Below are 71,015 nucleotides of genomic sequence, written 5' to 3'. Positions count from 1 at the left end.
AGTATTATGGATCATTTCCATTTTCTGAAGAATCCAGGACCACAAAATCCGCAGGATAGATGAACTTGTCAACCTTAACTAAAAGGTTCTCAATCAGCCCTTTAGGTATACCACTGATTGGTCCACCAACTCCAAGGACATCTGTATTGGTTTCACCTCCTCTATGCGAAGCTTTTTCACTAAAGAAGATGGGATTAGATTTATGCTTGCTCCTAAATCACACATTCCCTTGTTGATGAATAGATTTCCAATAGTACATGGTAGGAAGAAACCTCCAGGATCTTCAAGCTTGGGAGGGAGTCCCTTTTTAATGAGTGCACTGCATTCTTCACTAAGCATTACAGTTTCCTTCTCATTCCAATCTCTTTTCTTGTTAATAAGCTCCTTCAAGAACTTGGCATACAGAGGCATTTGCTCCAAAGCCTCGGCCAATGGTATGTTAATTTCCAGCTTCTTGAAAGTCCAAGAAATTTGTGGAAATGCTGATCTTTTGTCTCTTTGTGAAATCTTTGTGGATAAGGCAGTGGTGGTGTTAAGCTCTTCTCCACTTGATGTTGTCTTGGATTTGGTTCTTCCCTGATCTGCTTTCCTTTCTTTAATTCTGTGGTTCATTGTCTTCCTCTGTGAGTTTTTCTGGGACATTCTTGTTTATCATGTCCTTGTTGATGGCTTCATCATTCTTTGTTGGCTCATTGTCACTATGCTTGGTTGCCCCTTGGTTACCATCCAATAACACTTTTCCACTTCTTAGTTGCACGACCTTGCATTCTTCCTTTGGGTTGGGAATGGTGTCACTAGGTAGTGAGCTTGATGGCTTTTCAACAGAAATCTGTTTGGAGATTTGCCCAATTTGCCTTTCTAAGTTCTTCATGGAAGCTTCTTGGTTCTTTGTTGTCAATTCTTGGTTCTTCATCATTTTCTCCATGAGCAGCTCTAGATTAGTGATCCTCTGAGATTCTTGTGAAATTGGTTGGTTTTGGGGTGTTGATGGATGATAATAGGTGTTTTGATTTGTTGGGTGGTTATTGGGTGGATAATGGTTAGAGTTGGGGTAGTTATTTTGTGGTTTTCTGTATGTATTTTGGTTAGTGTTTGGCTGGGGGTTGTGGTTTGTGCTTTTCCAATTATTCTGATTTGTGTTTCTTTGCCATGGTTGTTGGTTTTGATTATGGTTGTCTCCCCATCTGAGGTTGGGATGGTTCTTCCAAGATGGATTGTAAGTATCACCATAGACTTCATTTGTTACAGGATTTTGGTTGTGCATGTATTGGACTTGCTCTTGCTATTGCTCCTCTTGAGTTTCTTCACTTTGCACCCAAGTAGTTGGTGATTGGCTTGTGGCACTCACTGATGCAACTTGCAAGCCATCAATCCTTTTGGCCATTTGCTCAAACTGTTGTTGAATCTGCTGCTGCATTATCTTGTTTTGAGCTAGAATTGAGTCCACTCCTTCCAACTCCATTACTCCTCTTCTTTGTGATGGTTGGCGTTGTCTTTGATGAGCAAAGAAATATTGGTTATTGGCCACCATATCAATGAGGTTTTGAGCTTCCTCTGTGGTTTTCATGAGTTGCAAAGAGCCTCCAGCTGAATGATCAAGTGCTTCTTGAGCTTTAAGAGTGAGTCCCTCATAGAAGTTCTGCAACTTGTCCTACTCAGTGAACATCTCTAGTGGACATTTCCTCAATAGACCCTTATATCTTTCCCATGCTTCATATAAGTTTTCAGCCTCCATTTGAGTGAATGTCTGCACTTCAGTCTTCAATCTTAGGATTCTTTGAGGGGGATAAAATTTGGCAAGAAACTTGCTTACCAAGTCATCCCAAGTGTTGATGCTTTCTTTTGGAAAGGTCTCTAGCCATTGAGTGGCTTTATCTCTGAGAGAAAATGGAAAGAGCAACAACTTGTAGCTATCGGGAGGCACACCATTGGTTTTCACCGTATCACAGATTCTCAAGAAGGTAGATAAATGTTGATTTGGATCCTCCAAAGGCCCTCCTCCAAAAGAACAGTTGTTTTGAACCAAAGTGATGAGTTGTGGCTTTAGTTCAAAATTGTTTGCATTGACATTAGGAGGAAGAATGCTACTTCCACAGTGTCTAGCATTTGCAAATGTATATGAAGCCAAGACTCTTCGTTGTTGTTGGTTATTGTTGGCTCCTTCTCCTGGTTGATTGAGATCTCCTTCCATTTCTTGGAATTCCTCCTCAGATTCTTCCTCCCCAATAACGTTCTTTCCTCTTTCAGCTCTTCTTATTCTTCGAAGAGTTCTTTGGTCAATTTCAGAGAGGACAGGGGAAGATCTTCCTGTACCTGACATACAAACACACAACAATAAACATACAGATCCAGAAAACCAATGAAACTTCAATCTACAGCTAGAATGAAGTTTTAGTTAGTTTAAGCAAAAATTCAAACAGTTAGTGTGTTAGACAAAATTAAAAGAACAGAAAAGAAAAAGTGCTTAATCTAGACCTCCACTTCACTTAATCATTGTCAATCTATTTCAATCCCCGGCAACGGCGCCAAAAACTTGATGTGTGGAAAACGATCCAACACAAAACTCACCGGCAAGTGTACCGGGTCGCATCAAGTAATAATAACTCACATGAGTGAGGTCGATCCCACAGGGATTGAAGGATTGAGCAATTTTAGTTTAGTGGTTGATTTAGTCAAGCGAATCAAGTTTTGGTTGAGTGGGTTGTTTTTAACAGAAGATAAATTGCTTGGAATGTAAAGGGAGAGGGGAAATTGCAGTAAATTAAAGAACAGGAGAGTAAAATAGACTGAATCTTAAAGTACAAGAAATTAAATGACTGAAACTTAAAGTGCAAGAAATGTAAATTGCAGTAACTTAAATGGCAAGGAATGTAAATTGCTTGAATGTAAAAGGGATTTGAGGACTGGGATTGCAGAATCTAAACGAAGAGAAAGTAAATTGCAACAATTAATAAAGTAGAAGATGAATTGGAATAAACTGAAATTCAAACAGAAATTGAAATTAAAGTGCAGCAGGGTTCACAGAAGAACCAAAAGTAAAATGGGATCTCAGGTCTCAAGAGACTAGAAAGCAAAGTCTAGATCTCAATTTGCCTTCCCAGATCTAAGTTCACAAAGCAATTGGCAAGGAATTGAAGAAGAAGCAGTAAAGGGAATGTAAATGGGTTCAATTATGTAGAAGAGAAATTAAAGAGTTCTTGAGTGGAGATTGAGATAGAATTTCCTCAATTCTTAACACCCAAGAATCAAAACAAGGAAATTAAAAAGACCCAAGCAAGAACGAGGAAGAAGAGAGATCAATTCTCCTCTCCAATTCTCTGAAATCTCAGTGAAGACACCAAGAGAAGTTCCCAAGTGCAAAAATAAAATTCAAAGCTCAAAGAAAAGTGCAAAATTCAAAGGCTAAGCAAAAGGTTCTAATTACATCAAACTAGCTCCTATTTATACACTTTCTATTCTTGGATTTTGGGATTTGGATGGGCTTTTGATTTGGTGAAGAAATGAATTGAATTGGATTTTTAATTCAATTTTTGGCCCAAAATTAATAGCTCCCAGGAGGCTGCCCTGCCCTTGTGGAGGGCAGGGCAGGATTTGGTCCGTGTTGGTGCTTGCTTGGTGCGGCTTGGTGCGGCTTGGTGCAGTCTTGGTGCGCAAAACGCTGCCCTGCCCTCGCGGAGGGCAGGGCAGGAAAAATTGGTGCACCAGAAATGTGCCACGGTGCGTGCTTGGTGCTGCCAGATTCAAGCTGTGATGCGCCAGAATTGGGTCTTGGTGCACAAGATGCTGCCCTGCCCTCGCGAAGGGCAGGGCAGAAAAATATGGTGCTGCCAGGATCGTGTGTGGTGCGCGCTGGTGCTGCCAGGGTAGTGATTTGGTGCGCCAGATTCACTTCTTGGTGCGCCAGAGTTGTGCACCAACAAAATGCTGCCCTGCCCTCGCGGAGGGCAGGGCAGTGTTTCCAAAATGCAGTCCCGTGTTCGAATCCGGGCAGAGACACATGCTAAGTCATTTTCCTTGGTTTCTTGGCACGGTAGTGGACCTTAGTACCTAGCTTCCTCATGGTCCCGTGTTCAACTCTTGTGGCAAGCATTTGGAGACATTTTCCTTTGATTTTCTCCCTTGGTGAGCCCGATACTACCCTTGTGGAGGGCAGGGCAACATTTTATTCCTCTTGATTCCAAGGCACAAAATTGTGCTCTGCCCTTGTAGTGGGCAGGGCAGAGTTGCCTTCTCTACTTAGTTCCCTTATGTTGCCCTCCTAGAGGGCAGTGTGCCCTTGTGGAGGGCAATGCTTGCCCTTCCTCATGTTGTGCGCCACACTTCTTCTCTCTTTGACCACACTTTCTTTTCCTTGGGCTACACTTCCTTAGGCCACACTTTTCCTTTTTTTTCTTTTCTTCACCTACAATAAACCAAAACAACCACTCAAAGTATCACTAAATTCAAGAGGCTTATAAATAAATTAAAATCCAATTAAAATTAGCTTAAACCTCATGGATTAACATTAATTTCATGGTGGTTGCTTGATTTAAAGAAGTTGTGCATTTTCACTCCAAATCACTTATTTAGGAAGCAAGAAAGTGCATAAAGACTAACAAAACAAATGAAATTAGCTTGAAAAATGGGTATATGATGACTTGTCATCAGAGTGCAACATGGGAATTGAAGAAGCCGGAGCTAAAAGGAAGTTGCAACTGCAAGAACTGGAGAGCTTTCGCCTAGAAGCTTATGAGAACTCGAGAATATACAAGGAGAAGATGCAGGCTGTACATGATCAGCACATCAAGAGAAAAGAGTTCCAGCTTGGGGATTTAGTCCTCCTCTACAAGTCTCAACTGAGGCTCATGCCAGGCAAGTTGAGATCAAGATGGGAAGGTCCATACAGAGTAGAGAAGGCCGAACCATAAGGAGTTTATCACCTAAGCCATCCTTCAAGCTCTAAACTTATCAAAGTTAATGGACAACGTCTGAAGCTGTACCATGGCGAGAAGATGCAGAAAAACAAGTAGCTTGAGATCCTTCTCTTGGAAGATCCCCACATGGCAGAAGATTGAGCTAGTGGAGCATCCAACTTACGGACGTTAAAGTAAAGTGCTAGGTGGGAGACAACCCACCATGGTATGATCGTTCTTTTCTTTTTAGTTTTTCTATTTAATAACTCTTCTCTTTATCAGCACATTTCGTGCATCTGCATTTGCATAAAAAAAATGCCACGTGACTCGACTGCATCAGCGACGCGTCCGCGTCGCAAGGAGAGGGGAGAAAATAAAAACAAACAGAGAGTCACGCTGGAGCATGGCTGGAGGCGTGCCAGTGGCACAAAGTATCCCACGCGACCGCGTCGCTGACGCGTCCGCGTCGCTGACGCGTCCGCGTCGTATGGGAATCATGGCCTCCCATGCGACCGCGTGCTTCACACGGCCGCGTGCCCCACGCGGCCGCGTGCCCTGATTTTCGACGTAAAAAGGGGTGCACAACGAAATATTGTGCGAGAGTGGTGCTGGAATGGTGCTGGACGCACCAACCCTATCACGCGACCGCGGCTGACGCATCCGCGTCATCCCTTCTGAAGCCCACTCACACGATCGCATACCCCACGCGATTGCGTCACACCAAATTTGGTAAATATATCGATTTGAACAGAGAGTTGTGCAGGCACGAGGCTGCCCTTGCGCCAGAAGCACAATATGGGTCACGCGACCGCGTGACCAACGCGACCGCGTGACCAACGCGACCGCGTCAGCTAAACTAAAGCGCAATCACGTGAACGCATGCCCCACGCGGCCGCGTCGCTTGCGCCGCACAGCTCAACCAAAATTGCCAAAATATCTTATCTTTCTCTCATCCAAATCCTAATTTTCCTTTTCCTCCTTATTTCTTCCTTCTTCCTTCTTCCTTCGATCTCACCTTTCACTCTCTCTCTTTCTCACCTCTATTAACAAGGTTTTGTTTTCTTCTTCCCTCCTTCCTTTTCTATCATTGTTCTTATTTTATATGCTATTTTCTTTTCTTTTCTTTTTTCATTATCCATATTTTCTTTCTTCTTCTTTCCTTTTTACATGGTGCTAGAAATTTATTTGAGTCATCATTCCTCATTATATGCTTGTGGATTGTTTCAAATTATTTGGCAATTATATATTATTTTCTTTAAAGGGTTGCTTGCATGTTTGCTTTAATACTTTCTATACCTTATTTACCATGCATGCTATGTGTTTGTGAAAAAGCCCATATGGCATTATGCACTTCTTTATTATACTTCCTACTATTCAAAGCATGTTTTTACAAATTCCCTTTACTATTTTATTAACTGAATTTAATTGCCAATACAAACGTGATAGTTTGTTACGAAGTGATGCTTGATCTATGCTACTCATGCCCTTGCCAGCATGCCAATAAACATCTTGCATCTACTTCCCTATCGTGCACTTATTTTATTCCCTTTCTTGATCTTTTCACATGTTGTCATGACCATGTGTTTATTTCATTCATCTTTACCATGCACTGATTATCACTCACTCCATCCTCTTCCTTTCTTTAATTCTTTGGGTTTAACTTACTTTCTCTTCCCTTTTTCAGAATGGCCACCAAGAAAGGCAAAGAGAAAGCTACCCCTAAACCCACAGCAAGGAAAGGAACGAAGAGAGCATTAGTGGCAGAACTTTCTTCAACTGCAGTCAAGCCCTCAACAAAAAGAATTAAAAGGATTATCAAGGTTGATGAAAAGGAGCGAGCCTTCCCAGCCAAGGACACTGCACGATTCCCAAATTGCTACTATGAGCAGATGTTTCCTATTTTGGCAGCTCAAAATTACAACAATGAACACCTTCTTATCCTTCCACCTCGTATCACTAAATTTGTTGAGCCACAAATTGCACAAAGACATTGGGGATTCTTACAGAGACAGCCACGACATGTTAATCTTTCTTGGGTTGTTGAGTTCTACTCCAACTTCCACCTGCCGACTCTGCAGTCCGTCTATTTACATCAGAAGCAAGTCTCCATTATAGAAGAGGCCATACAGCAAGCCTTAGATCTCCCACCTGCTCCAGAAGGATTGGATGCCTTTCAGAAAGCCGCAATCAAGCGCCAGGCATACACCTTTGACTGGGACGCTATTCTCAGAGTTATCGCTCGACTTGGTAGTAAATGGATCTTCAGATACCATCATTCCCGTCCTAAGAGAATTTTGGCTTCTGCACTCACCTTAGAGGCACACGTATGGGCACAGATTATGTCCCATTACGTCTTCCCGAGTACTCATGAGTCCTCCTTCACAGCAGACATGGCCGTTCTACTATGGTGCATCCTCACAGACCAGCCTCTTAATTTACCAAGACATATCCGGAATGCTATGGAACATGTGCAGATCACGGGCAACCTACCTTTTCCCGTATTGGTCTCTATGATATTATCTCAGCAGCCGGAGTATCCTACAGAGCTGGAGACACCAAAGCCATTCTTCCACGGGATGATCAGTATGTCCCTAACGGGAGATATCTCAGGCCACAGCTTACCACTACCAGCTAGTCCACAGAGGATGCTACAGCTCCTCCACCATCTACTAGTCAACTGCTGCATCAAATACTGAAGTGGTTAGACCAACATGAAAAGAAAGCAAAGCTCCGAGAGTGCCGCAACCAACGCCGTTTCAAACACCTTAGAGAGCTGCTTAGAGGAGATTGCAGAGACTCAAACACCCCGGACTCCACTTCCTTCACCAGCACAGGAAGCCATGACGACCCCGACTGTGGAGACACTGCCACCAGCCCACCATTTTTCTTGGCAGATGGCACCGAGGACGGTGTAAATCCTTAAGTGTGGAGAGATCGGTTAGTACCTAACTTCCGGAAGTAATTTCTCTTCCCTAGCACCAATAAATTAGGATATTTTAGTTAGATTTTCTTTCTTTTATAGAATAGGATAAATTGCATAGTAATAGGTTAGTTGCATGCATGTTCTACTTGATTGAAAAGACAATAAGTTTCTTCTAAAAAGCTATCTTTGGAACAAAATTTCACTAATTTTAATCAAAACTCTTATGTTAAAATTGCTTGAAGTTGTATTTGGAACATGATTTTTGAGCTAAAAAACACACAACTTGTGAAAATTTGAGCCTTTATGCATGGTTACATTATTTAACCATAATTATTTTATTCTTGTATGTTTACTTCTCTATGATTGTAATCTATATTTTGTTTCATCCTATATGTCCAATATTTATTATGTTTATATGCTTGCATGTGATTGAGGCCATTATTTATTTAAACTCACTTATCCGAATTAAGCCTACCCTTTTTAATTACCTTTGTTAACCACTTTGAGCCTTTAAATCCCATTTGTTCTATATTTTACCACATTACTAACCTTAAGCAAAAAAACAATTGTATATCCCAAATTGAAACTTTGGTTGGCTTAAGATAGAATTGTGTATGCTAGTTAAGTATGGGAATTTGTGGGAACAAAAGTTATTAAGGGAATGTGTCATGATAATACAATGGGAATTTGGATACCTACTCATGTGAAACTATAAGAATTAAAAATCTATGTGCATTGATAAGCTATGTTTATTTTTATAAAATAAAAAAAAATCAATAAATAAATAAGGGGACAAATTACCCCAATGCTGAATTAAAAATTCAAAGATCAATGCACATATGGGTATGGAATGTAAAAGGGAATTCTGGGTAGCTAGGTATGAATTCTAGTTATATAAAATATATAGGTTGGGTTAAAGCTGGGTTAATTAAAGATTCAATTTATAAGCTCACTTAACCATATATGTATCCCTATCCTTACCTTGGCCCCATTACAACCTTGAAGAGACCTCATGATGTTTGCATTGGCATATTAACTGTTGTTGATTGGTTAGGAGAATAAAAAGTTAGAGAGCATGATTAGAGAAGGATAGAGTGATTACCCTATACGCTAGAGAGATTAGAGCGTACATACATCATCAGTGAGGGTTCAATGCTTGAATTTCCATGTTCCCTGCTTTCATGAGCTATCTTCTTGCACTTTTATCTGTTCTATTGTATAATGATAGAATTAGTGGAATTTGATTTGTAATTGTTTTGAAGAGCTTATTTACTTTTGATCAAGTGGGCAAGAATCATATAGTTGCATTCATATATATAGGTTGCATTGCATTGCATGAGTTTCTACATGTTCACACTTATTTATCTTATCTCCTTCAATTAAGCATGAGGACATGCTAATGTTTAAGTGTGGGGAGGTTGATAAACCACTATTTTATGGTTTATATTGTGTTTAATTATGTGGTTTTATCATGATCCTTACCCACTTATTCATTAATTTAGCATGCATTTATATTTCCTTCCTGAAATTACTACATGGTTGAAAACTGCTTCCTAGAGACTTTTTAATTATGCATTTTAGTTCTCTTTTATCCCATTCGATGTCATAATCTGTGTGTTAAGTGTTTCAGGCTTTATAAGGCATGGATGAGTTGGAGAATGGAAGGGAAGCTAGCAAAAATGGAAGGAACACAAGAAATTGAGGAGATAACTAATGAGAAGTGACGCGGCCGCATGGCTCACGCGTTCGCGCGAAAGAGGAGAAATCGCAGTAACGCGGCCGCATGGCTCACGCGACCACGCGGAATGGAAAAGCACAAGTGATGCGGAGGCATGGATGACGCGAACACGTGGCAGGGAAAAACGCGAATGATGAGTCCGCATGGATGACGCGATCGCATGATGTCCGCGATCTGCATAATCTACAGGATTCGCTGGGGGCGATTTTGGGCCCTATTTTGACCCAGTTTTTGGTCCAGAACAGCAGAAACCAGAGAGAACATTCATTCTACAGAGTTTTAGTTTTAGATCTAGTTTTTACTCCTCCGGTAGGTTTTCTCTCTAGACATTCATAGTTCTTAGGATTTTATTTTTCTACCACCTTTTGCATTGGGATACTGAGAAGAGTTATTACCTCATCAAGACTTCGTCATTCTAGTTCGTTTTCTTTACTTTGCTTTACTCTTCCATGTCCTTTGCTTTGTTTAATTGTACCATTGGAATATTTTTAGGATTATTTAATCCAAGGATTACTTTTATTTTTAATTGATTATTTTTTGATTTTTATTTACAATGTCTTTCCTTAATTCCTTTTCATATGTTATGAATTTTACATTTACAATGAGCGAGTAGTTCCCTAACTTGATGGGGTGTTGATTGAAAGGAACCCTTGAGTTGGAAGGCTTGAAAGAAATATTATAATTGGGTTATTGTTGGCTTGCCCTCTAGTCACTAACACCAATCCCTTTTAATTAAGTGCGTTGCAACTTGTGAACGGGCATAGCATCCCAACTTGTTTGACTTTCCCTTACCTAGTAAGAGATAACTAAACAGGATAACCTTTAATTATCAATTAATCTAGAGAGTAATCCAACAATAGCGGGACTTCCAGCTAATCAACTCCCAGTCAAGGCTTTTATTTACATTATTCAAATTCTCCAATTTTATGTCCTGTTTACTCAACTCAAACCTTTTTAAAAAACATCTGATTAATAAAATAGCACACTTTTCTGCAACTCGTTGGGAGATGACCTGGGATTCATATTCCCAGTATTTTAATTTTAAATTCCTGTGACACCTTTCTAAATTGATAAGTGGATTTCTGGTGAGTTAAGAACTATACTTGCAACGTATATATTTTGATAATTTTCAATTCACCAATTTCTGCTCCCATCAGAGGAAGTGCCCAAGAAGACCCCAATCAACATTTAATCACCTTCCTAAGAATATGTGATACTGTGAAGTCTAATGGTGTTCATCCTGACACTTATAGATTGCTTTTGTTCCTCTTTTCACTCAGGGATAAAGCATCTAAATGGCTGGAATCGTTCCCAAAGGAGAGTTTAACAACCTGGGAAGATGTGGTGAACAAGTTCTTGGCGAGATTCTATCCTCCTCAAAGGATCAGCAGGTTGAGAGCTGAGGTACAAACTTTCAGGCAACAAGATGGTGAAACTCTCTATGAGGCATGGGAGAGGTTTAAGGACTTAACAAGAAGGTGCCCACCAAACATGTTTAATGAATGGGTGTAACTACACATTTTCTATGAAAGATTGTCTTACGAATCAAAGAAGGTAGTAGACCACTCTTCTGGGGGATCTCTAAACAAGAAAAAGACAATTGAAGAAGCCATAGATGTCATTGAGACTGTAGCTGAGAATGACTACTTTTATGCTTTTGAGAGGAGCAACACTCGAGGAGTAATGGAGTTGAACCATATGGATGCACTGCTAGCTGAAAATAAGATGATCACCAAGCAGTTGGCTGACCTTACCAAGCAGATGGAGAGGAACCAAGTTGCAGTAGTCACCACCCCACCACCAGCTCAAGAAGTAGTGAATACAGAGGAAGGCGGTGATTGGGAACAAGCCAACTATGTTGGGAACTCACCCAGGGAATCACATAATCCATACTCTAAGACCTACAATTCCGGTTGGAAGAACCATCCAAACTTTGGGTGGGGAAATCAACAAGACCAAAGCCAAGATCAGAGACGTCACAACCCCAACAATAATGCAACATACCAACATTCCACACAGAGATCATATCAACACCCATCCAACAACACTTCTCAGCAGCCATATCAAACCCAAAAAGGCCAATCTCAACCCTCTAACCTCAACCTACCATCACCATCCAAAGATAGACTCTCCAGAATTAAGACCTTACGCGAAGGCATCTGCAAGGAAGTTCAAGACTTTAGAGTTTTCAAGGATGAAGTACAAGCTAATATAAAGAATCAAGGGGACACCATCAAGAGGCTCAAATCTCAAGTAGGATATCTCTCTCAGTAGATCCCTAAGCATACTGATAGCTTCCCAAGTCACACGGAGAAAAATCCGAGAGGAGAAGTAAAGAAAGTGAGATGGGAAGAATACAAGATGGTTACTATAAGTGATGAAGAGAATTTGGAAGAAGTGAATAAACCATCAGGGTACCCCCAAGGTGGGTCAAAAGCGCATTCAAACGAGAAAGACCAAGGAGGTGAGCTTACACAAAGAAAAGAGTCAGAGGAGAAGGAGGTATTGAACCCCTATGCACCCAAAGCACCATTTCCCCAAAGACTCAAGGGGGCTGTAGAAGGGAAAGTATACTCAAGATTCCTCGACATGTTTGCATCCCTCCATGTAAACATACCATTCATCAAGGCTCTCCAATAAATGCCCTCATACATTAAGTGTATGAAGGAGCTGCTGACCTAGAAGAAATTATTGAAGGGTAGACAAACAATAATGATGAATAAGGAGTGTAGTGCTCTCATTTAGACAGAGTTTCCTACAAAAAGGAAGGACCCAGGGAGTTTTTACATCCCCTGTGCTATAGGAGAAACAAGGATTGATAGGGGACTTTGTGAACTAGGAGCAAGCATCAACTTAATGCCGTTATCCCTTATGAAGAAGCTTCAAATCAATGAGCTAACACCCACAGATGTAATCATCTAATTGGCTGACAAAATTAAAAAACAAGCAATAGGAGTGGTTGAAAACATGTTGGTAAAGGTCAGGAACTACTTCCTTCCCACAGATTTTGTTATCCTGGAGATGGAAGAGAGTCACATCCATCTAATCATCCTGGGGAGACCCTTCCTAGCCACGGCCAGAGCACTTATAGATGTGGAGCAAGGAGAACTAATATTGAGGATACATGATGAACAACTTACCTTCAATGTCTTCAAGCCCTCACAAGAAACAGAGCAAGAAAACCATGAACTAAAGGATGATCATAACAAGACACCTCTGGAAGAAACAAGCAAGGAAACACAAATAGGGCATCTGGAAACCCCAAGGGTTGAAAAACAAGATAGTCAGATGCTACAACAACCAAGGAAAACCTAGGGGGAGCTAAACCCACAGGAGCTATCTGAGACCAGCAACGAGGTGTTCCTTAGAAGAGAAGCAACAAGGTGCAAGGCATCACCAAGGGAAGAAAAGAAAAAGGTGCCAATGGGATGGAGGAACAAAAAGATCCCTACAGAGGACTTCTCTCCAGGAAATAAAGTGATCTCTGCTCATTTCCCACTAATCCCACCTCATCTACCCACCATTTCGTCTCAGCTACCCAAAGCATATACCATCAGCAGAATGATCTCCTTAGAACCTGTGGAAATCCTTAATGAAGCCAATGGAGATAGATTTACTATAAGAGGGGAAGACTTGAGGCAGTATCAACAACCCTGACGAAGGCCAACCGTCAAGCTAATGACGCTAAAGAAGCGCTTCTTGGGAGGCAACCCAACTTGAGGTAGTTTTCTTTTCATGATTGTCTCAATAAAAGATACAAGTAGATTTTTCTGTATTGTGAGGAGCTAAGTTTGGTGTTGCACACCAAAACAACCCAAGGGTGAATGTGTAATTCTAAGTTTAGTGTTGCACTAAAGACTTCAATCAAAAATCACATTGCAACCCTTAAATGACAAGTCACTGACTCCAACAATCAGAAAAACTACTTGATATGTGTTTAGTTTCTAGTTCATAGTTGTTTTCTTAATAAAAGCACATGAGATTCCTTGCATGATTTCAAGCTACTACAGTAGGCAAGGAACTAAGTTTGGTGTTCACACACCAATTTAAGTTCAGAAAATTACAAGCATACATGAATGCTAACCATCTTTCAAGTGCTTGGGGGTACAAAGAAACCTCCAAGAAATTGTGTTACAGGAAATCAATCAATCACTTGGAGGACAAAGCACACCCTTATTCAAAGAGAACAAAGGGGGATAAATGCTAAGGATGACGACAAGGAAGAAACAAGAAAACAACAAGAGGCTGTATTGTACTCAACTGTCTCTGAATTGTGATGCTTAAGGTGGAAGTAGGATTTAATCCTGTTTTCATGAAAATTTATATTCTGCTTGTTCCTCTTTACTGATATTTTGTTTGACTAGCTAAGTTCTCTGTTGCATTTTCATCTTACTTAATTGTGTGCTTGTCTATTGAGGTAAATGAAAAAAGAATGTATGAAGAACAAGAGTAGAGTTCATATTGTGAAGAAAAGCCCTAATGTTTGTGGTAAGGTAATTGATTAGCTATGTTGGTTCACCAACAAGGTATAAAGGCAATTATGTGTTTTGAATCATATGCTTGAAGCACATCATATGAGACTAGCTTAATAACAAGATCCTAATAAGAGAAAGAAAAAGAATAAGAAAAAGGCTAGGCACCAAGGGTTTGAAACTTGAGGCATGTGTCTGTGGTGCTCTTATGCAAAGGATCTGCTTGGATGAATAAGTTCTCAGGAGTGCTTTATCCATTGGTAACTTGGGTTAACTAACCCGAGATTATCAACTGAAAATCCACTATCAAGAGCAACCTTGCTACAAAGCACTTAGTAACCAAAGAGGTACTGGACACCAAGGCCTCAAGAAAGAAAATAACAAACCATATGCCTGTGGTGTGTATGTGTGGGGGAGAGACTTCAGGGAGTAGGTCCTTAGGGGTGTTTCAACACCTAGCACATTGAACCAACTGGTTCGGGAGTGTTGGTTGAAAGCTTATCTTAAAGAGTCGCCCCCTCACAAAGCACTTAGCCTAAGAAAGCAATGAACCCTGAAAAAAAGGGGGAGGATCAATGAATAAGGGACTTGGAATCAAGTGAGTGTTCAAGGACATGATAAGGACTTGGAATCATAGGATGCAATCAAGTGAGTGTTCAAGGACATGATAAGGACTTGGAAACCAGCAAAGGCCTGAACCTAAGTTACTTTGCATGAAACCCCATGAACCAAGCACTTAACTTTTATAATAAGGACTTATTTCTCTTATTCTCTCATCCAATATTCTTATGTTTCAGTACTTACTTAGGGACAAGCAAGCTTTAAGTTTAGTGTTGTGATGCCAGGGCATCTTGGCCAGTTTTACCAGCCTTTTCTTTACTATTTTTAGGTGGTTTCATGCACTTTCTTAGGAAATAAGCAGGTTTTGGGTGTATGTACACTTACACCTTGATTCAAGAAAACATTGTGAACTTTACATGATTTCATGAGAATAATGCATGAGTTGAATGCCAATTTATATAAAGCAAGATCTCATGACTTGAAACAAAGCTTTGATGCACCCTGTTTGTTTGATTTCAGGACAAAGGAAGCATAGAAGAACCACGTTAGTAGCCACGTTAGTATCACTAACGTGGAAAGGGAGCAAGCTTGCAACGTTAGTCGTAAAGTTATCACCACTAACGCCTTCGAAAGCCATCACAACCCACGTTAGTTGCTACGTTAGCTACACTAATGTAGGAACTAATGTGGAAGGAAGAGGAAGCTCCAACGTTAGTGGTAAAGTTAACACCACTAACGTTGCAAAGGCCACACATAACCACATTAAGGGCCACGTAAGTGCTACTAACATGAACTCTAACGTGGGGCAAAGAGGAAATTTCCAATGTTAGTAACACTAACTTTGTCACTAACATTGGACCACGCCAAGATTACCTGCGTTAGTGGTCACGTTAATGCCACTAACGTGAAGGGTAACGTGGAGCAAGGAATGAGATGCCAACGTTAGTGACACTAACTTTGTCACTAACATTGGAGATGGCAAATTACACCCACGTTAGTAGCCACGTTAACGCTATTAACGTGAGCTCTAACATGGAAGAGAATGAATTTTGTAGCGTTAGTGACAAAGTTAGTGTCACTAACGCCTTCGTGTCACGGCATGCCTACGTTAATGGTCACATTAGTTACTGTTGTAATTTGATGGATCAATTATAGTTTTCATTATTTTTCCTCTTTCTTTTCTCTTGATTTTACTAGAAAGCTTTCGGTCTTTAGCCAATTGGTTAGTTATCTTGGAAAAGATAGTCTCCATAATTGGATCTCCTCTGAGCCTTGGAAGAGGAATGAGGAGATCCTGCTAGAAATGCTTTCTCATGTTGGACCGAATTGGGGTTTGGATGGATATAGTGACATATAATCCTACCAACACTTTAATTTGGAAATATATGTGGTATAATCAGTGACCATACTTCATCTCTTCCCATGAGCAATTAAATCAGGGAATTGGGCAATTGTTCAAGCTTAGAGAGATTGGGTTGCCACGGAATTGGGATCCAATCACCTAAGATTGCGAAGGAGATCAATGAATGCATTGATTGAGGAAGAGATGAAGATGAACTTGATCTAGAGAATACAACATCTCCTAAGCCCAATGAATTTCCCATATCTGATCTTACCCATTCTCTTTACTTTCTGTTATTTACTTTCAGGCTCATCTCCCCAACTCCCCATTTACGATTCTGCAACTTTACATTCCTTGTCATTTATCTCTCCCGCATTTAAGTTTTTGCAATTCTCAACTCAATTTGGCTTAGCTTGACTAGAACACTCCTCCAATTAAAATTGCTCGACCAATCAATCCCTGTGAAATTCGACCTCACTCTATTATGAGTTTTTACTTGACGACAATTCGGTATACTTGCCGAGGGAAATTTGTTGAGAGACAAGTTTCCGTGCATCATTCATGCATTAAGATCAATGTCCAAAGAACTTAATTGAACTTTTCAAAATTACTCAATCAAACAACTTACAAGAAGGTACATGATAAACCATTATTTTATAATTTATATTGTGTTTAATTGAGTGGTTTTATCATGTCTTCACCCACTTATTCATATGATTTCATGTATTTACAATTCCTTCCCAAAATTGTTCTATGATTGAAAACTTGCTTCCTAAAGATCTTTTAATTGTATATTCTAATTCTCCTTTATACCACTCGATGTCGTGATATGTGTGTTAAGTGTTTCAGGCTTCATAGGGCAGGAATGGCTTAGAGAATGGAGAGGAAGCTTGTAAAAATGGAAGGAACACAAGAAATTGAGGAGATAACCAGCAAGAAGTGACGCGGGCTGATGCCAGGGCATTTAGGCCAGTTTCACTGACCTTTTCTTTACTGTTTTAGAGTAGTTTCATGCATTTTCTTAGTGAATAAGGAAAGTTTTGGATGAAAATACACTTACACCTTGATTCAAGCAACTATTGTGAATTTTACATGATTTCATGAGGATTTTGCAAGGATTGAATGACAAATTGATGATGCATAATCTCATGACTTGGGCTAGAGCTTTGATGCACTTTATTTGCTTGATTTCAGGACAAAGGAAGCAAGGAAGAAACCACGTTAGTAGCCACATTAATCTAATTAATGTGACCACTAATGTGGAATGGGAATGAGCTTGCAACGTTAATGAGAAAGGTGGTCGACAATAATGCCTGCGAAGCCATCATAAACCCACGTTAATTGCCACGTTAACTACATTAACGTGGTAGTTAACGTGGAGATAAAGGGAGCTCCAGTGTTAGTGGTGAACGTGAACACCACTAACGCTACAAAGTGGCAATTGGCCACGTTAAAAGTCACGTTAACTTAGTTAACGTGAACTCTAACGTGGAAGGGAAGACAAAAGACAACGTTAGTGACACTCACCTTTGTCACTAACGTTGGATCAAGCTATCATTGCCCACGTTAGTGGTCATGTTAAGACCACTAATGTGAAAGTTAACGTGGAGCTGAGATTGATGAGCCAACGTTAGTGACACTCACCTTTGTCACTAACGTTGCAGATGGCATTCACTACCACTAGTTAACATGAACTCTAACGTGGGGAGGGGGCATTTAGAGCGTTAGTGACAAAGGTAAGTGTCACTAACGCTCTCGAAGATAGGCATGCCCACGTTAAGACTCACATTAGTTGTACTAACGTGAACTCCAAGGTAGGGAAAGAGGGGCACAAGGCAACGTTATTGGAAAAGGTGATTCCCAATAACGCTTGCGAAGGATCATAAGGCAATGTTAGTGGTCACGTTAGTGCCACTAACATTGAAGTTAACGTGGACTATATGAGGTTGGAACGTTAGTCAAAAAAGTGATTGCCACTAACGTTCTCGAACCCACATTCTCACTTAACGTTAACACCACTAACGCCCCTGCCTAACTCACACTTTTCTGCAAGCTGAGCCCACTAAAGGTTATAACTGCTTCAACTCAAGATTTAAGGCCCACATCCAAGACTTGAAGAACTCACTAGAAGATCAAGAAGAGTAGTATATATAGGAGTAGTTTTGAACTATAGAGAAGCTTGGCACTTTGGAGAACTACCGTCTGTATATTTACTTTTCTGCATTTTCTAGCTAAGCATGTATTCTTTTCTGCCATTTCCCATTTCCAGAGCTATGAACAACTAAACCCCATTCATTGGGTTAGAGAGCTCTATTGTAATTTGATGGATCAATTATATTTTTCATTCTTCTTCTTCTTTCTTCTCTTTTGATTTACTAGAAAGCTTTCGATCTTAATTCAATTAGTTAGTTGTCTTGGAAAAAAACTCTCCATAATTGGATCTCCTTTGAGCTTTGGAAAAGGGATGAGGAGATCATGCTAGAAATGCTTTCTCATGTTGGACCAAATTGGGGTCTGGGCGGATATAGTGACATATAATCCTCCCAACACTTTGATTTGGAAATACATGTGGTATAATCAGTGACCACACTTTATCTCTTCCCATGAGTGACGATTGGATTCTTGACGGTTTAGAATTTCTCAAATAAAATCTCGTCGAAGTATAGTTTCTAAACCAAGCAATAATCCTTTCATACAAAAAGTTGTTTGTCACTAAAACAAACCCCTAAATTTATAAACCGAAGTATTCAAACCTCGGGTCGTTCTCCCTAGGAATTGTAATGAAGTGTCTTGTTATTGGTTGTGATATGTTTTGGGGTTTTGGATAAGAGACATGAAAGTAAATGGCAATGAAATTAAACTAACAACTATAAAAGGCTCTTGGCAAGGTATGAAAATTAGAAGTCCTATCCTAGTTATCCTTCTCAATTGTGATGAGAATTGTTCATTGCTACCACTTAGTTAACCCTTACTAAATAAAGGAAAGTCAAGTGGATGAATTGACTTGAGCCACAAGTCCTAGCCAACTCCCAAGGAAAGACTAGCTTTAGTGCACTCCAAACCAATTAGCAATCTCTCCAATTATCAATCAACAAAGGAATTAGATAACTCAAGTGTCACTAATTACTCTACCTAGGCCAAGAGGAACAAAATCTATACTATATCTAGAAGAGACATTTTATCAAACACATAGAATGCAATAGAAGTAAACATTATTAAATGCAAGAATTAAAGGAATCTACAACTACAAAAAACAAGAGATCAACAATGGAAGAACAAAGAAGAACAATTATTGTGAATTACCTCTTATTGAATTGAAAGAAAATGGAAGGAACAATACTAGATCTACAACAAAGTATAAGAACAACATAAAGGAAATTACAACAAAAGAATAGAAGAAGATGAATCTAACTACAAGGAATTGAGAAGATAGAAGTAGAAGAAGATGAATCTAATTCTAGATCTAAGAACTAAACCTAATCCTAATCCTAATTCTAGTGAGAAGAGAGAGCTTCTCTCTCTAGAAACTACTTCTAACTAATCCTAATGAGTGTGTAATGAATTAATGAGTTGGAATCCCCTTTGCTCTTCAATCCTTGGCTTTAAATAGCCTCTTTGGCGCCACAGTTGGTTAGGATTGGGCCCCACAACTCTTCAGAATTCGTTGGCCATGTTTTCATTAAAAATCATAAACCAACACCGACGCGTACGCGCACAGCACGCGTACGCGTCCATGGGGTAATTCGCGGGTGCGCGCAAGCGCCAGGTGCGCGTGCGCGTCCATGGGAGATTTCAACTTCTTTGACTTTTCACGATTTCTCCACTTTGCATGCTTTCCTTTTCACTCCTTTGATCCATTCCTAGCCTTTTCAATCTGAAATCACTAGCAAACATATCAAGGCATCTAGTGGAATCAAAGGGAGATTAAAACCATCAAATTAAGGGTCTAAAAGCATGTTTTCACATCTAAGCACAAATAAGGAGACAATCACAAAACCATGCTATTTCAATGGATAAATCAGGGTAAAAGGTTATAAAATCCCCTAAAATCAAGCACAAGATAAACCCTCAAAATGGGGTTTGTCAACCTCCCCACACTTAAACCAAGCATGTCCTCATGCTTGAACCAAGAATGAAGTAAAGGGTATGGCATTTATTCGATGGAACTAACTAAATGCAATCTACCTATATGCAACTATCTACATGAATGCAATTGCTTGGTCAAAATAAATTAATTCCCAAGAAGCATATATAAGCACAAGGGCAAAAGGTATTAACAACCATGCCAAACCACAATTGAATTGAGCTATTAAATATTTTTACAAACTTGCATGAAAGGAGATGATCATTGGTGGAAACATGTAATTGAGCATCAAACCCTCACCGGATGTATTTGCACTCTATTCGCTCAAGTGTTTAGGGTTGATTCACTCAATTCTCTCCTAATCATGCTTTCTAAGATTTGTTTTTCTTCTAACAATCGACATATATTTCATGCATGCATACAAGTACCATGAGGTCTTTTCTTTAGGTTGTAATGGGGCTAGGGTCAAGGTAGGATGCATATTTGGTTAAGTGAGCTTGAAATTTGAATCTTTGATAGGCTTAAACTTCCCACCTAACCTATGACATCCTATACAATTAAGTTCTAATCTAACTACCCATTCCTCACTTTTTCACATACTCATGTATTCCTTTTTAATTTCACAACACCTATGCATTGATTTTATTGGACTATACTTTGATTTGGGGCATTTTGTCCCCTTTTTTATTTCTTTCTTTTTCTTCTTTTTCTTTCTTTTTCTATTTTTTTCTTTTTTTTCTTTTCCATATTATTTTTCTTTTTCTTTTTTTTCTTTTGTTTTTCACATTTTTTTTCTTTCTATGTACAAGAACCTCAATGCATAAGGTTTTACATTTGATTAATACATGAGTATGTACCCAATTCCCAATATTTCCAATAATAATACAAAATACACCCTTTTATTCACCCAATGTCCCAAGATTCCCACACTTGAATGATACTCACACACACTAGCCTAAGCTAATCAAAGATCCAAATAAGAACTTTTATTGTTTTCCGCGTTAGGCTTGTAATGTGCTAAAATAAGAACAAATTGGGTTAAGCGTAGGCTCAAATTGGCTAACAATGGAAGATCAAAGGTAAGGCTATTTGGGTAAGTGAGCTAAATAAAATGATGGCCTCAATCATATAAATGCATGAATACACCAAATAATGGACATAAAGAATCAAACAAATCAAAGATCACATTCATAAAAAGAGAATAATGCACACAAGAAAGAAAAGAAGTGGTTATAAGATGTAACCACATCATTAGGTTCAAATCTCACTTGCTTGTGTTCTTAGCTCAAAAAACATGATCCACAATATATATATATATTTCAAGCAAGTTCTATGAAAAGTTTTCACTCAAATCAATTGGTGCCCTATAGATAGAAATCCTTGAAAATTTTCATTATTTTGACTAAGCTTATTTGTATATATATGCAAAAACTAAGAAAATGCAAGTAAAAATCCTAAAATCCTAGAATGAAATGCAAAAGTGTTGGAATTAGAAACTTGTCACCCAAAATCGCCGAACGGTCGGACGACCTCCCCACACTTAAAAGTTTGCACCGTCCTCGGTGCACTCAAAGATGAGCAAGGGGGTACGGCGACTCTCCGGATTGCTACGTGTTCTTGGTCTTGCTTCCGTTATTGCTCGTGGTGCATTCATCATGAAAAACAAAAATATAACACCATAAGGTAGGGTAATACAAAAGCAAGGAAGCATAATTGTTGGAATGAGGTAAATCACGAGAAATGAGTGAGTGAATTAGTGTGACATTAAGAAATATTAGGTGTGTGAATTCTAAATTGCGCGGTTTAGAACACACATTAGCATAAAAAGCTATGTCACCAAAGAAGCATGCACTTTACTCATTCTAGTATGCTTGAGATGCTTTAAGTAAACTTGTAAGGTAAAACAAGCATTAAAGAAGCATGAAAGCATTCAAGTCAAACACATATGGATGCATATGATCATGAAATACCATGTATTAAGGTAAATGCACAACATCATCCATCAAGAGATTGCCTAATCAAAGAGTACGGTTCAAATCACATGGTGGCCAAATCATGCAATTCAAAAAAAAATAAAATTATAAGCTCAAATGCAATTCTCATCACTTGGTATTTTTCAAAAGATAAGCATGAAAAACTCAAGACCAAGTAGCAAAATATAACCTCAATCATAGGATCCAACAAAGATTATCTAAAAACATTAATGCTAAATTAGCATTTAGGCAATAAGGAGGCAACAATGTGTAGTAAACAAAGTCAATAATCCAACACTTATGATGAAAAGAGAGAAAATAAAATGAAAACTAAACTAAAACTAACTAATTAACTAACCAACTAACTAATTAACTGACTAAAATAAATGGTTATCCATGGTGTTTGGAAGTGTTGGATGAGGGGTAGGAGAAGGGAAGAAGAAAGGGGAAGGAAAGAAATGGAAAGAGGAGAAGAAAAGAAATGTGGTGAAGGAAGGGCATCCACGCGTACGCGCGCATGCCGCGCGCGCGTCGATGGCTTATTTCGAGAATGGCGCGTACGCGTCATGTGCGCGTACGCGTAAGTGGGGTTGTGCCAAAGGCACAACGTGCGCACAGTGCGGGCCTAACTCTCGGGTTAATGCATGGAAGGTGGAACTTCTCAACCCACGCGTACGCGTGCATGGCGCACTCACGTGGATGGTCGAAAATGCTCAATGTACGCGTACGCGTGCAGTGCGCGTACGCGTGGATGGTGCTCTGTTTTTCAAAAAAAAAATTTTTTTTGGTATGTTTTTACACCAATCCAAGCATTCCAAACTTCCAAATAGCTACCAAAACACCATAAAACCTTATTTAACATACTAAACTATCAAATGCACTTAACAAACTACCAAAACATGAAATTAAACTAATTCTACCCATATATTCAAAAGAGAAAATGAAAAGATTTTACCATGGTGGGGTGTCTCCCACCTAGCACTTTTATTTATTGTCCTTAAGTTGGACTTATGGGGAGCTCCCCATCAAGGTGGCTTGTGCTTGTACTCATCTCGGAACTCCCACCAATGCTTGGTTTTCCATTGTGCCCCAAGATTTCTTATGGATTGAGCCAAGTGTTGATGGAGTTCTTCACAAGCTTGGGGCTCCCAAAGTTGATCCTCTTCTTGTGATCCGGGGTCCCACACTTTGTTTTCACACCCGTCTTGAGGTTGATCATCGTTATTAGTCCAACCGGGTGGTGAGTAAGGTGAATTCTCAAAAAAGTGACCAAACATCCTTCTAGGCCCATGTATTCTAGTTATACACCAACTCTTGCTATTAAGCTTTGGACATGTGACCATAATGAACCTAGGATAATGCTTCCAACCACTAACCATCTCCTTTTTACTCTTAAAGCCACAAATATATCTAAGTTGACCATCCGTTTCAAGCAAACCATATTCAAGGGGAATAATAAAGCTTGAGTATAAGGAATTTACCCACTTGAATGAGAGAGTGGATGGTGGTGGCTTGGGGAGAGGTATTTCCAATGTGCTAGTAAACTCCACTCCCTTGTTTTCTTCCTTGATTGCCTCCACCTTTTCAAAAACTTTTTCACTTTCAATCCTTTGTTCATCAACTTCATCTAACTCTTCTCCATCACTCAAGTCATAAATGGGAGGTTGAGAGAAATCTACCTCCACATCACTTTCAAATTCATTGGGAGAAGGTTCTTCAAATTCAAAGGATTCTTCACCAAGAAGATTGGATGCATGATCTTCATCACCAAGGGAACTCAATTCTTGCTTCATTCTCTCCAAGTCTTCATATAGAATATGCCTTGGAGGTTGTGCACATTCCTCCTCAACATCAAATTTACTCTTCTTGGAGGGATTTTCTTTGATTTTAGCTTCCCATGGAGGTTCCGCATCTCCTAAGTCTTCAACCACTTCTTCCTTTTCTTCAATAATCATAGGCTTCTCCAATTGTTCTAACACAAAGTAGCCTTCCTCCTTCTCCACCGGAGTCTCCAATCTCTCCTTCATGCTATGCTCTTCCTTGGATCCTTCACATGTAGCTATAGGAGTTCCTTGAATATTCAAGCATTGGGAGGCTAAATGATTTACTACCTTGGTCATGGTAGCTACAAATTGTTGCACATCCCTTTTCATTTCATCTTGCCCTTGAAGAAGAACATCAAGGGTTTCATCCATTAGAGATTGGGGTGGATAAGAGGGTTCATTGTCTTGGAGAAAGGGTTCATTATAGGAAGGTGGTTCTTCTTGGTAAGGTGGTGGTGTGTATTGAGGTGGTTCTTGGGAGTAATCTTGAAATTGTGGTTCCATGTATGGCTCATATGGTTCAAAAGGTGGTTGGTGTAGTGGATATGAATCATGGTCATATGGAGGTGTTTGGTGAAAATAGGCTTGAGAGTGTGGTTGAGATTCATGTTGAGGATATGACTCATAGGCATATGGTGGTGGTTCTTGAAAGTCACAAGGAGATTCACCATAGCCATTGGATTGGTGTGCATCATAGAATGGCTCTTCTTCATAGTGCATTGGTGGAGGTTGTTGCCATGAGGATTGATCATAAGCATATGGCTCCTCCCACCTTTGATTATCCCATCCTTGATACATTTCTTCATTGTAACTCTCATCACCTACAACATAATTGTAATCACACTCATAGCCAAAATGAGAATCCATGATAGCAAGAAAAAATGAAAATAAAATCAAATAAGAAACAAAGAAAACTAACAAATAAAAATCAAGCTAATAGAAAACAAGAGAAACAACTCTACAACTAGCAAATAAAGCAAAAATCAAGCTATTCACAATATTCACATATATACAATAACCAATAACATAACACCATTGCAATTCCCCGGCAACGGCGCCATTTTGACGATTGGATTCTTGACGTTTAGAATTTCTCAAATAAAATCTCGTCGAAGTATAGTTTCTAAACCAAGCAATAATCCTTTCATACAAAAAGTTGTTTGTCACTAAAACAAACCCCTAAATTTATAAACCGAAGTATTCAAACCTCGGGTCGTTCTCCCTAGGAATTGTAATGAAGTGTCTTGTTATTGGTTGTGATATGTTTTGGGGTTTTGGATAAGAGACATGAAAGTAAATGGCAATGAAATTAAACTAACAACTATAAAAGGCTCTTGGCAAGGTATGAAAATTAGAAGTCCTATCCTAGTTATCCTTCTCAATTGTGATGAGAATTGTTCATTGCTACCACTTAGTTAACCCTTACTAAATAAAGGAAAGTCAAGTGGATGAATTGACTTGAGCCACAAGTCCTAGCCAACTCCCAAGGAAAGACTAGCTTTAGTGCACTCCAAACCAATTAGCAATCTCTCCAATTATCAATCAACAAAGGAATTAGATAACTCAAGTGTCACTAATTACTCTACCTAGGCCAAGAGGAACAAAATCTATACTATATCTAGAAGAGACATTTTATCAAACACATAGAATGCAATAGAAGTAAACATTATTAAATGCAAGAATTAAAGGAATCTACAACTACAAAAAACAAGAGATCAACAATGGAAGAACAAAGAAGAACAATTATTGTGAATTACCTCTTATTGAATTGAAAGAAAATGGAAGGAACAATACTAGATCTACAACAAAGTATAAGAACAACATAAAGGAAATTACAACAAAAGAATAGAAGAAGATGAATCTAACTACAAGGAATTGAGAAGATAGAAGTAGAAGAAGATGAATCTAATTCTAGATCTAAGAACTAAACCTAATCCTAATCCTAATTCTAGAGAGAAGAGAGAGCTTCTCTCTCTAGAAACTACTTCTAACTAATCCTAATGAGTGTGTAATGAATTAATGAGTTGGAATCCCCTTTGCTCTTCAATCCTTGGCTTTAAATAGCCTCTTTGGCGCCAAAGTTGGTTAGGATTGGGCCCCACAACCCTTCAGAATTCGTTGGCCATGTTTTCATTAAAAATCATAAACCAACACCCACGCGTACGCGCACAGCACGCGTACGCGTCCATGGGGTAATTCGCGGGTGCGCGCAAGCGCCAGGTGCGCGTGCGCGTCCATGGGTGATTTCAACTTCTTTGACTTTTCATGATTTCTCCACTTTGCATGCTTTCCTTTTCACTCCTTTGATCCATTCCTAGCCTTTTCAATCTTAAATCACTAGCAAACATATCAAGGCATCTAGTGGAATCAAAGGGAGATTAAAACCATCAAATTAAGGGTCTAAAAGCATGTTTTCACATCTAAGCACAAATAAGGAGACAATCACAAAACCATGCTATTTCAATGGATAAATGAGGGTAAAAGGTTATAAAATCCCCTAAAATCAAGCACAAGATAAACCCTCAAAATGGGGTTTGTCAATGAGCAATTAAATCAAGGAAGTGGGCAATTGTTCAAGCTTAGAGAGATTGGGTTGCCAAGGAATTGGAATCCAATCACTTAAGATTGCCAAGGAGATCAATAGATTCTTTGATTGAGGAAGAAATGAAAATGAATTTGATCCAGAGAATACAACATCTCCTGAGACCATTGAATTCCCCATTTCTGATCTTACCCATTCTCTTTACTTTCTGCCATTTATTTCCATGTTCATCTCCCCGATTCCCCATTTAAGATTCTGCACTTTATTTCCTGCAATTTACTTTCCCACCATTTAATTTCCTGCAACATCAAGTACACTCTGTTTAGCTCAACTAGCATATTCTTCCGACTAAAATTGCTTGACCAATCAATCCCTATGGGATTCGACCTCACTCTATTGTGAGTTTTTACTTGATGACAATCCGTTATACTTACGAAAGGGAAATTTGTTGAGAGACAAGTTTTCGTGCATCAAGTTTATGGCGCCGTTATTGGAGATTGATTTTGTATCAACAATGATTAAGTTGGAAGTTCACTAGATTGAGCATTTTTCTTTTGTTTGTTTATTTTTTCTACTCATTTACCTTCAGTTTCTTTAGTTCTTCCTCATCCCCTCACCCCTTGTTATTCTTTTTTTCCTTGATTGTTATTTACAATTCTGCTCACTAACCCACTAACTGTTTGATAATTTGCACCACTCATACTAACAATTACTCTAACAAGAATAATCACTTCATTTTATCTCTTCCTGTGTGCTCTATTAGTTGTATGACAGGGAGAAGAGGCAGAGCTTCAACTTCTTTTGATTCAGAACCTGAGAGGACCCTCCATAGATCAAGGAGGAAAGCAAGAGGGAAAGGAGTTGTTGGTGCTGAGGAAGAGGAAGAGTACTTTGAAACAAACATATAGGAGAACTTGGAAAACAACCATGCCAGAGAAGGCCCAGCAAATCATGCTGGGCAAGAGAGGAGAGTTCTAGGCTCTTGCATCAATCCAAATCCAGGAAACCATGGAAGTAGCATCCAAAAGCCCACCATACATGCCAACAACTTTGAATTAAAACCCCAGCTCATCACCCTTGTTCAGAACAACTGCTCATTTGGAGGAAGTACCCAAGAAGACCCCAATCAACATCTAACCACCTTCCTGAGAATATGTGACATTGTGAAGTCTAATGGAGTCCATCCGGATGTTTATAGGCTGGTTTTGTTCCCTTTTTCACTCAGGGACAAAGCATCTAAGTGGCTTGAATCCTTCCCGAAGGAGAGCTTAGCAAATTGGGAAGACGTGGTGAATAAGTTTTTGGCAAGATTCTACCCTCCTCAAAGAATTAACAAGCTGAGAGGTGAAGTGCAAACTTTTAGGCAACAAGATGGTGAGACTTTCTATGAGGCATGGGAGAGGTTCAAGGACTTAACAAGAAAATACCCACCGGACATGTTCAATGAATGGGTTCAAATTCACATTTTCTATGAAGGTCTTTCTTATGAGTCAAAGAAGGCTATAGACCATTCATTAGGAGGATCTTTAAACAAGAAGAAAACCATTGAAGAAGCCATAGATGTCATTGAAACGGTAGCTGAGAATGACTACTTCTATACTTCTGAAAGAAGCAACACTCGAGGAGTAATGGCGCTGAACCACATGGATGCATTGCTAGCTCAAAATAAGATGATCGCCAAGTAGCTAGCAGATCTCACCAAGAAGGTGTAAGAAAACCAAGTTGCAGCAGTCATCACTTCATCACCAGCTCAAGAAGGAGTGAATATAGGAGAAGAAGGTGACTGGGAACAAGCCAACTATGTTGAGAACTCACCCAGACAAATCCATGATCCATACTCCAAAATTTACAATGCTGGATGGAGAAACCACCCTAACTTTGGGTGGGAAAATTAGCAAGACCAAGGCCAAGACCAGAGACGCCACAACCACAATCCCAACAACAATGCAACTCACCAACATACCTCATAGAGATCCTATCAACACCCACCTAACCACCCTTCCCAACCACCTAATCTCAACCCACCATCACTAACCGAAGATAGACTTTCCAAGATTGAGGCTCTACTTGAAGACATATGTAAAGAAGTCTAAGACAACAAGGTGTTTCAGGATGAAGTGCGAGCTAATATCAAGAACCAAGGGGAACCCATCAAGAGACTGGAGTCTTAAGTAGGGTATCTATCTCAACAGTTTCCCAAACCCACTGATGGATTTCCCAATGACACAGAGAAGAATCCAAGAGGAGAAACAAGGAAAGTCAAGTGGGAAGAATGCAAGATGATCACCACAAGTGATGAGAGGAGTGTAGAGGAAGTAGACACACAAACAGAACACCTCCAAGATAGTCCAAAGGAAAATCATGAAGAAAGAAACTATGCACCCCAACCTACACTCAGGGAAGAGCTAAAGAAAAGGGAGATCCTGAACCCATATGCACCCTTTCCCCAAAGGTTAAAGGGTGGTGTAGCAGGGAGAATATATTCAAGGTTCCTCGACATGTTTGCATCTCTTGATGTAAATATACCATTTATTAAGGCTCTCCAGCATATGCCCTCCTACATCAAATACATAAAGGAGCTTCTGGCCAAAAAGAGTTCATTGAAAGGTGGACAAACAATAAAGATGAATAGGGAGTGCAGTGCCCTCATTCAAACAGAGCCACCTATAAAGAAGAAGGATCCAGGGAGTTTCCATATTCTCTGTGCTATAGGAGAGACAATGATTGATGAGGGGCTCTGTGACCTGGGAGCAAGCATCAACTTAATGCCTCTGTCCCTGTAAAATCCGGTTAATTAACGGCTAATTAACCCATAAATGAGGATTTATTCTAGAAAGCCCAAAATGTGATTTTTGTGGCAAAATGTGATAGAGGAGACTGAGACGAGAATTTCGGTACCAATTTTATAGAATTCGGACCAAGATTGGACCGAACGGGCCAAACCGGGCTCCGATTTTCAAACCACCATAACTTTTGATCTAGAGCTCCGATTGCCGCTCTGTTTGTGGCCACGCGTTCACCGCGGAGAGCTCTACAAAACCCATACAATTAATATTGAGGTAAGCAACGTTTTGATCTTCGAATTTCTAGCCTTGATTTCGAGTTTCATGAGCAAAAATGTTGAGATTTTGGGCTCTTTGATGTTATAGGACCCAACTCTCTTGAAGGAGAAAGTTAATCTTGTCTCTTGAATTGGTGTTGTTGAAAATTGGCATGAGGAAGAGTATATGATATGTCAATGTGTTTGGGTTTGATCCACTTGGGTGAAGTGGGCTAAAATGATGGGATAGTGATTTTGGTGAATTGTGGTAAAGTGTCAATGTGTGAGTTGAGGAGGCTTGATGTTGAATTTGATATATTTTGATTGATTTCATAAAAAGGGATGAAATTGGCATGTTTTGATTGATTTTGAAAAGAGTTGAAAATGGCTTGTTTTGAAAATGGCACTTTGTGGTTTTATATGAAAAAAAAACATGGTTTTTGGGCATACTTTGATGGGACATATCTTGGACTACGGATCTCCGTTTTGTTCCAAATTTATTTAGAAAAGAAATTGGATCCGGGATGTCCATGCCGTTCGAAGAACGGGTGAAAAACGATTTAAAATGAGAAAGTTATGTCCGTTGGAAGATTGGGGTTTGAATCTGTGAATTCTGCAGCTTTTAACTTAGAAAATTTTTAGCAGAATGACCCCCCGTGCGTAGGGGCACTTGGCGTGTACACGCCGTTCTTCTCGAAAACACCATCCACGCGTGCGCATGGTGTGCACGGGTGCACCGATGTGCTGCACCCAATGCCCAGCCATTTTCCAGAAAGTTGTGCCAGAACTGTGCCAGATTTGTGCCTGGGGCACGAGAGTACCCACGCGTACGCATGGCTGACGCGTGCGTGTCGATTGGCTAATTTTAAATTCACGCGTTTGCGTGCATGACGCATACGCGTCGATGAGTTTTGTGGCTATCCACGCGTGCGCGTACGCGTGGCCCTGTTTTCATCCCAAAGTTGATTTTTGAGTTTTAAAAGCCAAATCTCATACTTCTAAGCCTCCGATCTCACCACTTATGTCTTAAATAATTATGATATGCCTAGCAATGGGAAAAGGAGCTAGGGGATGTGATAACTTGCGAGTGAAGCAAGGGGAAAATGAATGATCAATGAGGATCAAAGATGTTCATGTGAGAGGCGGAGGATGGTGGTGGAAGTGCTTGTTATGCCATGGGCCGAAGGGCCGTAATTGTTAATGAAATGGCTGGTTATGGATTTAACCGTGAGCCAGATGGCTAGATTATTGCCGTGTTACGGCGGAGCCATGATTATGGCTAGTATAAATGTATATATGCTGTTGAATGAATTGTGAATGTTGCACTTCCATTATCGAAGATGAGAGTTTCCATGGGAGAAAGCAGTGGCTAGCCACCACGTGCTCTAGGTTGAGACTTGAAGCTCTTTTGACCCTTTGTCGTCAGGGTGGCCGGGCACTGTGAAAGCCCCGGATGAGCTCACCCCCATAAATATTCACCAGTGAGGGTGATGGATATGGATCATGATTATGATCAAGTTTATATTGAGTATAACTCGAGTTGGGGAGACACGACAGAGGGACAGTCCAATGGTTAGCTACCAGGACTTGTCGGGTTGGCTCTATAACCGACAGATGATATCATCAGCCACTAGGGATAGGCATTCATCATATGCATACTATATGAATTGTTTGAGATTGCCTATTTGACTGCATATTACTTGCTAATTGTCTAAATGCCTTATTTGTTCCTATTTGTATATTTCTTGTTTGATATAACTGTGTTTGCTACATTATACTCCTGCTGGTGGTTGGGAGGTCTGAAGGAATTGGAAAGGGAAGTATTAGTTAGACTGAAGAATCTTTAGTCAGATATCCTTTATGGTTTAGCTTGTTTATAAGTTTTGAATTATTTGGAGGAAGTTCTAGGATTGCTTTTGGCTTTCCTCTATTATTATGTATTATATATGTGGAAGCTGTTACCATGCTGGGGACCTCTGGTTCTCACCCATGCGGATTTTGTGGTTTTCAGATGCAGGACGTGAGGCTTCTCGCTGAGGCCTGCTGGAGACTTCTGGATTTGCGAAGATCCTTTATTCTTGGGAACTCTGTTTTGGTTTATATGTTTTGCTTAGATACTTTTATCTCTATTAAATAATACAAACTGTGATGACTCTTCTTATGGGAGATTTTGGAGAATAGGTTTCTGTATTTGTGTCCCTTTGGGTTTCCTTTGGGGTTTTCCTTATTTTATCATATGTATATATTGCTATGCTCGGACCGATTATCTTCGCAGCCGGATTTTGAGTCTTGATATCCCTGTTTTTGACACTCCTTTGTATATATATAATCTCGCATTCGTTTATCCTTCGTTCGTTATGTTATCGATCGGAGTGTTGCGCTTTAGGATTTCGATTTTGTTTACCCCTTTTTTTGTAAAGGCTCCTAGTTATAAACCTTATTCATACTACTATACGTACTAAATTTTTATTTTAGAGGTCGTAATACCTTGCCATCTCTGAATTATGACTTAAGCATAAGACTTTGTATTATAGGGTGTTACATTATGGTATCAGAGCAGTTCGTTCCTGTAGAGCCTGAGGGATGGACTGACTATGCTTCTGTGCATTCTCTGTGTGTGTGTTATGTGCTGTTAGTATATCTGCTTGATATAATTGGCATAAACGTTCATGAGTATGAATTTGGGACTTTGAAGAACTAAACTTCCAATATTGAGACTGATCAACTTAATATCGATTGTTTGGTGCGTATAGGGACCAGATGGTGCCTCGTGGACGCAGTAGAGGCCGTGGTAGAGGTCTTACTAATGTTCGTGCACCGGAGAATAACCCTAATGACCCGGTGAACCTTATGACTGCATTGGAGAACATGGCTGCTGCTATGCAAGCCACTGCTGAGGCTTTTGGTCAACAGATGAACAACCATGGTAATGATGGAGGTGGAGTTCAGGGCCCGATGACACTGGCAAACTTTTTGAAGGATAATCCGCCTAATTTCAAGGGAACCACTAGCCCGACTGAGGTTGATACATGGTTTCAGGCTATAGAGCGAGCACTACAAGCACAAGTGGTACCTGAAGGACAGCGTGTCGAGTTTGCTACCTATATGCTCATCGGTGAAGCGTCGCATTGGTAGCAAGGTATCCGATGTCTTCTGCAGCAGGGTGATGACTATATCACCTAGAATGTCTTCCAAGAGGAGTTCTATAAGAAGTACTTTCCGACTTCTGCTAGGACGGACAAGGAGCTTGAATTGTTATAGCTGAAGCAGGGTACCATGTCTGTATCAGAGTATACTGGCAAGTTTGAAGAGCTGTTCAGGTTCTCTCGTATGTGCCAAGGGACTCTAGTGGAATATGAGGAATGGAAGTATGTTAAGTATGAAGGAGGACTCTGGAGCGATATCTTCAGCTCAGTGGGACCAATGGAGATTAGGAGTTTCTCCGAGTTGGTAAACAAGTGTAGGGTTGCTAAAGAGTGTGTAAAGAGGGCAACCGCTGAGAAAGGGAGTCACAAAGGATCATTCCCACAGAATCGAGGGAAGAGCTTTGCACCTAGAGGTCCGCCTTTCAAGAGGGGAAGCTCTTTCAGGAGGCCCAACAACAACAACTCCCAAGGAAAGAAGTTTGGGAAGCAGCCTCAGAATGATCAAGCTTGTACTAGGTGTGGAAGTCACCATCTGGGAGAACCATGCAAGGCCGGATGGGGTTTGTGCTACAATTGCGGAAAGGCGGGGCATAAAGCCGCAAATTGTCCGAAGAAGCAGAAACAAGGTGCTGGAAAAGCACAACAGACTGGTCGGGTGTTCACCACTTCAGCTATAGGTGCTGAAGGATCTGAGACACTCATTCGAGGTAACTGTGAAATGGCTGGTCAAACTTTAAGTGCTTTATTTGATTTGGGAGCATCGCATTCATTCATTACATTTGAGAAAGCCCATGAGTTAGGATTGAAGATCATAACCTTAGGTTATGACCTAAAAGTATATAATGCTACCCATGAAGCCATGGTAACTAGGCTAGGATGCCCGAAAGTTTCCTTTAGATTCAAGCAGCATAATTTTATTCATAATTTAGTCTGCTTACCGATGATCGGTCTTGATCTTATCTTGGGATTGGACTGGTTATCTAAGAACCATGTCCTGTGTGATTGTTCTACAAAGTCGGTGTACTTTATGCCGGAGGATACAGAAGGGCCGGTCGTGGTGAATAATTATTACTTGAATTCGATGATGGTGAACTGTTCCGGAACCGAATGTCAGGGTATCCTGTTGTTAACTGCGGGTGTTTCGGGTGATGATCAAAGGTTTGAGCAGATTCTGGTTGTGTGTGAGTTTCCGGAAGTGTTTCCCAATGATATTGATGAGTTTCCACCTAACCGAGAGGTTGAGTTTGCTATTGAGTTGGTGCCCGGGGCGAGACCAATTTCAAGTGCTCCTTATAGGATGTCACCGTTAGAGATGAACGAGCTAAAGTCTCAGTTAGAGGATTTGTTGGGAAAGAATTTTATACAACCGAGTGTCTCTCCGTGGGGTGCGCCAGTGCTACTGGTAAAGAAGAAAGATGGGAGTATGCGGCTCTGTGTGGATTATAGGCAGCTGAACAAGGTTACAATAAAGAATAAGGGTGAAAGGTGAGGATATCCCTAAGACCGCTTTCAGGACTCGTTATGGTCATTACGAGTACACTGTAATGTCTTTTGGATTGACGAACGCTCCAGCAGTATTCATGGATTACATGAACAGAGTTTTCCGTCTGTTTCTGGATAAATTCGTTGTTGTCTTCATTGATGACATACTGATTTACTCCAAGACTGAAGAAGATCATGCGGAACACTTGAGGACCATGTTGCAGATTCTAAAGGAGAAGAAACTTTATGCAAAACTGTCTAAGTGCGAGTTTTGGAAGAATGAGGTGAAGTTTTTGGGTCACGTGGTGAGTAAGAAGGGAATAGCCGTAGATCCAACTAAGGTGGAGGCTGTGATGGGTTGGAAGCAACCAACCACCGTAACGGAGATAAGGAGTTTTCTGGGCTTAGTTGGCTATTACCAAAGGTTTATCAAGGGCTTTTCACAGATAGCCTTACCAATGACAAAGTTAACCCGCAAAGACACTCCGTTTGTTTGGACTCTTGAATGCGAGGAGAGCTTTCAGACATTGAAGAAAAAGTTGACCACTGCACCTGTGTTAGTGTTACCTGAGCCGAACGAGCCATTTGAGGTGTACTGTGATGCCTCATTAAAGGGTTTAGGGTGCGTGCTGATGCAGCATCATAATGTGGTGGCGTATGCCTCACGGCAGTTGAGGCCACATGAAGTTAATTACCCTACGCACGATTTGGAACTCGCTGCGGTTGTGTTTGCCTTGAAGGTGTGGAGGCATTACCTCTATGGGGTTAAGTTCCAAGTTTTCTCTAATCATAAGAGCTTGAAGCACCTCTTTGATCAGAAAGAGCTTAATATGAGGCAGAGGAGGTGGATGGAATTGTTGAAGGACTACAACTTTGAGTTGCATTACCATCCGGGAAAGGTGAATGTAGTGGCGGATGCGTTAAGTCAGAAGTCATTATATGCGGCTTGGATGATGCTTCAAGAGGAGAAGTTGCTCAAGGGATTCGAGAGTCTAAAAATTGGTGCTCGAGAAGTATCCGGAACCTTATGTTTGAGCCGATTAGAAATCTCAAGTGACTTTAAGTCCGAACTCCTAAAGGCTCATCAAAATAATGAAGCGTTATGGAAGGTGTTACTGGCCATTGAACAAGGAAAATAGTGGAGAGTGTCAGAAGAGAAAGATGGGTTATGGAGATTCAAGGGTAGGATCATTGTGCCGGATGTTGGCACTTTGAGGCAGGATATCTTAAAGGAGGCACACCAAAGCGGATTCTCCATTCACCCAGGAAGTACTAAGATGTACCATGATTTAAAGGTGATGTTTTGGTGGCCGGTATGAAGAATGATGTGGCGGAATATGTTTCAAAGTGCTTAACTTGTTAAAAGGTAAAGATTGAACATCAAAGACCTTCCGGGATGTTACAACCTTTAGAGATTCCACAATGGAAGTGGGAAAGTATTGCAATGGACTTTGTGTCAGGATTGCCAAGGACTAGGGCTGGCTTTGATGCTATTTGGGTGATTGTGGACCGATTGACGAAGTCAGCTGACTTTTTACCCATTTGTATGTCGTACACCCTTGAGGAGCTAGCGCGGTTATACATAAAGGAGATTGTGAGACTTCATGGTGTACCTACTACTATAATCTCTGATAGAGATCCTCATTTCACTTCAAGGTTTTGGGGTGCATTTCAGAAAGCTTTTGGAACCCGATTAAGCTTGAGCACGGCTTACCATCCTCAAATAGATGGTCAATCCGAGAGGACGATCCAAACACTAGAGGATATATTGAGAGCTTGTGTTTTGGACCAACTAGCAAGTTGGGATCGGTATATGCCATTAGTGGAGTTTGCATACAATAATAGTTATCATGCGAGCATCGGAATGGCTCCGTATGAGGCCTTGTATGGGAGGAAATGTCAATCTCCGCTATGTTGGTATGAAGCTGGAGAGAAAAGCTTGTTGGGGCCAGAAATGATAGCTGAGACCACTGAACAAGTCAAGAAAATCTAAGATAGGATGCTTACGGTGCAGAGTCGTCAAAAGAGTTACGCCGATCAGAGGCAAAAGCCCTTAGAATTTGAGGAAGGAGACCATGTCTTCCTTAAGGTTACTCTGACCACGGGAGTAGGTAGGGCGATTAAAACAAAGAAGTTGAATCCTCGATACATTAGTCCATTTCAGATCCTGGAGAGGATTGGACCGGTGGCGTATCGAATGGCTCTACCACCTCATCTTTCGAACCTGCACGACGTGTTTCACGTGTCGCAACTTCAGAAGTACACTCCTGATGCTAGCCATGTGTTAGAACCTGAGTCGCTTCAGTTAAGGGAAGATTTGACGCTTCCAGTGGCTCCAGTTAGAATTGATGATATTAGTATCAAACGGTTGCATGGAAAAGAGGTTTCATTAGTCAAAGTGGCATGGAGTCGAGGCGGGGTTGAGGAACACACTTGGGAACTTGAGTTGGAGATGCGAACGGATTATCCGCACTTATTCTCAGGTAATTGCATTTGAATTTTGTGGGTAACATTCCCAATTAGGTGGGTAGAATCTAAAACCCGATTAATTAATGGCTAATTAACCCATAAATGAGGATTTATTCTAGAAAGCCCAAAATGTGATTTTTGTGGCTAAATGTGATAGAGGAGATTGAGACGAGAATTTCGGTACCAATTTTATAGAATTCGGACCAAGATTGGACCGAACGGGCCAAATCGGGCCAACCGGACCCAAAGTGGGCCCTTGGCCCAACATAACTAAACCAAAACCCTAGTTTTCAACACTCTCTCTCCTCACACAACACTCACACACGCTGAAAAAGAGAGGAAATGGGGGAAGAACACTCTCTCAAACTTCTATCTCTCACTTGATCTTCAAACCACCATAACTTTTGATCTAGAGCTCCGATTGCCGCTCAGTTTGCGGCCACGCATTCACCGCGGAGAGCTCTACAAAACCCATACAATTAATCTTGAGGTACGCCACGTTTTGATCTTCGAATTTCTAGCCTTGATTTCGAGTGTCATGAGCAAAAATATTGAGATTTTGGGCTCTTTGATGTTATAGGACCTAACTCTCTTGAAGGAGAAGGTTAATCTTGTCTCCTTGGACCTTGGGTGTGGTAAGATTCTCAACCCTAGTGTAATTTGTGGTTCTATGATGTTTGGGTTTTGAGATGTTGTGTATGGGTGTGATGATTGTGGCTTAGGCTGTGTATATGTGAATATTGGAGCTTGATTGGAGACATTGAAAAGCTTGAAAAGGGTTTGGTGGTGAAAAATCTACTCTTCGAGGTGTTGAGGCCTTGAGAGCTTGTGGATAAGTGATTTGGAAGTGCTCCGGTTGAGCTTGGAAAATCGGCTAAGGTATGGTTTCGGTTTCCCGTATCTAATATGTAATGTGGTAGGAAATACTTAGGCTAGAGGCCCTAAGATAGGCATTGAATTGTTGATGATGTTGAATGGTTGATATATATGATGTGGTCATATATGTGATGATGATTATTAATGCCTTGATGGTATGATGTATGAGAAATATGCATGTTGTGATATATGCTTGATGATTGATTTTGGTTGAATTGTGGGTGAAATCATGATGATGGTGAGTATGATATTGATTATGTACAATGATGGTTAATTGGAATTGGTGTTGTTGAAAATTGGCATGAGGAAGAGTATATGATATGTCAATGTGTTTGGGTTTGAGCCACTTGGGTGAAGTGGGCTAAAATGATGGGATAGTGATTTTGGTGAATTATGGTAAAGTGTCAATGTGTGAGTTGAGGAGGCTTGATGTTGAATTTGATAAATTTTGATTGATTTCAAAGAAAAGGGATGAAATTGGCATGTTTTGATTGATTTTGAAAAGAGTTGAAAATGGCTTGTTTTGAAAATGGCACTTTCTGGTTTTGTATGAAAAAAAACATGGTTTTTGGGCTTACTTTGATGGGCATATCTTGAACTACGGATCTCCGTTTTGTGCCAAATTTGTTTAGAAATGAAATTGGCTCCGGGATGTCCATGCCATTCGAAGAACGGGTGAAAAACGATTTAAAATGAGAAAGTTATGTCCGTTGGAAGATTGGGGGTTGAATATGTGAATTCTGCAGCTTTTAACTTAGAAAATTTTTAGCAGAATGACCCCCTGCGCGTAGGCGCACTTGGCGCGTACGCGCCGTTCTTCTCGAAAACGCCATCCACGCGTGCGCGTAGTGTGCGTGGGCGTGTGGTGGACGAAATTGTGATCATCAATATTGGCTCTTTAGCATATACACAAAAACTATTGTGTCTCTTGGTTAAATTCACAACTCCGTTCAACTAACCAGCAAGTGTACTGGGTCGTCCAAGTAATAAACCTTACGCGAGTAAGGGTCGATCCCACAGAGATTGTTGGTATGAAGCAAGCTATGGTCACCTTGCAAATCTCAGTCAGGCGGATTTAAACATGATACTTAATTAGATTCAAATAAACAATAAAAAGATGAAATACTAAAAGGGATAGAATACTTATGCAGATCCATTGGTGGGAATTTCAGATAAGCATATAGAGATGCTGTATGGCTCAAGAACGCCTGCTTTCCCACTGCTTTAACTCAATCCTTCTTACTCCTTTCCATGGCAAGCTGTATGTAGGGCATCACCGTTGTCAATGGCTACATCCCATCCTCTCAGTGAAAACGTTCCTATGCTCTGTCACAGCACGGCTAATCATCTGTCGGTTCTCAATCAGGTTGGAATAGAATCCCTTGATTCTTTTGCGCTTGTCATCACGCCCAGCCTTCAGGAGTTTGAAGCTCGTCACAGTCATTCAATCATAGAGTCCTACTCAGAATACCACAGACAAGGTTTAGACTTTCCGGATCCTCATGAATGCCGCCATCTATCTAACTTATACCACGAAGATTCTGTTGGGGAATCTAAGAGATACACATTCAAGCTCTGTTTCATGTAGAACGGAAGTGGTTGTCAATCACGTGCGTTCATAAGTGAGAATGATAATGAGGGTAATTTGACTCATAACATTCATCATGTTCTTGGGTACGAATGAATATCTTGGAATAAGAATAAGAGAGATTTGAATAAAAGATAATAGAATTGCATTAATACTTGAGGTACAGCAGAGCTCCACACCCTTAATCTATGGTGTGCAGAAACTCCACCGTTGAAAATACATAAGCAAAGGGTTCAGGCATGGCCGAATGGCCAGCCCCCAAAACGTGATCAATGATCTCCTAAGATGAAGAATAAAACAAAACTGAGACCAAAGATGTCTAATACAATAGATAAATGTCCTATATATACTAGACTAGCTACTAGGGTTTACATGAGTAAGTATTTGATGCATAAATCCACTTTCGGGGCCCACTTGGTGTATGCTTGGGCTGAGCTTGATCAATCCACGAGTAGAGGCATTTCTTGGCGTCAAACTCCAGGTTATGACGTGTTTTGGGCGTTCAACTCCGGATCATGACGTTTTTCTGGCGTTTAACTCCAGACAGCAGTGTGTACTTGGCGTTCAACGCCAAGTTACGTCGTCTTTCTTCGAATAAAAGTATGGACTATTATATATTGCTGGAAAGCCCTGGATGTCTACTTTCCAACGCCGTTGAGAGCGCGCCAATTGGAGTTCTGTAGCTCCAGAAAATCCATTTTGAGTGCAGGGAGGTCAGATTCCAACAGCATCAGCAGTCCTTTTGTCAGCCTTCTTCAGAGTTTTGCTCAAATCCCTCAATTTCAGTCAGAATTTACCTGAAATCACAGAAAAACACACAAACTCATAGTAAAGTCCAGAAATGTGAATTTAACATAAAAACTAATGAAAACATCCCTAAAAGTAGCTTAAACTTACTAAAAACTATATAAAAACAATGCCAAAAAGCGTATAAATTATCCGCTCATCACAACACCAAACTTAAATTGTTGCTTGTCCCCAAGCAACTGAAAATCAAATAGGATAAAAAGAAGAGAATATACTATAAAGTCCAAAATATCAATGAATATTAATTTAATTACATGAGCGGGACTTGTAGCTTTTTGCTTCTGAACAGTTTTGGCATCTCACTTTTTCCTTTGTAGTTTAGAGTGATTGGCTTCTCTAGGAACTTAGAATTTCAGATAGTGTTATTGACTTTCCTAGTTAGGCATGTTGATTCTTGAACACAGCTACTTATGAGTCTTGGCTGTGGCCCTAAGCACTTTGTCTTCCAGTATTACCACCGGATACACAAATGCCACAGACACATAACTGGGTGAACCTTTTCAGATTGTGACTTAGCTTTGCTAAAGTCCCCAGTTAGTGGTGTCCAGAGCTCTTAAGCACACTCTTTTGCTTTGGATCACGACTTTAACCACTTAGTCTCAAGCTTTTCACTTGGACCTTCATGACACAAGCACATGGTTAGGGACAGCTTGATTTAGCTGCTTAGGCCTGGATTTTTAATTTCCTTGGGCCCTCCTATCCATTGATGCTCAAAGCCTTGGATCCTTGCTACCCTTGCCTTTTGGTTTTAAGGGCTATTGGCTTTTTCTGCTTGCTTTTTCTTTCTATATTTTTTTTTTCGCCACGTTTTTTTTTCACTGCTTTTTCTTGCTTCAAGAATCAATTCATGAATTTTTCAGTTCATCAATAACATTTCTCTTTGTTCATCATTCTTTCAAGAGTCAACAATTTTAACACTCATAAACAACAAGATCAAAAATATGCACTGTTCAAGCATTCATTCAGAAAACAAAAATTATTGCCACCACATCAATATAATTAAATTAAATTCACTAATAATTTCGAAAATTATGTACTTCTTGTTCTTTTGAATTAAAACATTTTTCTTTTAAGAGAGGTGAAGGATTCATGGAATTATTCATAATCTTTAAGGCATGGTTACATACTAATGATCATGAAGTAAAGACACAAAACATAGATAAACACAATATTAAAAACGAAAAACAGAAAGAAAATAAAGAACAAGGAATGAGTCCACCTGAGTGAGGGTGGCGCCTTCTTGAAGATCCAATGGTGCTTTTTGAGCTCCTTTATGTCTCTTCCTTGCTTCTGTTGCATGATCCCTAGTGATTTTGGTGTTTTTATCATTATTTGCTCCCAATAGTTGTGTGGAGGACAATTTATCCCCTGAGGTATCTCAGGGATCTCTTGATTTGCAGCCACATGTTCTACCACTGAGCTATGACGGCTTATATTTTCCATCTCCCAAGACTCAGAGGTGGAAGCTTTTGTCTTCCCTTTGAGGTTTCTCTGGCCTTAGGTGCCATTAATGGTAATGGAAAAGCAAAAAAGCTATGCTTTTACCACACCAAACTTAAAATATTGCTCGCCCTCGAGCAAGAAAAGAAAGAAGAGAAGAAGAAGAAGAAGATGGAGGTGAGTGAGGGGAGATGGATTCGGCTATATGGGTGGGATTGGGTGGGAAAGAGAAGTTGAATTGTAAAGGTAGGCGGGGTGTATGGGGAAGAGTGGATAGATGTAGGTGGTGAATGAAAAATAGAAGGGATGATCATGAATGGAAAGAGAGAGGGCGAGGTAGGTGGGGATCCTGTGAGGTCCACAGATCCTGAGGTGAAAAGAAATACCATTCCTTCACCATATAGGCGTGTAAATTGCCTTGGCACACCATTCTGGCGTTCAAACGCCCATTGGTGCATGTTCTGGGCGTTAAACGCCCATGTGATGCTTGTTTCTGGCGTTGAACGCCAGTTTCAAGCTTGTTTCTGGCGTTCAGCGCCAGATTGCCCTCTGTGTGCGCATCCTGGCGTTAAACGCCAGGATGTAGCTTGTTTTGGGCGTTCAGCGCCAGAAAGATGCTCTGTTCTGGCATTGAACGCCAGCCAGATGCATCTTCTGGGCGTTGAACGCCAGCCCGTGCGTCCTCTAGGGTGAAAAATTTTTTCTTCTGTTTTTGACTCTGTTTTTAATTTTTCTGATTTTTTTCGTGACTCCTCATGATCATGTACCTAATTCAACACAAAAATAACACCAAAACAAAATAAAATAAAATTAGATAAATAAAATTGGGTTGCCTCCCAACAAGCGCTTCTTTAATGTCAATAGCTTGACAGTGACTCTCATGGAGCCACAAGATGATCAGGTCAATTTAGTGTGTTGTCTCCACACCAAACTTAGAGTTTGGATATGGGGTTTGAACACCAAACTTAGAGTTTGGTTGTGGCCTCACAACACCAAACTTAGAGTTTGACTGTGTGGGCTCTTCTTGACTCTGAACTGAGAGAAGCTCTTCATGCTTACTCTCTTTTGTCACAGAGGGATGGTCATGTGCCTTAAACACAAGGTAGTCCCCATTCAATTGAAGGACTAACTCACCTCTGTTAACATCTATCACAGCTTCTGCTGTGGCTAGGAAAGGTCTTCCTAGGATGATGCATTCATCATCTTCCTTCCTAGTATCTAGGATTATGAAATCAGCAGGGATGTAAAGGCCTTCAACCTTCACTAGTACATCCTCTACCATTCCATAAGCTTGTCTCATTGACTTGTCTGCCAATTGTAATGAGAACAAGGCAGGTCGTACCTCAATGATCCCTAGCTTCTCCATTACAGAGAGTGGCATAAGGTTTATCCCTGAGCCAAGATCACATAGAGCTTTCTCAAAGCTCATGGTGCCAATGGTGCAAGGTATTAAGAACTTGCCAGGATCTTGTTTCTTTTGAGGTAGAGTTTCCTGAATCCAAGTATCTAAGTCACTAATGAGCAAGGGAGGTTCACTTTCCCAAGTCTCATTACCAAATAGCTTGGCATTCAGCTTCATGATAGCTCCTAGATATTGAGCAACTTGCTCACCAGTCACATCTTCATCCTCTTCAGAGGATGAATAGTCTTCAGAGCTCATGAATGGCAGAAGGAGATTTAATGGAATCTCTATGGTCTCTAGGTGAGCCTCAGATTCCTCAGGATCCTTAATAGGAAACTCCTTCTTGCTTGAGGGACGTCCCAGGAGGTCTTCCTCACTAGGATTTTCGTCCTCCTCCTCCTTGATGCATTCGGCCATGTTGACTAAGTCAATGGCTTTGCACTCTCCTTTTGGATTCTCTTCTGTATTACTTGGGAGAATACTAGGAGGAGTTTCAATAACTTTCTTACTCAGCTGGCCCACTTGTGCTTCCAGATTTCTGATGGAAGATCTGGTTTCATTCATGAAACTGAAAGTGGCCTTTGACAGATCAGAGACAATATTAGCTAAATTAGAATTATTTTGTTCAGAATTCTCTGTCTGTTGCTGAGAAGATGATGGATATGGCTTACTATTATTCAGCCTATTGCGTCCACCATTGTTAAAGCCTTGTTGAGGCTTTTGTTGATCCTTCCAGGAGAAATTTGGATGATTTCTCCATGATGGGTTATAGGTATTTCCATATGGTTCACCCATGTAATTAACCTCTGCCATGGCAGGGTTCTCAGGATCATAAGCTTCTTCAGAAGCTGCCTCTCTAGTACTGTTGGATGCATGTTGCAATCCATTCAGATTTTGAGAGATTATGTTGACCTGTTGAGTCAACATTTTGTTCTGAGCCAGTATGGCATTCAGAGCATCAGTTTCAAGAACTCCTTTCTTCTGAGGTACCCCATTATTCACAGAATTCCTTTCAGAGGTATACATGAACTGGTTGTTTGCAACCATGTCAATGAGTTCTTGAGCCTCTTTAGGCGTTTTCTTCAGGTGAATAGATCCACCTGCAGAATGGTCCAGTGACATTTTCGAAAATTCAGAGAGACCATAATAGAATATATCTAATAGGGTCCATTCTGAAAACATGTCAGATGGACATCTCTTGGTCAGCTGCTTGTATCTTTCCCAAGCTTCATAGAGGGATTCACCATCTTTTTGTTTGAAGGTTTGAACATCCACTCTCAGCTTGCTCAGCTTTTGAGGAGGAAAGAATTTATCTAAGAAAGCAGTGACTAGCTTATCCTAGGAGTCCAAGCTATCCTTAGGTTGTGAATCCAACCATATTCTAGCTCTGTCTCTTACAGCAAAAGGGAAAAGCATGAGTCTGTAGACTTCAGGATTAACTCCATTCGTCTTTACAGTATCACAGACTTGCAAGAATTCAGTTAAAAACTGATAAGGATCTTCAGATGGAAGTCCATAAAACTTGCAGTTTTGTTGCATTAATGCAACTAGTTGAGGCTTAAGCTCAAAGTTATTGGCTCCAATGGCAGGAATGGAGATGCTTCTTCCATCAAACTTGGACGTTGGCTTTGTGAAGTCACCAAGCATTCTCCTTGCATTATTATTATTATTATTTTCGGCTGCCATCTCCTTCTCTTGTTCGAAAATTTCTGAAAGGTTATTTCTGGATTGTTGTAATTTAGCTTCTCTTAATTTTCTCTTCAGAGTCCTTTCAGGTTCTGGATCAGCTTCAACAAGAGTGCCTTTATCCTTGTTCCTGCTCATAAGAAAGAGAAGAAAGCAAGAAAAGAAAGAGGAATACTCTATGTCACAGTATAGAGATTCCTTTATGTCAGTAGAAGAAGATAGGGGTATAAGGAAGAAGAGGGAGATTCGGATTTGTGGATGAAGAGAGGTGAAGAGAAGTGTTAGTAATTAATTAATTAAATAGAAGAAGAGAAGAGAGGGAGAGGATTTTCGAAAATAATTTTGAAAAAGGGGTTAGTAATTTTCGAAAATCAAAGACAAGGTATAATTAAAATTAAAATTTAAAACAAAAAGAATTTTTGAAAAAGAGAGGGAGAATTTTCGAAAATTAGAGAGGGATAGGTAGTTAGTTGGTTTTGAAAAAGATAAGAAACAAACAAAAAGTTAGTTAGTTGATTGAAAAAGATTTGAAATCAAAATTTGAAAAAGATAAGAAGATAAGAAAAAGATAAGATATTTTGAAATCAAATTTTGAAAAAGATAAAATTTTGAAAAAGATAAGATAAAAGGTAAAAAGATATATTTGAAAAAGATTTAATTTTGAAATTGACTTAACTAACAAGAAATTACAAGATAAGATTCTAGAACTTAAAGATTGAACCTTTCTTAACAAGAAAGTAACAAACTTCAAATTTTTGGACCAATCACATTAATTGTTAGCTAATTTTTCGAAAATTGGATAAAAATATAAGAAAAGGATTTTGAAAATATTTTGAAAAATAATTTTGAAATTTTCGAAAATTATATAAAAAAAATGAAAAAGATATGATTTTTGAAAAAGATTTTGAAAAGATAAGATTTTTAAAATTGAAATTTTGACTTGACTTGTAAGAAACAACTAATTTTGAAAATTTTTGACCAAGTCAACCCAAAATTTCGAAAATTTGGAGGGAAATAAGGAAAAGATATTTTTTTGATTTTTAAAATTTTAAAGAAAAACACAAAAATGACCCAAAACATGAAAATTTTGGATCAAGACACAAGATGCATGCAAGAATGCTATGAATGTCAAGATGAACACCAAGAACACTTTGAAGATCATGATGAACATCAAGAACATAATTTTGAAAAATTTTTGATGCAAAGAAAACATGCAAGACACCAAACTTAGAAATCTTTAATGCATGAAAAATATGAATGCAAAAATGCACATGAAAAACAACAAAAGACACAAAACAAGAAATCATCAAGATCAAACAAGAAGTCTTGTCAAGAACAACTTGAAGATCATGAAGAACACTATGAATGCATGGGATTTTCGAAAAAATGCAAGAAAAATTTTAAAAGCATGCAATTGACACCAAACTTAAAAATTAACACAAGATTCAAACAAGAAACACAAAATATTTTTTATTTTTATGATTTTCTAATTTTTTTGTATTTTTATTGATTTTTTTTTTCGAAAAACATAGTTTGGAAAAACGAAAAATAAAAAGAAAAATTTTTGAAAAAGATTTTGAAAAGAAATTACCTAATCTGAGCAACAAGATGAACCATCAGTTGTCCATACTCGAACAATCCCCGGCAACGGCGCCAAAAACTTGGTGGACGAAATTGTGATCATCAATATTGGCTCTTTAGCATATACACAAAAACTATTGTGTCTCTTGGTTAAATTCACAACTCCGTTCAACTAACCAGCAAGTGTACTGGGTCGTCCAAGTAATAAACCTTACGCGAGTAAGGGTCGATCCCACAGAGATTGTTGGTATGAAGCAAGCTATGGTCACCTTGCAAATCTCAGTCAGGCGGATTTAAACATGATACTTAATTAGATTCAAATAAACAATAAAAAGATGAAATACTAAAAGGGATAGAATACTTATGCAGATCCATTGGTGGGAATTTCAGATAAGCATATAGAGATGCTGTATGGCTCAAGAACGCCTGCTTTCCCACTGCTTTAACTCAATCCTTCTTACTCCTTTCCATGGCAAGCTGTATGTAGGGCATCACCGTTGTCAATGGCTACATCCCATCCTCTCAGTGAAAACGTTCCTATGCTCTGTCACAGCACGGCTAATCATCTGTCGGTTCTCAATCAGGTTGGAATAGAATCCCTTGATTCTTTTGCGCTTGTCATCACGCCCAGCCTTCAGGAGTTTGAAGCTCGTCACAGTCATTCAATCATAGAGTCCTACTCAGAATACCACAGACAAGGTTTAGACTTTCCGGATCCTCATGAATGCCGCCATCTATCTAACTTATACCACGAAGATTCTGTTGGGGAATCTAAGAGATACACATTCAAGCTCTGTTTCATGTAGAACGGAAGTGGTTGTCAATCACGTGCGTTCATAAGTGAGAATGATAATGAGGGTAATTTGACTCATAACATTCATCATGTTCTTGGGTACGAATGAATATCTTGGAATAAGAATAAGAGAGATTTGAATAAAAGATAATAGAATTGCATTAATACTTGAGGTACAGCAGAGCTCCACACCCTTAATCTATGGTGTGCAGAAACTCCACCGTTGAAAATACATAAGCAAAGGGTTCAGGCATGGCCGAATGGCCAGCCCCCAAAACGTGATCAATGATCTCCTAAGATGAAGAATAAAACAAAACTGAGACCAAAGATGTCTAATACAATAGATAAATGTCCTATATATACTAGACTAGCTACTAGGGTTTACATGAGTAAGTATTTGATGCATAAATCCACTTTCGGGGCCCACTTGGTGTATGCTTGGGCTGAGCTTGATCAATCCACGAGTAGAGGCATTTCTTGGCGTCAAACTCCAGGTTATGACGTGTTTTGGGCGTTCAACTCCGGATCATGACGTTTTTCTGGCGTTTAACTCCAGACAGCAGCGTGTACTTGGCGTTCAACGCCAAGTTACGTCGTCTTTCTTCGAATAAAAGTATGGACTATTATATATTGCTGGAAAGCCCTGGATGTCTACTTTCCAACGCCGTTGAGAGCGCGCCAATTGGAGTTCTGTAGCTCCAGAAAATCCATTTTGAGTGCAGGGAGGTCAGATTCCAACAGCATCAGCAGTCCTTTTGTCAGCCTTCTTCAGAGTTTTGCTCAAATCCCTCAATTTCAGTCAGAATTTACCTGAAATCACAGAAAAACACACAAACTCATAGTAAAGTCCAGAAATGTGAATTTAACATAAAAACTAATGAAAACATCCCTAAAAGTAGCTTAAACTTACTAAAAACTATATAAAAACAATGCCAAAAAGCGTATAAATTATCCGCTCATCAGCGTGCCGATGTGCTGCACCCAATGCACAGCCATTTTCCAGAAAGTTGTGCCAGAACTGTGCCAGATTAGTGCGAGAGTACCCACGCGTACGCGTGGCTGACGCGTGTGTGTCGATTGGCTAATTTTAAATCCACGCGTTAGCGTGCATGGCGCATACGTGTCGATGAGTTTTGTGGCCATCCACGCGTGCGCGTGGAGTGCGCGTACGCGTGGCCCTGTTTTCATCCCAAAGTTGATTTTTGAGTTTTAAAAGCCAAATCTCATACTTCTAAGCCTTCGATCTCACTACTTATGTCTTAAATAATTATGATATGCCTATCAATGGGAAAAGGAACTAGGAGATGTGATAACTTGCGAGTGAAGCAAGGGAAAAATGAATGATCAATGAGGATCAAAGATGTTCATGTGAGAGGCAGAGGATGGTGGTGGAAGTGCTTGTTATGCCATGGGCCGAAGGGCCGTAATTGTTAATGAAATGGCTGGTTATGGATTTAACCGTGAGCCGAATGGCTGGTTATGGATTTAGCCGTGAGCCGGATGGCTAGATTATTGCCGTGTTACGGCGGAGCCATGATTATGGCTAGTAAAAATGCATATATGATGTTGAATGAATTGTGAATGCTGCACTTCCATTATCGGAGATGAGAGTTTCCCTGGGAGAAAGCAGTGGCTAGCCACCACGTGCTCCAGGTTGAGACTTGAAGCTCTTTTGACCCTATGTCGTCAGGGTAGCCGGGCACTATGAAAGCCCTGGATCAGCTCACCCCCATAAATATTCACCAGTGAGGGTGATGGATATGGATCATGATTATGATCAAGTTTATATTGAGTATAACTCGAGTTGGGGAGACACGACAGAGGGACAGTCCAATGGTTAGCTACCAGGACTTGTCGGGTTGGCTCTATAACCGACAGATGATATCATCAGCCACTAGGGATAGGCATTCATCATATGCATACTATATGAATTGTTTGAGATTGCCTATTTGACTGCATATTACTTGCTAATTGTCTAAATGCCTTATTTGTTCCTATTTGTATATTTCTTGTTTGATATAACTGTGTTTGCTACATTATACTCCTGCTGGTGGTTGGGAGGTCTGAAGGAATTGGAAAGGGAAGTATTAGTTAGACTGAAGAATCTTTAGTCAGATATCCTTTATGGTTTAGCTTGTTTATAAGTTTTGAATTATTTGGAGGAAGTTCTAGGATTGCTTTTGGCTTTCCTCTATTATTATGTATTATATATGTGGAAGCTGTTACCATGCTGGGGACCTCTGGTTCTCACCCATGCGGATTTTGTGGTTTTCAGATGCAGGACGTGAGGCTTCTCGCTGAGGCCTGCTGGAGACTTCTGGATTTGCGAAGATCCTTTATTCTTGGGAACTCTGTTTTGGTTTATATGTTTTGCTTAGATACTTTTATCTCTATTAAATAATACAAACTGTGATGACTCTTCTTATGGGAGATTTTGGAGAATAGGTTTCTGTATTTGTGTCCCTTTGGGTTTCCTTTGGGGTTTTCCTTATTTTATCATATGTATATATTGCTATGCTCGGACCGATTATCTTCGCAGCCGGATTTTGAGTCTTGATATCCCTGTTTTTGACACTCCTTTGTATATATATAATCTCGCATTCGTTTATCCTTCGTTCGTTATGTTATCGATCGGAGTGTTGCGCTTTAGGATTTCGATTTTGTTTACCCCTTTTTTTGTAAAGGCTCCTAGTTATAAACCTTATTCATACTACTATACGTACTAAATTTTTATTTTAGAGGTCGTAATACCTTGCCATCTCTGAATTATGACTTAAGCATAAGACTTTGTATTATAGGGTGTTACATTATGGTATCAGAGCAGTTCGTTCCTGTAGAGCCTGAGGGATGGACTGACTATGCTTCTGTGCATTCTCTGTGTGTGTGTTATGTGCTGTTAGTATATCTGCTTGATATAATTGGCATAAACGTTCATGAGTATGAATTTGGGACTTTGAAGAACTAAACTTCCAATATTGAGACTGATCAACTTAATATCGATTGTTTGGTGCGTATAGGGACCAGATGGTGCCTCGTGGACGCAGTAGAGGCCGTGGTAGAGGTCTTACTAATGTTCGTGCACCGGAGAATAACCCTAATGACCCGGTGAACCTTATGACTGCGTTGGAGAACATGGCTGCTGCTATGCAAGCCACTGCTGAGGCTTTTGGTCAACAGATGAACAACCATGGTAATGATGGAGGTGGAGTTCAGGGCCCGATGACACTGGCAAACTTTTTGAAGGATAATCCGCCTAATTTCAAGGGAACCACTAGCCCGACTGAGGTTGATACATGGTTTCAGGCTATAGAGCGAGCACTACAAGCACAAGTGGTACCTGAAGGACAGCGTGTCGAGTTTGCTACCTATATGCTCATCGGTGAAGCGTCGCATTGGTAGCAAGGTATCCGATGTCTTCTGCAGCAGGGTGATGACTATATCACCTAGAATGTCTTCCAAGAGGAGTTCTATAAGAAGTACTTTCCGACTTCTGCTAGGACGGACAAGGAGCTTGAATTGTTATAGCTGAAGCAGGGTACCATGTCTGTATCAAAGTATACTGGCAAGTTTGAAGAGCTGTTCAGGTTCTCTCGTATGTGCCAAGGGACTCTAGTGGAATATGAGGAATGGAAGTATGTTAAGTATGAAGGAGGACTCTGGAGCGATATCTTCAGCTCAGTGGGACCAATGGAGATTAGGAGTTTCTCCGAGTTGGTAAACAAGTGTAGGGTTGCTAAAGAGTGTGTAAAGAGGGCAACCGCTGAGAAAGGGAGTCACAAAGGATCATTCCCACAGAACCGAGGGAAGAGCTTTGCACCTAGAGGTCTGCCTTTCAAGAGGGGAAGCTCTTTCAGGAGGCCCAACAACAACAACTCCCAAGGAAAGAAGTTTGGGAAGCAGCCTCAGAATGATCAAGCTTGTACTAGGTGTGGAAGTCACCATCTGGGAGAACCATGCAAGGCCGGATGGGGTTTGTGCTACAATTGCGGAAAGGCGGGGCATAAAGCCGCAAATTGTCCGAAGAAGCAGAAACAAGGTGCTGGAAAAGCACAATAGACTGGTCGGGTGTTCACCACTTCAGCTATAGGTGCTGAAGGATCTGAGACACTCATTCGAGGTAACTGTGAAATGGCTGGTCAAACTTTAAGTGCTTTATTTGATTTGGGAGCATCGCATTCATTCATTACATTTGAGAAAGCCCATGAGTTAGGATTGAAGATCATAACCTTAGGTTATGACCTAAAAGTATATAATGCTACCCATGAAGCCATGGTAACTAGGCTAGGATGCCCGAAAGTTTCCTTTAGATTCAAGCAGCATAATTTTATTCATAATTTAGTCTGCTTACCGATGATCGGTCTTGATCTTATCTTGGGATTGGACTGGTTATCTAAGAACCATGTCCTGCTTGATTGTTCTACAAAGTCGGTGTACTTTATGCCGGAGGATACAGAAGGGCCGGTCGTGGTGAATAATTATTACCTGAATTCGATGATGGTGAACTGTTCCGGAACCGAATGTCAGGGTATCCTGTTGTTAACTGCGGGTGTTTCGGGTGATGATCAAAGGTTTGAGCAGATTCTGGTTGTGTGTGAGTTTCCGGAAGTGTTTCCCAATGATATTGATGAGTTTCCACCTAACCGAGAGGTTGAGTTTGCTATTGAGTTGGTGCCCGGGGCGAGACCAATTTCAAGTGCTCCTTATAGGATGTCACCGTTAGAGATGAACGAGCTAAAGTCTCAGTTAGAGGATTTGTTGGGAAAGAATTTTATACAACCGAGTGTCTCTCCGTGGGGTGCGCCAGTGCTACTGGTAAAGAAGAAAGATGGGAGTATGCGGCTCTGTGTGGATTATAGGCAGCTGAACAAGGTTACAATAAAGAATAAGGGTGAAAGGTGAGGATATCCCTAAGACCGCTTTCAGGACTCGTTATGGTCATTACGAGTACACTGTAATGTCTTTTGGATTGACGAACGCTCCAGCAGTATTCATGGATTACATGAACAGAGTTTTCCGTCTGTTTCTGGATAAATTCGTTGTTGTCTTCATTGATGACATACTGATTTACTCCAAGACTGAAGAAGAGCATGCGGAACACTTGAGGACCATGTTGCAGATTCTAAAGGAGAAGAAACTTTATGCAAAACTGTCTAAGTGCGAGTTTTGGAAGAATGAGGTGAAGTTTTTGGGTCACGTGGTGAGTAAGAAGGGAATAGCCGTAGATCCAACTAAGGTGGAGGCTGTGATGGGTTGGAAGCAACCAACCACCGTAACGGAGATAAGGAGTTTTCTGGGCTTAGTTGGCTATTACCAAAGGTTTATCAAGGGCTTTTCACAGATAGCCTTACCAATGACAAAGTTAACCCGCAAAGACACTCCGTTTGTTTGGACTCTTGAATGCGAGGAGAGCTTTCAGACATTGAAGAAAAAGTTGACCACTGCACCTGTGTTAGTGTTACCTGAGCCGAACGAGCCATTTGAGGTGTACTGTGATGCCTCATTAAAGGGTTTAGGGTGCGTGCTGATGCAGCATCATAATGTGGTGGCGTATGCCTCACGGCAGTTGAGGCCACATGAAGTTAATTACCCTACGCACGATTTGGAACTCGCTGCGGTTGTGTTTGCCTTGAAGGTGTGGAGGCATTACCTCTATGGGGTTAAGTTCCAAGTTTTCTCTAATCATAAGAGCTTGAAGCACCTCTTTGATCAGAAAGAGCTTAATATGAGGCAGAGGAGGTGGATGGAATTGTTGAAGGACTACAACTTTGAGTTGCATTACCATCCAGGAAAGGCGAATGTAGTGGCGGATGCGTTAAGTCAGAAGTCATTATATGCGGCTTGGATGATGCTTCAAGAGGAGAAGTTGCTCAAGGGATTCGAGAGTCTAAAAATTGGTGCTCGAGAAGTATCCGGAACCTTATGTTTGAGCCGATTAGAAATCTCAAGTGACTTTAAGTCCGAACTCCTAAAGGCTCATCAAAATAATGAAGCGTTATGGAAGGTGTTACTGGCCATTGAACAAGGAAAATAGTGGAGAGTGTCAGAAGAGAAAGATGGGTTATGGAGATTCAAGGGTAGGATCATTGTGCCGGATGTTGGCACTTTGAGGCAGGATATCTTAAAGGAGGCACACCAAAGCGGATTCTCCATTCACCCAGGAAGTACTAAGATGTACCATGATTTAAAGGCGATGTTTTGGTGGCCGGTATGAAGAATGATGTGGCGGAATATGTTTCAAAGTGCTTAACTTGTTAAAAGGTAAAGATTGAACATCAAAGACCTTCCGGGATGTTACAACCTTTAGAGATTCCACAATGGAAGTGGGAAAGTATTGCAATGGACTTTGTGTCAGGATTGCCAAGGACTAGGGCTGGCTTTGATGCTATTTGGGTGATTGTGGACCGATTGACGAAGTCAGCTGACTTTTTACCCATTTGTATGTCGTACACCCTTGAGGAGCTAGCGCGGTTATACATAAAGGAGATTGTGAGACTTCATGGTGTACCTACTACTATAATCTCTGATAGAGATCCTCGTTTCACTTCAAGGTTTTGGGGTGCATTTCAGAAAGCTTTTAGAACCCGATTAAGCTTGAGCACGGCTTACCATCCTCAAATAGATGGTCAATCCGAGAGGACGATCCAAACACTAGAGGATATATTGAGAGCTTGTGTTTTGGACCAACTAGCAAGTTGGGATCGGTATATGCCATTAGTGGAGTTTGCATACAATAATAGTTATCATGCGAGCATCGGAATGGCTCCGTATGAGGCCTTGTATGGGAGGAAATGTCAATCTCCGCTATGTTGGTATGAAGCTGGAGAGAAAAGCTTGTTGGGGCCAGAAATGATAGCTGAGACCACTGAACAAGTCAAGAAAATCTAAGATAGGATGCTTACGGTGCAGAGTCGTCAAAAGAGTTACGCCGATCAGAGGCAAAAGCCCTTAGAATTTGAGGAAGGAGACCATGTCTTCCTTAAGGTTACTCTGACCACGGGAGTAGGTAGGGCGATTAAAACAAAGAAGTTGAATCCTCGATACATTAGTCCATTTCAGATCCTGGAGAGGATTGGACCGGTGGCGTATCGAATGGCTCTACCACCTCATCTTTCGAACCTGCACGACGTGTTTCACGTGTCGCAACTTCAGAAGTACACTCCTGATGCTAGCCATGTGTTAGAACCTGAGTCGCTTCAGTTAAGGGAAGATTTGACGCTTCCAGTGGCTCCAGTTAGAATTGATGATATTAGTATCAAACGGTTGCATGGAAAAGAGGTTTCATTAGTCAAAGTGGCATGGAGTCGAGGCGGGGTTGAGGAACACACTTGGGAACTTGAGTTGGAGATGCGAACGGATTATCCGCACTTATTCTCAGGTAATTGCATTTGAATTTTGTGGGTAACATTCCCAATTAGGTGGGTAGAATCTAAAACCCGATTAATTAATGGCTAATTAACCCATAAATGAGGATTTATTCTAGAAAGCCCAAAATGTGATTTTTGTGGCTAAATGTGATAGAGGAGATTGAGACGAGAATTTCGGTACCAATTTTATAGAATTCGGACCAAGATTGGACCGAACGGGCCAAATCGGGCCAACCGGACCCAAAGTGGGCCCTTGGCCCAACATAACTAAACCAAAACCCTAATTTTCAACACTCTCTCTCCTCACACAACACTCACACACGCTGAAAAAGAGAGGAAATGGGGGAAGAACACTCTCTCAAACTTCTATCTCTCACTTGATCTTCAAACCACCATAACTTTTGATCTAGAGCTCCGATTGCCGCTCAGTTTGCGGCCACGCATTCACCGCGGAGAGCTCTACAAAACCCATACAATTAATCTTGAGGTACGCCACGTTTTGATCTTCGAATTTCTAGCCTTGATTTCGAGTGTCATGAGCAAAAATATTGAGATTTTGGGCTCTTTGATGTTATAGGACCTAACTCTCTTGAAGGAGAAGGTTAATCTTGTCTCCTTGGACCTTGGGTGTGGTAAGATTCTCAACCCTAGTGTAATTTGTGGTTCTATGATGTTTGGGTTTTGAGATGTTGTGTATGGGTGTGATGATTGTGGCTTAGGCTGTGTATATGTGAATATTGGAGCTTGATTGGAGACATTGAAAAGCTTGAAAAGGGTTTGGTGGTGAAAAATCTACTCTTCGAGGTGTTGAGGCCTTGAGAGCTTGTGGATAAGTGATTTGGAAGTGCTCCGGTTGAGCTTGGAAAATCGGCTAAGGTATGGTTTCGGTTTCCCGTATCTAATATGTAATGTGGTAGGAAATACTTAGGCTAGAGGCCCTAAGATAGGCATTGAATTGTTGATGATGTTGAATGGTTGATATATATGATGTGGTCATATATGTGATGATGATTATTAATGCCTTGATGGTATGATGTATGAGAAATATGCATGTTGTGATATATGCTTGATGATTGATTTTGGTTGAATTGTGGGTGAAATCATGATGATGGTGAGTATGATATTGATTATGTACAATGATGGTTAATTGGAATTGGTGTTGTTGAAAATTGGCATGAGGAAGAGTATATGATATGTCAATGTGTTTGGGTTTGAGCCACTTGGGTGAAGTGGGCTAAAATGATGGGATAGTGATTTTGGTGAATTATGGTAAAGTGTCAATGTGTGAGTTGAGGAGGCTTGATGTTGAATTTGATAAATTTTGATTGATTTCAAAGAAAAGGGATGAAATTGGCATGTTTTGATTGATTTTGAAAATAGTTGAAAATGGCTTGTTTTGAAAATGGCACTTTCTGGTTTTGTATGAAAAAAAACATGGTTTTTGGGCTTACTTTGATGGGCATATCTTGAACTACGGATCTCCGTTTTGTGCCAAATTTGTTTAGAAATGAAATTGGCTCCGGGATGTCCATGCCATTCGAAGAACGGGTGAAAAACGATTTAAAATGAGAAAGTTATGTCCGTTGGAAGATTGGGGGTCGAATATGTGAATTCTGCAGCTTTTAACTTAGAAAATTTTTAGCAGAATGACCCCCTGCGCGTAGGCGCACTTGGCGCGTACGCGCCGTTCTTCTCGAAAACGCCATCCACGCGTGCGCGTAGTGTGCGTGGGCGTGCCGATGTGCTGCACCCAATGCACAACCATTTTCCAGAAAGTTGTGCCAGAACTGTGCCAGATTAGTGCGAGAGTACCCACGCGTACGCGTGGCTGACGCGTGTGTGTCGATTGGCTAATTTTAAATCCACGCGTTAGCGTGCATGGCGCATACGTGTCGATGAGTTTTGTGGCCATCCACGCGTGCGCGTGGAGTGCGCGTACGCGTGGCCCTGTTTTCATCCCAAAGTTGATTTTTGAGTTTTAAAAGCCAAATCTCATACTTCTAAGCCTTCGATCTCACTACTTATGTCTTAAATAATTATGATATGCCTATCAATAGGAAAAGGAACTAGGAGATGTGATAACTTGCGAGTGAAGCAAGGGAAAAATGAATGATCAATGAGGATCAAAGATGTTCATGTGAGAGGCAGAGGATGGTGGTGGAAGTGCTTGTTATGCCATGGGCCGAAGGGCCGTAATTGTTAATGAAATGGCTGGTTATGGATTTAACCGTGAGCCGAATGGCTGGTTATGGATTTAGCCGTGAGCCGGATGGCTAGATTATTGCCGTGTTACGGCGGAGCCATGATTATGGCTAGTAAAAATGCATATATGATGTTGAATGAATTGTGAATGCTGCACTTCCATTATCGGAGATGAGAGTTTCCCTGGGAGAAAGCAGTGGCTAGCCACCACGTGCTCCAGGTTGAGACTTGAAGCTCTTTTGACCCTATGTCGTCAGGGTAGCCGGGCACTATGAAAGCCCTGGATCAGCTCACCCCCATAAATATTCACCAGTGAGGGTGATGGATATGGATCATGATTATGATCAAGTTTATATTGAGTATAACTCGAGTTGGGGAGACACGACAGAGGGACAGTCCAATGGTTAGCTACCAGGACTTGTCGGGTTTGCTCTATAACCGACAGACGATATCTTCAGCCACTAGGGACAGGCATTCATCATATGCATACTATATGAATTGTTTGAGATTGCCTATTTGACTGCATAGTACTTGCTAATTGTCTAAATGCCTTATTTGTTTGTATTTGTATATTTCTTGTTTGATATAACTGTGTTTGCTACATTATACTCCTGCTGGTGGTTGGGAGGTCTGAAGGAATTGGAAAGTGAAGTATTAGTTAGACTGAAGAATCTTTAGTCAGATATCCTTTATGGTTTAGCTTGTTTATAAGCTTTTGAATTATCTGGAGGAAGTTCTAGGATTGCCTTCGACTTTCCTCTATTATTATGTATTATATATGTGGAAGCTGTTACCATGCTGGGGACCTCTGGTTCTCACCCATGCGGATTTTGCGGTTTTCAGATGCAGGACGTGAGGCTTCTCGCTGAGGCCTGCTAGAGACTTCTGGATTTGCGAAGATCCTTTATTCTTGGGAACTCTGTTTTGGTTTATATGTTTTGCTTAGATACTTTTATCTATATTAAATAATACAAACTCTGATGACTCCTCTTATGGGAGATTTTGGAGAATAGGTTTCTGTATTTGTGTCCCTTTGGGTTTCCTTTGGGGTTTTCCTTATTTTATCATATGTATATATTGCTATGCTCGGACCGGTTATCTTCGCAGCCGGATTTTGAGTCTTGATATCCCTGTTTTTGACACTCCTTTGTATATATATAATCTCGCGTTGGTTTATCCTTCGTTCGTTATGTTATCGATCGGAGTATTGCGCTTTAGGATTTCGATTTTGTTTACCCCTTTTTCTGTAAAAGCTCCTAGTTATAAACCTTATTCATACTACTATACGTACTAAATTTTTATTTTAGAGGTCGTAATACATTGCCATCTCTGAATTATGACTTAAGCATAAGACTCTGTATGGTAGGGTGTTATAGTCCCTCATGAGAAAGCTTCAAATCAATGAGCTAACACCCACAGACGTAATCATCCAACTGGCTAACAAAACTCAAAAACAGGCAATAGGAGTGGTTGAGAATATGTTCGTAATGGTTGGGAACTACTTCCTCCCCACAGACTTTGTTATTCTGGAAATGGATGAGAATCCCATTCACCCCATCATTCTGGGAAGGCCATTCTTAGCTACAGCCAGGACACTTGTAGATGTGGAGCGAGGAGAGCTAGTATTGAGGATATACGATGAACAGCTCACCTTCAGTGTTTTCAAACCCTCACAAGAATCAGATCATGATAACAAAAAGTTAGAGGTAGAGCACAATAAAGGGTTGATAGAAGAGGCAAGCATGGGAGCACAAGTACCACACCTGAAAATCCCCATCGGTGACAACTAATGTGATCAGAAGGAGCAACACCCAAATGTAATCCAAAAGGAACCAGACCCACTAGAGTCATATGAGACAAGCAACAAAACATTCCTTAAAGAGAAAACCACAAGTAGCAAGGTGACATCAAGGGACAAAATAAAGGGGCCCTAAAGGGATGGAAAAATAAGAAAATCCATACAAAAAATTTCTCTCCAGGAGATGAAGTGGTCTCTACCTACTTTCCATCTATACCACCTCATCTCCCCACCATTCCATATCAGCTGCCTCCAGTATACACCATCAACAAAGTCTTGTCCTTAGAACATGTGGAGCTTCTTAATAAAGCCAATGGAAACAGATTCACTACAAGGGGGGAAGACTTGAAGCACCACCAACCACCCTGACAAAGGCCAAATGTCAAGCTAATGATGCTAAAGAAGCGCTTTATAGGAGGCAACCCATGTTCTATACCCTCTCTCTTGAATCTTTAATAGTAATAATAAAGCAAAGTTCATGGATTCTAAATCAATTTCGACAAACAATATAAGAATCCCTACATGCAACATATAGTACATGATAAGTTTGGTGTTCAAGGCACGCCAAGAAGGGCTTGAACACACTTCATGATATGAGATTCTTTTCGAATCTTGTTGCACCTTATGATCACAAACAAGTTTGGTGTTACCAACATTGCATGCATGGGAAATTGAGTGGTTCAATTGATTTGCATTCATGAAAAGGCATTAGTTATTTTAAAAACAAAAGAAAAAGATTTTAATAGTAGCTATTTCACACTTTAATTCTTCCCACCAAAAATTTAATTAACCATTTTGCATTCCTTTTGTCTTGTATAGGAAATCAAAAAGGGGATTGGTGGTACTTGATAGGACAATCAAAGAAGGGAGATTCGGCCACTATACCAAGGAGACTACACACTTGTCTTCAAGGGGAGTATCTTTGGAAGTGTTGCCATGCAACATTTGGAGTTGGATAGCCTTGGAAACTGAACTAAAACCCTCATAAAAGGGGTGATCCTTGTGCTCATTCAATGCCAAGCCCCAACCGTCCATCACTAAGCAACACCATCAATCCACACCCTTTAAACACCTACCATCTTTCTATATAAATGATCCCCATTCTACAACCTCTCCTACACACTTGTTATTCTCATTCATCCCCCTTCTTTCTCTCGAACACACACATTTCATCCTCCAACAAAAGTTTCATACACACCCCCTAGCCACGTCTTGTGAGCCACAACCATATCAACCTTCACTCATGGCATCGTCTAGCTCTAAAAGGCGAAAAGGGAAGGAACCTATAGAGCAACCTCCATTTGATGAAAAGAAATTTAGGACCTTTTACCATGCACTACAATTTGGGTGGATGGCTGATAAAGAAGTCATATATGAGTTAGGCTTTCAAGTCACAAAAACTGAGTGCCCCGAAATCACAGAGAAGGTGGAAAAACGTCGATGGGAGCTCCTCACCGATCCGATTACAAGGGTGAACACAACTCTGGTAAGAGAGTTTTATGCAAATGCGGTTAGACATGATAAGGCATATGAATCCTGTACAAGTTTCATGAGAGGGGTAATGGTGGATTTTAGTCCCATGAGCATCATGAGAGTGCTAAAGCTGTGAACCATACCCTTTGCAGAAGAGAGCTATCACTCAAGAATAGATAACAACCCCAACCACGACCAGATTATGAAAGACATCTGTGTGCAGGGAGCGGATTGGGACAGAGACCCCTATGGGAAACCCAGATTCATAAAAAGAGGAGACCTTCTTTCTGAGGCTAAGGGGTGGTTCAAAATTGTAAGGAAATCCATCCTCCCAGCCGAAAACAACTCAAAGGTAAACCTTAAGAGAGCAATAATGGTGCAATGCATAATGAAGGGAGGAGAAATCAAGGTTCATGAACTCATAGCCCAAGGTATTCGAAAGATGGCTGAGAAGAGTGATTCTGGAGGAAGGTTAGGCTACCCCAGCACTATTCTCCGTCTTTGCAATAAGGCTGGGGTGGTGTTCGAAGATGGAAATCCCGAATGGATCAAAGTTGGCCTTCCAATTACTTTTCGTCGGATACATGCTGCTGCACCTCCCCTACCTCAATGAAGACTAAGAAAGAGGCCAGCCCATTGAACTAAAGAAGGACAGCATCCACAGGAGCAAGCCCCAGCCACCTTAGACATGCACCAATTACAAGAGGCTATTGATACCTTGTCAAGGCAATGAATGGAAAATTAAAGGGCACAAAAGGAACTTCAATTGCAAATAATGGACCGCCAAGAAGAATCACTCTCTAGATGGATGAATCAGCAAGGGGAATGGCAAAAATAATTGATGGAACAACAATTGGAACAAGGAAGACAATGGAGTGAGTCCTTCCATAACCTGAACCAAAAGCAAGATCAACAACAAGAAGCCATCCAAAAGCTAATCAACATCCAAGCACATCAAGGTGCACACATTCATGAGATGCATAGGAAACAAAGAGAATAGGCAGATCTTTTTGATGAATATAGAGCATTTTCAGAAGGGGTTTACATGAGTGAAACTGGATATCATGTAAACACCCAAGCCAGGCTTGGGTACTTAGTCGGACAACTACCTGTATTACATCCTGGGATCACAAAATATGAGGACGTAAAGGATGAATTAGCACGAGTGGAACGAGAAAGGGCCGAAAAGAGTCATGAATCAATAAGGAAGGCACTAGAAGATTGGAAAATAGCTAGAATGAATCGGATGAAAGGAAGCACAAGTGGACATAAAGAAGACAAGGAAGCAAAAGAACATGAGCATTCCAATAAGTGAAAGGTGGTGGAGTACCTTCTTAGTTCTATCTCTTTCAATGCTTTAAATAAGGAAAATCATGTATGAAAAAGAACATTCTTCCATAGTAGTTTAGGATTTTCAATTTTGCATTTAAGGTCTTCATTGCTTAGGTCTCTATTTACTAAGCTTAATGTCCCTAGTTTTCACCTTCACTTTGATTATATGTATGCCTGTCATTTGAGTTAATCAAAAAGAAAATGTTATGAAAAGAACAAGAGTGGAGTCATCTTGTGAAGTGAATTTTGGATGTTTGTGGTAAGGTGACTAATTAGCTAAGTTGGTTCAACAACAAGGTAGGAAGGCAACTATCTATATCCTGAATCCTATGCTTGAAACACATCCTATGAGACTAACCAATAATGAAATCCCAATAAGAAAAGAGAAAGAGCAATAAAAGTGAAAAGGAAAGAAAAACAATGAGAAATAATACTAGGTACCAAGGGTTTGAATATTGAGGCATGTGTTTGTGGTGTTCATGTGCAAGGGATATGCTTGGATGAATAAGCTCTTAGGGGTGCCTTATCACCTGGTAACTTGGGTTAACTAATCCGGGATTATCAGCTGAAAGTCCACTATCAAGAGAAACACTTGCTACAAAACACTTAGTAACCCAAAGAGGCACTGGACGCCAAGATCTCAAGAAAGAAAAATAACAAACCATGTGTCTGTGGTGTGTATGTATGGGGGAAAGAGACTTGAGGGAGTAAGCCCTTAGGGGTGTCTTAACACCTAGCACCTTGAACCAACTGGTTCGGGAGTGTTGGCTGAAAGCTTATCTTAAAGGGTCGCCCTCTTACAGAGCACTTAGCCTAAAAAGAAATGCAATAAATCCTGGAAGGGAAAGGAGGATCAATAATTAGGAAGTCTCAAAGGATGCAATCAAACAAGTGTTCAAGGGCATGATAAAGGCCTGAAACCTAGTAAAGGAATGAACCTAAGTTGCTTTGCATGAAACCCCATAAACCAGGAATTTTACTTTTATTTTGTTCATCTTGTCTCTTTCATTCATTCTTCTTGTGTTTTAGTACTTGCTTAGGGACAAGCAAGCTTTAAGTTTGGTGTTGTGATGCCAGAGCATCTAGGCCAGTTTCACTAACCTTTTCTTTACTGTTTTAGAGTAGTTTCATGCATTTTCTTAGTGAATAACGCAAGTTTTGGATGAAAATACACTTACACCTTGATTCAAGCAACTATTATGAATTTTACATGATTTCATGAGGATTTTGCAAGGATTGAATGACAAATTGATGATGCATAATCTCATGACTTGGGCTAGAGCTTTGATGCACTTTATTTGCTTGATTTCAGGACAAAGAAAGCAAGGAAGAAACCATGTTAATAGCCACGTTAATCTAATTAACGTGACCACTAACGTGGAATGGGAATGAGCTTGCAACGTTAATGAGAAAGGTGGTCGACAATAACGCCTGTGAAGCCATCATAAACCCACGTTAATTGCCACGTTAACTACATTAACGTGGTAGTTAACGTGGAGATAAAGGGAGCTCCAGCGTTAGTGGTGAATGTGAACACCACTAACGCTACAAAGTGGCAATTGGCCACGTTAAGAGTCACGTTAACTTAGTTAACGTGAACTCTAACGTGGAAGGGATGACAAAAGCCAACATTAGCGACACTCACCTTTGTCACTAACGTTGGATCAAGCTAGCATTGCCCACGTTAGTGGTCACGCTAAGACCACTAACATGAAAGTTAACGTGGAGCTGAGATTGATGAGCCAACGTTAGTGACACTCACCTTTGTCACTAACCTTAGAGATTTCATTCACTACCACGTTAGTGGCCACGTTAACCTAGTTAACGTGAACTCTAACGTGGGGAGGAGGGGCATTTGGAGCATTAGTGACAAAGATAAGTGTCACTAACGCTCTCGAAGATAGGCATGCCCACGTTAAGAGTCACGTTAGCTGTACTAACGTCAATTCTAACGTAGGAAAAGAGGGGCACAAGGCAACGTTATTGGAAAAGGTGATTCCCAATAACGCTTGCGAATGATCATAAGGCAACGTTAGAGGTCACGTTAGTGCCACTAATGTTGAAGTTAACATGGACTATATGAGCCTACCTAACTCACATTTTTCTGCAAGCTGAGCCCACTAAAGGTTATAACTGCGTCAACTCAAGATCTAAGGCCCACATCCAAGACTCGAAAAACTCACTAAAAGATCAAGAAGAGTAGTATATATAGGAGTAGTTTTGAACTATAGAGAAGCTTGGCACTTTGGAGAACTACCCTCTATATATTTACTTTTTTGCATTTTCTAGCTAAGCATGTATTCTTTTCTGCCATTTCCCATTTCCAGAGCTATGAACAACTAAACCCCTTTCATTGGGTTAGGGAGCTCTGTTGTAATTTGATGGATCAATTATAGTTTTCATTCTTCTTCTTCTTTCTTCTCTTTTGATTTACTAGAAAGCTTTCGATTTTAATTCAATTGGTTAGTTGTCTTGGAAAAGAAACTCTCCATAATTGGATCTTCTTTGAGCCTTGGAAAAGAGATGAGGAGATCATGCTAGAAATGCTTTCTCATGTTGGACCAAATTGGGGTCTGGGCGGATATAGTGACATGTAATCCTCCCAACACTTTGATTTGGAAATACATGTGGTATAATCAGTGACCACACTTTATCTCTTCCCATGAGCAATTAAATCAAGGAATTGGGCAATTGTTCAAGCTTAGAGAGATTGGGTTGCCAAGGAATTGGAATCCAATCACTTAAGATTGCCAAGGAGATCAATAGATGCTTTGATTGAGGAAGAGATGAAAATGAATTTGATCCAGAGAATACAACATCTCCTGAGCCCAATGAATTCCCTATTTCTGATCTTACCCATTCTCTTTACTTTCTGCCATTTATTTCCATGTTCATCTCCCTGATTCCCCATTTAAGATTCTGCACTTTATTTCCTGCAATCTACTTTCCCACCATTTAATTTTCGGCAACATCAATTACACTCTGTTTAGCTCCACTAGCATATTCTTCCGACTAAAATTGCTTGACCAATCAATCCCTATGGGATTCGACCTCACTTTATTGTGAGTTTTTACTTGACGACAATTCGGTATACTTGCCGAAGGGAAATTTGTTGAGAGACAAGTTTTCGTGCATCACGGGCGCATGGCTCATGCGACCGCGCGAAATGAAAAAATCTTCAGCGACGCGAACGCGTGCCTGACGTGAACGTGTGGATTGGAAGCTGCACGAGTGACACGAATGTGTGGACGACGTGCACGTGTGGCACGAAAAATGCTGAGTGACGCGAAGGCATAAACACCGCAGCCGTGTGACGTGCGCGATCTGCAGAATTATAAAAGTTGCTGGCATAGATTCTGGGCCGTGTTTTAACCCAGTTTTTGGCCCAAAATCGCAGATTAAAGCCAGGGAACATGCAGACACGGGGGGAGAACATTCATTCAGCATAATTTTTATTTTTAGATCTGATTCTACTCCCCCTCTAGGTTTTTCATAGACATTCATAATTTAGGATTTGAAGATTTGGCTTTGGTTATTGAGAAGAGTCTACCTCCGGAACTAGTCATTCTAGTTTGTTTACCTACTTTTCATTTACTCTTCCATATTCTTAATTTGTCCAAAGTTAACATTGGAATATTTTTAGAGTTCATTAATACAACACTATTTTTATTTTTAAATTGATCTCTTTGATTATTGTTCATCATGTCTCTTTTTATTTCTCCTCACAATTTTGTGAAGTCTATATTTATGATAATGGAGTAGTTGCCCAACTTGATTGGGAGTTGATTAAAAAGAGAACCTTGAGTTGGAATACTCAAGAGTTCAATTGTAATTGGTTCGTTGTTGGTTGACTTGTTAGTCACTAACTCTAATCCTTCCCAAGGGAGAGGATTAGGACTTGTGAATAGAAGTTGACTTTTAACTTGACTTTCCTTCATTCGTTGAGGGTTAACTAAGTAGAAACAACTACTAATTATTAATTGATTTTGAGAAAATTCCATCAAGGAGAGAACTTCCGATTAATCTTCTCCCGGTCAAGATTTTTTTTAAAATTACATAAATTCTCTAGTTTAATTTTCTGTTCATCAAACTAAAAACCATTTTGAAAAACCTCTGATTAGTAAAATAGCACATCTTCCTGCAACTCATTGGGAGACGACCTGGGACTCATAATCCCAGTAATTTATTTACAAAATTTGTGACAACTCTTTTTCTAAATTGACAAGTGGATTTTTGCTGGTTAAGAGCTGTACTTGCAACGCCATTTTTCTTAATAATTCTTAATCTGCTAATTTCCACCAAGGCAATACAATATAAGGTGCAAGAATATAGAATTGAGTGATCAAACCCCTCACCGGATGTGTATCCACTCAAATCGCTTAGTGTTTAAGGTTTAACCACTCAATTCTCCTTTTATCATGCTTTTTTAAAGATTTACAAGTCATCTAACAATCAACTATTATTTAATGCATGAATAACAAATATCATGAGGTCTTTAAAGGGATGTAATGGTGCTAAGGTTCAGGTAGGATGAAATATGCTAAGTAGACTTAAAGAATTAGCTCTTTGATTAGCTTGAGTGTCCACCTATTCCTATATCACCTGTATACACATAACAATATAACCTATCTACCCATTTCCTTTTTTTTATCTCACCTTACTCATGCATTTTCTTTTCAAACATGGCATATGCATCCTTTATTTATCTCTTTATTTCATACATTGTTATGTACAATTTTTTTCTTTTCTTTTTTTTTTCTTTTGAATTGCAAAATTGAACTATGAATGTATATGTCTTCATTAATGAAATGCATGAGAATTACCTAATTGCCAAAAATTTTTCACAATAAGCTTATGCCTCCATCACCAATGTTTCCCAAAATTCCCCCACACTTAGAATTTACACACCAATCCACCCAAGCTAATCAAAGAGTAATTCAGGGACATCAATGGTTTTCTGCTTAAGGAGAGTAATGTGCTATCATCAGAACAAAAGGGGATTCATATTCTCAAGGGGGTTCACAAAGGTGCATGCAAGGGTTGGCCATATAGGTTAGTGAGTTCATCATCAAAAATGGCCTCAATCATGCTAAATACATTCACAAGGAGTTATAAAGAAAGGAGTTATAATCACACACAAGAACAACATTATGGTTGAAAAAATGCAACCATCTATTAAAGCTCAACACTCACAAGGTATGTTTTTCGAGCTCTTTTCCATGTTCTACAAACAATCTACTTCAAGCAAGTTGGCAAACATAATATTTCCTTCAATTCAATCAATGGTATGCCCTAGAAAAATATTCCATGGAAATTGCTTGGTGTTTCACCAACTTATTCGTTCTATCATGCAACATGCAAGTACTAACTACTAAATATCCATAAACGATAACGAAATATTTACAAGCAACCAAAAAGATAAAATAGACATAAAACTACTCAAAATAAAGAAAAAGTACTACAAGAAACATTGCAAAGTGCCTAGAAGAGAGAAATTTTACCCCATTGGGATCATCGATCCTCCCCACACTTAGTTTGTGCACGGTCCTCCGTGCATGCTTACGCTCCGGGAGGAAGAAGAGGGGCCACCTTCAGCTGGTGGACTCAGAAGTGGGTTGGTAAACTGCATCATACTCCTCCTCAACTATCTTGGATGAAGCTCTACGAGGCAGGCCGGGGTCTCTTCCTTCTAGCCTTGCCGCTATCCACTCAAAACGCTTTTGCTCTAAATGCTCCTTGCTGTGGATATCGTGCAAGATGTCTTCGTATAATTCTGGAAGAGGACGGAGAAAAGGTAAAGCAGTTGACGAAGTTGGTAGTCTTGGTGGTGATGCTATGGATGTCTTCCTCTCAGAGGGTGTTGTGGTTGTTGTTCTCTCCAAATCTCCCCTCGAGATGTACTTGTTGCCTCTAGGGACCCTGAACATGATGTCTCTTGGACGCCACTCTACCCCCGCTGTTGTTGCTAAACGCATCACCATCGATGGAAAAGGGATGTTGACGTTCTTTTTCTCAATCAGTTTCCATATCGAAGTGCGTAATAAAGGTACAATGGCTATACTCTTACCTTCCATTGTAACGACCCAATTTCTGGTACGTCATGATCATACTAGAAACTGAGCGCTACCAACTTGCCTTCCTAATTATTATCTATTATTTATTATATGAGCCTGATTCATTGTTAAAAGTGTAGTTATTTTGTGAGATACCTTTTTCTTAAAACATTTGGATTAATAAACAGAATCATTCATAATCAATTCACAAATAATAATAGGTAAAACAGTTATAAACAACCACACATAAATACATCTCAAGAAGTTGGTAACATTTCATGATCCAGCCTTTATTAGAGTAAAGATCTTTAGTTAGAACACCCCTAGATATAGCTAGATAATAACTATATGCATATATATACATACAACATCCCAGGCCCTGACCGGTTCAAGAAGTCCCTAAGCTGGCACCCAGGCTAGCCTAGACTCTATACTCACCTAGTCCCTCTAAACTACTAAGCGAAGGAAAGTATGTTCTAAGTTGTCAAAACTCAAGTCAGGTGGAACGTCATCAAAAGGTGGAACATCATCTACTACTCCTCTGCACGATCAGACATTGCCATATGACGTCTCTCTGGTACCTCATCGAGTAGCCACACAACAGGAGTCTCGTACACCAGATTTAGGCTAAAGTTTGCATACAAACGGGGTGCAGACGATGGCTGGCCTCACAGTATATACATATAAACAGATAATGGAGTTCACTCTAGACTCAGAAGACTACCTAGAGCGGAATCCTTTTTGGAAACGATCATCAGCAAACTACAGAAGGGTACTCTTACTTCCATCTAAAGGGGGAAGGGAGGAAGAAGGGGTAAGAACTGGGGAGTTTTTAGTAGGGCCAGGGTAATTAGTTAAGTTTGTTAATTCTGTGTTGTTTAGCAGATAAATAGCATAATACCGAGAAGCAGTAAGCAGAAGAAACAGATAAATAGAGAAAATAGAGAAAAAAGCAAGCAAAGCACAAACAAAAGAATACAAGAAAACAACACACAGACACATAGAATAGAATGGAAACAAAGAAAGCATACATTCAAACAACAATCATAATAGAGAAAATGCGCAACCAAGTATAATGCATGTCTATCCCTAGTGAAGGTAATGAGCTCATCTGTCGGTTTCTACCCGCTCCCGACGTAACCCGAAGCAACTGAAACGGGTATGGCTTTCCAGTTGGCTATACCCCTGTGTATAGGAAATAACCCCTCTGCCATAACAGGGTCCACTGCACGCAGGAAATAACACATCTACCATTACAGGGATGTATGCCGACACACCTTCTGTATACAGGAAATAACCCCTCTGCCACTACAGAAATGGAACAGGTGGTCACGGTACTTCTGTAGCAGGAAATAACCCCTCTGCCTTACAGAATTAAAATATGGATCTGTACCATAGGAAAGCGTTCTCAGTGGTCGCACCACTATCTATCTGACTGCCTCAATGCAGCAGATGATCATACAAGTATATCTGGAGTTGCCATAACGCAACAAATAAACAAGTATCTCTTGATCTCTTTACTCTACTCTGGTTACTCTTTTCTCTACTTAACGTATGTATTTAAAGCTTATGTAAATTTTGGTATGAATTGTTAACCTATCCCAAGTATAGGTTCGTTAAGTCTATACTGAAACAGTTTAACTTTTCATATAATACCTAACCTTAGGCGCAACTCAAGTACTAATTATGTTGCCCCAGTTCGTTCACTAATCTCTGTTTGATTCTGTCATTAAAATTTTACAGAATTTTCTTTGGTTTTTATCTTTTCTTTAATTTCTTATCTTTCCTTTATCTTTGCCTTACTAACATGTTATTACCACTCCCTAAGTGTTTTATGAAGGTAATTATGGAATTCTGAGCTTAAAGTTGTCTTTCTAAAGCTTTTACAGAAAACTACCTTTTCTACATTATTTTATTATTTTTTATTAAAATATTATTTTTAATTAAATATTATTATTTAATATTTTATTATTATTTATTATTTTATCATTAAATTTTCGAAATTTACCTTGCCTTTACCTTTTAACCTTTAAAATTAACTTTTTACCCCGGTAACTTTTAATATTTCTACTTTAACCACCCTAACTTTCAGAAATTACCAAATAACCCCTCAAACACCAAAATAATTACAACCTTGCCCTTTTGAAGATCTATAAGGTGTTCTTCAATGTTCTTTACCACACTCAAAGTGTTCTTCGTGTTCTTCGTAAATTCTTCAGATTCTTTATCTGTTTTTACACATTTTTCAGTCTTTTCAGCAACCGATTTTTACCATAATTAAAAATAAATTAGGAGCCACTAAAACCCCATATTTTCTACATGATTTTAACACAAATTTGACCCCAATTTAGGGCCTAGCATTTCGATTTCCAGCAGCCATAAAGAACATAAATTCAAAGTTGAATATCATCAATTTCATCAAATTTTAACCAAAATTTCAACGAGAATCACTCATAGAAACCATCAATTTCAAGCACAGCCAAACCATATCATTATCACCAACTCAAACACAATCAATCAAGATTAATTTTGTCAAATCCTACCTGGTTTTGCTACTCCAAATTCTGTTATACTTTCAGGTGGTCCTTAAGCACTTTTTCCTTCTAAATCACATCAAGAACAACTTTAAATTCAAAAACCCTCAACTGACCAAATCTCATGCAGCACATTAGGAAGGGATTTCTAAGCTTAGAGTTTCTGGAAATTAATGTTTCTTGGGCCTCAAGTCAAGTTAAGCATGATTCCTAAGGAAAAACATCAAGAAAACACATGATTTGCATGGTTTTCCTTGAAAACCAAATTAAAGAGGGAGGGAGACAGCCATCTCACCTTATTTCTAGCCTTAATATGTTATATGGTTATGTAGAGGAAGAAGAGAGGATCATTTTGGTGAAATCGAAATTTTGATTTGAGTTTTAGTTTAGTAGAAATCAAACTTTGAAGATTTATGAACCAAGAACTTTCTCTCCTTTTTCTCTTGATGATTTTCGGCCACAATGAGCAAATGAGGCAGCCTTGGGGGTTTTGGGGGTGTAAGGTGAGTTATGATTGGTTGGCTTGGAGGTGGATTAAAATAATATTAAAATATCTCAGGTGTATAACTACTAAAACTAGATGTATCGAAACACTCGTAAAAACATCTCTAAAAATAATTTTCTGAGCTACTAGCATAAATGACACTAGTAACATATTTATTATGAGAATAAAACATGTATAATGAGGCCTTGGCATTGCTAAAGTCATCAGAGAGTGCTGGTGCTAAGCTGCACTAGTAAACTGTGAACCAGGTAACCTTATAATATCATTCAAGAAGCTTCTAATACTCATATAATGATAATATTATCCTATTATCTCTCTTCTCTCATGAATCGAGTCCAGTTCATGAAACAGAGACTATTTACAGAAAATGGAATCAAAAGTCATAACGATACGGTTCAAAACTAGGTTTTTCACGATTGCGTTGTCGGGCTTGTCTCAACTAAGGTCTTGAGTTAAAGATAACATAATGACAATGAGGATTGAGATGCTTGATGATATAGCAGAAGTTCTCTCATTAATGATCCTTCAGAGAAATTCGTACTTTCAGAAAAGATCTCGCGTACTAAAAAATCGGGGTTGTTACATTCTACCCTCCTTTAAGAAAATTTTGCCCTCAAAATTTTAGTTACCTGAGAACAGATGTGGGTAATCAGCTCTCATCTTATCTTCAAATTCCCAAGTGTGTTTTTGTTCTCCTCTTTGTCCCTAAACAACTTTGACTAAACGAACAGTTTTGCCTCTTAGCTGCTTATCACTTCTTTCTATGATTTGAACTGGTGATGCTTGATATGTCAAATCATTTCGTAACTATACTGTCTCTGGTTGTAAAATATGACTCTCGTCGAGAATATATTTCTTACGTTGTGAGACATAAAAAAACATTATGAAGGTTCGACAGGTATGGAGGAAGGGCTACTTGATAAGCTATTGGACCAACTCTTTTAAGTATTTGGGAAAGTCCTATATATCGAGGGTTAAGCTTTTTAATCTTTAAGGGCTCTACCTATTCCAGTGGTCGGGGTTACTTTTAGAAAGACATGGTCTCCCTCAATAAACTCTAAGGGTCTACATCTATTATCAGCATAGTTATTTTA

At 40.0% G+C, this 71,015-nt stretch overlaps 1 non-coding gene and 1 pseudogene across 1 annotated transcript; both read right to left on the bottom strand.

The window, feature by feature from the left end:
• Positions 1-10,942: 10,942 nt before the first annotated feature.
• Positions 10,943-11,046, bottom strand: LOC112794000 (small nucleolar RNA R71). The gene has a single exon (XR_003198683.1). It is a non-coding gene; the product is annotated as a small nucleolar RNA R71 (small nucleolar RNA).
• Positions 11,047-27,684: 16,638 nt separating this feature from the next.
• On the bottom strand, positions 27,685-27,786 carry LOC112793760 (small nucleolar RNA R71; annotated as a pseudogene).
• Between the last annotated feature and the right edge of the window lie 43,229 nt (positions 27,787-71,015).

Source organism: Arachis hypogaea, chromosome 3 (assembly GCF_003086295.3).
Source record: "Arachis hypogaea cultivar Tifrunner chromosome 3, arahy.Tifrunner.gnm2.J5K5, whole genome shotgun sequence".
Taxonomy (NCBI): Eukaryota; Viridiplantae; Streptophyta; class Magnoliopsida; order Fabales; family Fabaceae; genus Arachis; species Arachis hypogaea.
This window is presented reverse-complemented; position numbering and strand designations above follow the sequence as displayed.